This window comes from Cornus florida, unplaced genomic scaffold, assembly GCF_030987335.1.
Source record: "Cornus florida cultivar Cherokee Brave unplaced genomic scaffold, ASM3098733v1 CherokeeBrave_3.0.0_Hap2_Chr05, whole genome shotgun sequence".
Lineage (NCBI taxonomy): Eukaryota > Viridiplantae > Streptophyta > Magnoliopsida > Cornales > Cornaceae > Cornus > Cornus florida.
In genome coordinates, this window is record NW_026775575.1 from 22,802,292 (window position 1) to 22,874,380 (window position 72,089).

The window sequence follows — 72,089 nt, forward strand, 5'->3', positions numbered from 1 at the left end:
GCGACCCAGTGTAGGGCGTGAAAAAGTTGACATTAAGAATGTCGATCCCGACTCAGTAAAGTTAGTTAGTAGCTAACATGACCTAGAGTGGGCGCGGCTCAGTATAGGGCGTGAAAAAGTTGACACTAAGAGTGTCAATCCTAGCTCGGTAAAGTCAGTTAGCGTAGGCGGGGATTTGGGGTTGGTGTGAGACCAAGTTCGGGACGGTTAGGCAATGCATTGCATTTCATGCCATTTTGGCACCTATGATTATGACTGATTATGTGATGATATTTTTAAAAAAATTGAATGTCGTGGTTTGTGATTTTGATAATTCCCCATGTATGATCCCGACATCTTTTTCCTGTTCTTTGGTTGTTGGCTCAAAGGAGTCCAAAATCGATGTTTTAGGCATTACCTACTAAGCTGTTGAGCTCACTCCATCATTTATTACATTTTTCAGATCACGGAAAGGAAGTGGCGGACGACGTTCCTCTATATGTTTAAATAGGTTAGTAGACTGTTTTATCATCTTTTGTATTTGTGATCTCATTTGTTTTGTATAAGCCTCGAGTAAGGACCCGGTAAACGAATCAGACCCCTATTACACATAATATATTTCATTCCAATGATAAAAAAAAGGGAACTAAAATTGAAACCAAATTTCAATGAGAAACTAAATATTAATGCTTACTTAAACAAAAGGAACACTCCACCCGGACAACGCGGCACAGTTTCTTTACTCTTCGCATCTGTCATAGTGTTTGCCTCGGGGTGAAATTCTTTTTCATCTTCATCTGCCTCTTCAAGTGGCACATAATTCGAATAATTGTCAGAGGCCATTTTAGAACTCTCACCAACCTGACGACTACATTTCTGAATAGGAGAAGGATCAGGGATGGTTTTCTTCTTTTAAACAAGTACAATTTTCTTTTTCCCTTTTTCTTTCTTATGAGCTATACTCTTCATCCTAACCATTTCAAACCCTAAAAAATACAGTGACCCAACTTCTTCAATTTCCACCAACAAATTTAATAAACCCAACAAAGCCAGAATTTGAAAGACAACAACTGTAGTATCCATCCAACTAACCGTGTGATTTTCAAACCCTAAAAAATACAGTGATCCATCTTCTTCGATTTTCACCAACAAATTTAATGAATCCAACAAAGCCACAACAATTGAACTCAGACAACCTTAATTTCAGACCAACCACAAAAAGCCTCAAACCTCAGACGCAACAGCACAGACCTTCCCTTGTTCTTTGTTGAAAATTAATGAAGAGCTAAATGAAGTAAAGGGCTAAATGAAGTAATGGTTAAATTAATAATTCCAAACAATCCATTGACACATGTATTATTATAACTTCTACCGTAATACAACTAAAATAGAACTAAAATTGTATACCCATGTAATACAACTAAAATAGAAGCCATTAAAATTGTTTAACCCAATTTTTTAAGTGACGTGGACAATTCTCCTCCACTTATTCTAAAATGGAGAAAACTGGACACTCTGTTCAGCCACAGAGAATTTTGCCCCCACTATCTACATATACTAATCACATATATATGTGTGTATATATATATATATATATCCATGCACACATACACATCAATGCTCCAATTAAATAAATTCATGATAATGAAAAAAAAAATGTCGGGATCCACACGACATGCAAAACGATGTACGGATAATAAATAAAATAAAAAATACCGAAAAATCCGGGACATTACAATTTACAACTTGATCGGACTTATTTTAATCACGAAATTTGCCAAATTACAAATTTATATCTCACGCTAAAGTCTTGTGTAAGGTTTTCCTCTAATTTGTTTCAAGCTTTTAAAAAGATTCCAAACGAATGTTCAGAAATTAGGAATTTGTTTCAACTTCTGGGTTGAAAGGTTTCTACTACTGTTGAGGAGAAGTACTATTCTAAGAAATTAATGTCACAAGCCCAAGAGTGTGAGTAAAGTTCACCTGCAGTGCAGAAGCTAGCACTCCACTTTATGTTTGAATACTTATTGGTAGTTGCCATAGAAACTGAAGAATTTATAGCCATTTGGAGCCTATTTTGGGCTTTCAATTTGCGCATTTCAGGCATTTAGTTTGAAAATCCATAATTTCTAACTTCAGTTTTCATCAGAATGGGTACAAATATATGTATTTTTTTTTTTACTACTACTTCGTATCGGCTGAAAAAGTATCTAAAAATATCAAAATTTGATATTTGTACCATGAACTTAAAATCTATAATCTGACGATTGAGCCGATTCCATGATTATAACTTCATTCTATACCAGATCAAGCTAGAATAGGGTCATTCCATTCCATTTAATCAGATCTAGCTATAAATTAGTCATTGTGCAGTGTTCATGGTCCCAGTTAATCAAGGGTGTTGGATACAAACCAAACATTAAACAAAGTGGTTGATTTAAACTTGCATTCTCACGCTTGATAACTCGAGCTTTTACCACTTTTTGTGACAAATGACAATGCATAATCACAACCATGAAAATGAAGGAGCTCTATTTCGATCATCTGATCTCCACATTTTATTCTGTTCTGCATTACCAAGGCTCTCATGTACTTCACTCCCTCATCTCCAAACTATTATAGTTAGGAAGGGAATTAAAATTTTAACTAGCATTACCTCAGTATACAAAGCCAAGAGGGTGAAGAAAAGGCCAATTGAATCAATAGATTTTGCCTTTATTGTAAAGAATGAGACTCATTTACACTCACCAAATTTCTGAAACAAAGATCTTATCACATGAAATCTTTATCACAAACCTAGCTAGCTACCCACTTAAACAAGAGAATCTTTGGTGGACTTCTTAACCTCGTGACTTTCTTTATCTATGTTCTTCCCCACCAGAAGCGGTGCGGGTTCCTTAATCTGAAACAACAGCAACAAAACAATTATCAATTCCCGTCGTGGAGAAAATCACACACACACACACATGCATACAGAGAGAGAGAGAGATACCTGAGACCCCGGTGGGATCTCTCCGGATTGTTTCTTTTTATTCTCACGTGTGCAAAAATATGAATACAAGACCATCCCGAGAATGGCAATTAATATTCCAATGATGTTCCTCTCTGTGAAAGGATCGTGAAGTAGTGTATAGCCGAATCCAAGTACAAGGCATGTCTTTAGATGGCCAAGCACTTGATATGTAACCGGCGATGTCTTCCCAATAACTAGAAAGGTGCTGAAGTTGACAGAAACGGCAATCAAGCACGAAAGGATGATGAATCCCTGCACATTATTTATGTTTTCATATGCAATTAGTCATTGTTGTTTTCGACAATAATTCTTTTGGTCAAATACATGATAGTATATATGTATGCACATTCAAACATGACAAATATTCATTATATATATATATATATAGCTGCTAAAATGTAATGCTACATATGAAAAATGCATGAGGCTAGGAAATGAGGGATATATACCAAGACAATGGGAGAATATTTGTAAGCAAAGACATTTTGCTTGGTAAGGCACTGATCCACTATAGGGCCCGAGACAAAAAGAATAGCTGCTTGAAATGGGGCTGACTGGTAGAGCAGCTGAGTAGAAGAAACATTGAGCCTCTTTTGTATCGTATTCGTAAGCTGAAATAGCAATTAGGTTAAGAATAACCTCACACTTGCAATTTATGGACCATATGTATTGTTTGATAGGCAAACCACGTACAAAAGATATAGTATGACTATAACTTTCTTTTGTCCCAATTGGGACTCGAATCCTCAGCCTCCTCTTTGGGAGATGGAGGAGATACTGCTGGGAGCTAAAGCCCAAAGGCCATACAATGCCTCGCTTTGTCACTCACAGTTCGAGATAAAATATAATGGAAGAAAAGGATACAATTTGACCAACACAGGTTGTTGCAATAGCTAGAAGAGAAAGAATCGTCCCGACTAAATTTAGCTGCAAATCTGTTATAGAGGCAATGCCAACTCCAATGAGTAAGAGGAAGAGAGAGAACTTTATCTTCTGGCTGCAAGAATCCACCAAGTTGGAATGAAATCAGAGAAAACGTATGGAGATCGAAAAAGTCCCAAGTATGAAAATTAGTTATAGTAAAATTTTCAAGTTTTTTGTAAGACCTGAATTGCTTATTCAAGAAAAGAGTTTCCAATAGTACAGTGAAAGGTATGATAGCAAGTTTGGTCATCTGCAAAGCAAAAACACAAAATCAAATTCACATACAAAAATATCAATATTGTATATAACTGAGTGAAAAGGTTTGATTTCAATTCAATCATGAGTTCATTTAATTTCCCTCTAAAATATGTATTTGACAACAACTTCCAGGAATAATATTCAGTGTAGTAATTCAAAGTGTGGTCCTAAAGATCACTAATGAAGTTGAGTGTCCATCTTAAACACTGTAAGATTTTTCTTTCTTGCATTCTATGAAAGTGACTTCAAGGGTTAGCATTTAGTGCATTTTTAGATGTCCCCTGATATGATATGACGCCGCCTCCATCAAAATAGATAAATAGTGAATATTTGAAACGTCAGAGGGAAATGTGTAGACGTGCCATTTCGATCTATACTAAATAAAATTAATATCAAGTTCCAAGGGAAGAAGGATCCCTAGTCTCATTGAATGTGTGGTCCTAAAGCTCACTAATGAAAGGTTTGTTCCATTCCACGATATTTGGGAAGTGTCTAGACCAAAATGCCATTTCAATGTGTGGTCCTAAAGCTCACTAATGAAAGCTTTGTTCCACCAACTTTCTGTTAGAAATTGAGGGTCCATCATATGCACACTCAGATTTTCTTTCTTGCTTTCCATGAAAGTGATTTCAAGTGGTAACGTTTAGTGCATAGTTGGATGTCTTTTGATATAATATTAGTCCCTTTGTGTGACATAATTTTCACCACAAATTCAGACCCTTCATAGATGACATGATGCAGCCACCATCAGAATATATATAGCGAATATTTGAAGCATCAGACTTATCCAAGATTCGGGAAAAAAACCTTGATGTATTGGGGGTTTGATCTTCGTAATGATTATGGATTACAAATAAGTATGTTAATTGCATTGTAAGGTAGCAGAGTGCACCTGATAGAAGCCGATGGAGTTAAACCCTAGGCTTAAGTTGAGAAAACCAATGGAAACCCCATTCAGAATTCCGAAAAGCATCACAGTCTTCATGTCAACCGGCTTGTTCTCAAAGAAGTTGAAGCGATACGCCACATGAAGAGTGCAATATGTTACCATCAGATGCCAACTAGTCAATGTTGTAGCTGAAGGAAAAACAAAGGAAGAAATCAAAACTAGAATTGATAAGTATATATAATTTTTGCAACATCAGCTTTTCGACTACTTGGATGGCTATGAAAATGTAGTAACAAGGCACAAATCCATCCTTAGCCCTACATACTACCATCACTTCTCTAATAATCCTACACTATAACAATTCTGTGAATTAAAAAAAAAAAAAAAATTAAAATGGGGTATATTTTAATTGCTATGAAAGAGAAAATTATTCATCCACTAGTGTGGTTTGTCAAAGAGAGTCAAGAGTGTAGCATTGCTATGCCTTGGCAAATGAGAGAAACAAGGTCTATGCATTAATGTTAAAGAACATCATGTTGTAATTAATTGTTATAAATGTCATAGATAAAGATTAGCTGAAGACCTTAGCAAGATAAAAACTGTATTAAATTAATTAAATTGTTTATAATTTTCTAACAATGAGATTCCAACTACTTACACCAGAGAAAATGACATATATTTTCCTACTTACCAAACGGGAAGCCAAGATTACTCATCAATGCCTTGTTGCAGATGACAATGGACACCGATGATGCTACTGAAAGGAACAACGCGCCTATAACGCCCAACTGGATGCCTGACAATTCCCCCATCCTTCAACAAATTCAAAAAAAAATGAAAGTGAAAACACGCGATTCGCATTACTGATGTAAACGTCATTTGATTTTAAATTAATGACACAAAACTTAGTTTGAAGTTTCATTTACTAATTAAATTAACATGACCTTAAGATCCTAAATTCATAACAAATGACTAATATGATAGTAGTACCATTGTTTTGGATAATTGACCAAGTCTAGCTAGTATAGTATAATTAAGATGAAAAAACAAAAAGAATTGTGATCCATGAGATCATCTTAATTACTAATTAATTAACTAAGCCAATCATGTTTTAGATTGAAATGTATAGACACCAAGAGTTCGTTAATTAATGGCAATTCTTTGTGGGGAGAAAATTTTCTAAATAAAAGAGAATTTAATTTTCTTGGCTTCAGTTTCTGATGGAAATATATGAAAGAGAAATATGGGGTGATAAAATCACCGAGAAGGTAATAAAAATTTAAAAAAAAAAAAAATCACCAAGGACTTGCTCAAAGTGGTATTTTATTCCTCCTCCTTGGGAATGGAAGGTTGAGGGTTCGAGTTCGTATGTAGTCAAAGGTGAAGCTGAGATGTTAATTTAGGAGAGTGCATGGTGAAAAAATAATAATAATAAAAAATAAGAAGAAGAATTTTATGTAGAACAATAAAAAGAAAAGTAGAATGACATAGTTTTGAAAAATAAAAAATAAAAAAGTAATTACCGGGAAAAAAATAAAAAAGAATTTAAAGAGAGAAAGAGGAAACTAAGGAAAAATTAAAGAGGGCAATATATACAAATTTCTATATATGTAAAAAAAAAAAAATTAAGAAAATAACTATAGTAGGGCAAGTCAGAGTGGCACATGCCCCCTGCCCCGGCATGCATTGGCTCCGAATGATGGTATATTATGGTGACAATGGAAAAATCTGTTAGCACATACATACACACACACACACATATATATATATATATGTACAAATTACAAGTTTACTACCTTGAAGAATCTGTGTTTATGTATAGTATATATATGTACAAATTACAAGTTTGCTACCATGAAGAATCTGTGTTTATGTATAGTGTAGGAGTGCTATATGTGAGCCCTGAAATTACAAAAGCAAAACCGACATGATTTCCAGTACTAATAACATAAGCACATAATATAGATATATGTGGGTGTAGATATGTGTTTGTGGGTAAATATACACAACACTGTATGTGTATGTATATATATATATATATAGAGAGAGAGAGAGAGGACCTTGAAACTTTGGTAGTGACTTTGCAAGCAAATAAAATTCCTACAACTCCAGGAAATCGCCCTGCAGGCTAGTAGAGAAGGCAATGTGGCCGAAGGTTGACAGCAGAGAATAGATGGAAAGGGTACTGTAGAGAGAGGGGAGAGAGAGAGAGAGAGAGAGAGAGAGCTTGTATGAGAATGTAGAAGTTTGGTCTCTTTTATGTTGCGTCTATGTGTGGTTGTTGGTGCTTTAACGCCGTTTGTTTTAGCGGTCGTTTGGTTTTTGTCGACCGGTGAACTTAACGGCTAGTATAAGCAAGAGAGGCTTTGATTCCACACGCTTATTAAAATTTGGTACTCCACTAATTGATGGAATCCAAATGTCAAAAATACTCTTTGCACTTTACATTTTTTTTTTTTTTTTTTTTTACATGAAAAGTCCTTTTAAGGATAAAAAAAGTGATTAGGTATATATGGATTGGATAATATTAGTATTACTTAATAGCTAAAATTCTAAATTAGATTGCAAAACACTTGACTCGTTACCAGTACCAAATATATAAAATTAGAAATTCAACCCCTTTTTTTGCTTTTTCTATATTTTGAAAAATGTTTCAGAAATTTTGTTTTAATTCAGAAATAAAGATGGATTGTAATATTGCACAACTCAAATGGTGAGAAGAAAACAAATCTACCCTTATGTAAGTGATGTCATAATATATTGGTAGTTTAAAAGGATGTTTTAGTCTAATAAAATCCTATAAAGTATAGAGAAAAATGTTGTGTTTTACCATTACCAGTAGAGCTGCATGATTGATGAGCTTTCATGGGGATGGGGATATTTGAAATGGAGTCTTGATACACAAGCCAGGAAGGTGAGATGAACATTTCTTTATTTGTGAGTGAGGTTCCTGTAAGTGCAAGCAAATTGGTAGCTACCCAAAACCTCTATTCGATTTGGTTGGTGAGAGAACAACTTCAATCTCACTCCAAAACACTTGACCAACCAAGCATGGCACTAGAGTTGGCTCAGATGTGTTGCAGCTTTGCACCAAAAACTCGCAATCACTATATATACATATATATATATATATAAATTGCCTAGGATCTGATGCTCATATTAAGCGAATTCCTATGACAAGTCCTTCATTGAATCCCCATATTATGTATATAATATAGGTGGGGATTCAATGAAGGACTTGTCATAGGAATTCGCTTAATATGAGCATCAGATCCTAGGCAATTTACTTCTGCATTGCACAATTGTAAGGCAAACTCATTCCCAATGACTTGTTAATTTTATGAAGAGATCGATGCATTTGGAGATGCGAAGGAGACGGGTCCTGATCTTTATGGATAACAAAAAAGACAAGAAAATAGCTTCACTCTCTCTCATATCGACTCCATCACCGGCAATTATTCTAATGTTGTGTCATTCATTTTAATTATTCATTTGTTTGGTATACAATTTGAAGTGAAAATGGTCATTTCATTAATGAAAATTCATTTCACAACTAAATCTATAGAATAACCATTCCATTCCCATGTAATTTTAAAAAAAAAAAATCATTCTCATAAAATCCTCATATTCCAAGTCCAAATACCACCACTATCATCACCACCAACACCACTACCTTCTACCACCACCGCCTTCCACCAAAACCATTTCCTCCTTTCACCACCGCTACCACCACTGCTACCACCACCGCCATTGCACCACCACCATTGTTGTCGCCTTAAACCGCCACACCATCGCCGCCTCCACTACCATCCACCGTCGCCACCTCCAACTTTGACCACCACCACCGTCATTGCCACCACCCTATCTCCACCACCACCACCACCACATTGTCGCTGTCTCTACTGCCTTCCACCGCCACCGACTTCCATTATCGCCACGGTCTTCCACCACCACCACCATCGCCACAAACTTTCACCACTACCCCCTCCATTACCTTCTACCACCATGGCAACCTTCCACCCCCACGGCCACCACCGACTTTCACTACTACCTCCGCCTTCCACCATCATCACCATCACCGCCTTTCATCACCACCACCACCTTCCACCACCACCACTGCCGCCACTACCTTTCATTACCGCCACCTTCCAACAACACTACCGCTGCCGCCACCGACTTTTATCACCGCCACCGCCTTCCACCATCACCACCACCGACTTTCATCATCGCCACTGTCTTCCACCACCATCAACTACCACCACCTCCGCCACCCTCCCACCACCACCGCCACCATCGTCACCTCCACTGCATTCCACCACCACCACCCTAGACCACCACCACTTTCCACCAACACCACCATACTGTTACCACTGCCTTCCACCATTATCACCTACACCACTGCTTCCACCATCGCCACCGTCACTGCCACTGCCTTTTACCAATACCACTGCCTCTGCCTTCTTCCACCATCGCCGCCTTCCAACACCAGCACCTACACCACTACCGCTTTCCACCTCCACCAGCATCACCACCACCACCTACACCACTACTACTTTCCACCTCCACCACCATCGTCACCGCCATCTGCCACCACCACTATTTCTTTTTTTAAAATTATAAAATAATATTATTTTGTTAATTTAATTTATTTGTTAGTAAGAAGAGAATTTTGAATAAATCAATTAGAAACTCATTCCATTCTAATTTTTAAATTGGTTCAACTAAACAATAGAATGGTTATTATCATTCCATTCTTACACATTATTCCATTCTCATTCCCATTCCATTTCATTCATGCCTACCAAAAGTAGTATAATAAGAAACAAACTGTAACGAACTGAGTGATTCGTGATCTAACCCAAAAGCTTAAACTGTTAAGTAGAATTAGCATCCAGCCCATTTATACCCATATTTCTCATTTGGATCCGATATGGGACAAACCCCTTCTAACACTATCCTTATAAGCTCCGAATCCTTTCTTGAAATAAATAAATAAATAAGAAGAGCAGATTTATGCCTCCCAATCTAGAGTGTGCCGCCACCCCTTCATATCCCCGTGGTTGAATTGTTCTCCGTTATTTTTGGGAGCCCGACTTCGAGCTTTGTCACCACTAATTCCAAATCTAATATTCTTGCCCTAAAAAAAAAAAAATCTAGAGTGTGACCTACCACCAAAGGGCTTCATCCTAGTAGTACTTCCTCTTTTCCAAAAAGAATGTCTAAGGGTTCAAGTACTCATAGGGACAAGTAGGGATGTGTTTCTCACTAAGAACAAAAATTAAGGGTGTGTTTCTTACTAAGAATAAAAATTAAAACATCTAGTGTGACCTCGCATCCTCCTAATAAACCAATAGGAAAACGCATATCAGACGGAATCTGGAAGTGGACTTAAAGCTATAACAAATACGCCAAACAGACAACACCACAAAATGTAGGTACAATTCTTTAAAAAGTGAAGAAGATGAATTGCTGGAATGACACCAACCCAAAATAAACAAATTAAATAAATAACAAAATAAAGAAGCATAGGGTAAGCAAAAGTTGAGTGAACCTAAATACAAGTGGTCGTTTGTTGTAACGTTTGTGTTTAGTATTTACTACTTCTATACACAAAATGTGACTTGTTCTTCTCTGTATCTGATTGTAATTGTCTATAACTACAGAAAATCTGGCTAACACCTCTATAGAACAAATAAAACATCACTTAAAAGGTATTGGGCAATGAAATATCCCCCTCAAAATAGAGAAGAAAGAAGTAGAAACGGGACAATGTACAAAGCAGAGGGTGTTGAGAGCATTTCAAAGCTAACCCTTCCCGATTCATGCAATGTGCGTCGTGTCCACTTTGCAAGGTGTATCCGGAGGTTGGAAGCGTGTCAAATTTAACCTATCCTGACTTCTGCAAGTTTTAACTTGTCCGCTTTGCAAGGCGAATCTGGGGGTTGGAAGCATGCCAAAGTTAACCTCTCCCAACTCCTGAAAGGTATAACTTGTCAGCTTTCGCAAGGCGTATCTGAAACTGAGCCCACTCACTTCTGCACCTCTCCCTCACCTGTGAGTGAAGAAGGAAGTAAATCAAATCTAATTATCCGAATCTTTTACTCATCTATTAAAAATAATAAATAGAATATAAATAACTACTACGTAGTATAATTTTTCATATGTGAAGGGAGAAATTTTCTATTACTTCTTCCATCTTAATTTAATAGAAAGCAGCCCAGGGCAACACTGAAAGTATGGGTTTCATGCTAATTGGAGAGAAAGGTTGAAAACCATTTTAAAGCAATCAAAGTATATTAAAATTAAATGTAAACATGTATTACCCCTTCCCACGGAGTTTTCCCATTCTCATATGTGCCCTGAAATGTTGCAGAAAAATTCAGAAAAATAAGAATCCAAATTTAGAAAGCAGATTCAATTTAACAAAATAAGACCAAAATATTAAGAAAACATAAATGAAACAAGGGACAAAGAAGAGTAAGAACCTAGAGTTGTGAGATGGAAAAAAGGAAAAAAGAAGAAAGAACAAAAAGTAACATGATGAATAATGTTTGACCCAAAAGAAGTTCCCATCTTATATCATGTTTTCTTCAAATAAGCAGTGTTCACAGCTAAAACCCTATTCTCAACTTTCTTTGATGAAAAAAAAGGAAAAAGTAAACTTTGTTCAATAAAACTCTCAAAAACAAACACAATAACATTGCACATCAACTTCATGACCTGCCACTATGACTGGATAGACCTATGTCACCACTACACAAACCAGAAGTAGAAAAAAAATAGTTCCTTCCACATTCCAAGTAAAATTCTAAAAAATGATTGTACAAGATTTTTGTAACTGACAGAGTGACAGGTGCTGATAATTTTTATTGCCCAAGACATAAGCCCCTGCCTGCATGTTCCGAACTAACCACAAATAAATAAAACAGGTTCACAAAACAATATTTCTATTATCTGACGTCCAACAGTTGACATCATAAATTTAACAAATCCATTTTGACGATATCATGTCTTATTTTCTACAAACACTCCCATTGAATCTGCGGACAGTGCTGCGTCAACAGTCCTCTCCAAAGCTTCCAATACAAGGTAAATATCCAAACTCCATTTACAAAAGTCAAAATTTCTAAATTTCAAATAATTAAATGGATTTTCATAATCATTCTTTCTAAATCTAATCCTTAGTTCTTCAGCTTCCGGAGAACAACTTCCAAATCCAAGTGTTTACGAGAAACTACCTAGGCCCTCACACCCCAAGAGAAAAAAAGATAAATAAATTCCTTAAACATTCCAAGAACTAATTACCAACAAAGTGTTGCTTCCCCACAATGGAATTATCTCCCTAATTTCTGAGGGAACAAATTACCAACAAAGAACTAAGGTAAGACATATTTCAAACATCTATGCACCATGATTTTCATGTAGACTGTAGTAACACACTGCCGTAACACATTTTAAAGTCAAAACATCAACCAATATATCGATAAACAGCACGAGAGAGAGAGAGAGAGAGAGAGAGAGAGAGATTTGAACTTTATTTGAGGCATAATGTACTTATTTATCAAAAAGAAAAATTGAGGCATAATGTACTCAGTCAAAATTGAAAAAATAATTGATCAAAATATGCTGCATGCAACTGGAATTTTGTTAATACATCAAGCACTTGACAAAGATACAGAAAAAGATATTAATTGGTCATAAGTTAATGATGACACACCTGATTCCCGAGAGAAGGAATTACTTGATGAACAACCCACTGTGAATCAACCACACCAATTTTTTCATGTGCAGGCTGCAGAGAGAAAAAGAGAAAAAGAGACGAAAAAAAAAAAAAAAGAGAAAAAGAGTGATTATAAAAACTGCTAAAGAAAGGTGTTATGCTAATCTAAAAAATGCAGAGCTGTTAATTATTACGGATATAGGGCAGTGGAAACCTCCTTGGCATATTGACATATATATATTTTATGCCGTGTAACAAAGCCAAAGAGATCCCAGAAAGTATATATAAATTAGTTCTTGTTACAAATAATTTTTGAAAAACCAAGCTAATATCTATTGTGCTCTCAATTATGAAAATTCCTTTTCTTTTTTTTTGATAAAAGTCTCAATTATGAAAATTCTTACTTCCTAATGAAAATGAAGAAAATGAATTCCTTTTGAATGGCCCAAAATGGCAAGACAAATATCTTTGTTAAAAGGTAAACACAACCAGACTATTAAAATCATTTGAACATATTTTTCCTAAACATATCCTTCTTCAGGTTTACGCATTCATATACCGTAAATGAGGAAGCTATGATGGATGATAGGAGTAACTAGAGGAGATAAGATCAATAATGAATGAGTGAGGGGAAAACTACGAACATCGCCTATTAGTAATAAATTCAAAAGTAAAATTACGTGGTATGGCCATCTACAACATAGACCCAAAGATGCCCAGTTAGAAGAGGATGAGTTGTGTGACTAGAAGGTAAGCACTAGAGAAGCCAACCCCCTCCATATGGAATAATGGCAAGGATGATGATGATGATCCTTCTTCAGATCCATTGGTTACACAGGTGGTGGCTAACAAAAACATATACAATATATATATATATATATATATATATATATATATGGGGTAAAATGTCTCTCACCATTTCAAGGTACCATCAAAAGCCACATACATAGAAACACAATACCATATATAAATAGTGTAGATAGTTTTGTATTTTGGATTTTGTAAATAGTTTGACATTATAGTATTGCCGTGGGCGTCTTTTGTTCTTTGGGAGCGCTCCCTTCTTGAGCGCCTTTAATGAAAATTTTACTAATAATATATATATATATATATATATATATATATATACATATATGATATATCCAAGCATATGCGTGTACGTCTTTACGTTTATAAATATTTATGTTTCCTATAGAATTTCATAGAGGCAGGTTGTTTGGGTTGTAAACCTGTAGTAAATCAGAAAAGCATATGTACAAACTACAAAATGTTATCATAAGCCTAGGTTTAATGGAATAACATGTTATATCTTCCCCCCATCCCACCCCAAAATTTCCCTATGATATACCCAAGCATTCATATGCATGTATGTCTTTATATGTATAAATATTTACGTTTTCTATAAAATTTTATTTAGTTTTTGGGTTATAAACCTGTAGTATGGGCGGGATTGTATATCAGTGGACTGTCTTTTGGATTTTGTTGATAGCTTGAAACTTTAGTGTTGTCTTGGATGGCAGTTGTTTGGTTTGGGAGCGCTGCCCATTTCAGCGTATTTATAAAATCTTTTCATTATCTATCAAAAATAAATAAATAAACCTGTAGTAAATCAGAAAAAGCAGCCGATTGCCTTAAGCCTAGGTTATATGAAAAAATATGTTACATGTCCCCCCAGGTTGTTTGGGTTACAAACCTGTAGTAATCAGAAGAGCACCCCAATGTCTTGTAGTTTTAGAAACATGATATCATAAGCCCAGGTTCCATGGAAAAATATGTTACATCTCCCATCCCCCCATTTTTTATAATTTATACCTTCCCAATTTTTATCATTTCTCTCTTCCAAGAGAGCTTTTGAACTTCAAACAACCCATCAAACAACTTAAATTTACAGATGCTACAAAATAGTCATAGCTAAACTTAGACTACTAACACTGCCTAAAATTTCATTTTCATACCATATATATATATATATGAAAATAAGGAAACAGCCTCTCCACATAAGGAGGCAAGGCTGCGTACATCTTACCCTCCCTAGACCCTGCAATGGCTGGGCCTCGTGCACTAGGTTTGCCCTTTATATATATATATTCAATAAAACCCATTAACCATATATCAGTAGACTTTTTACTGCTAAAAGTGCCTGAGATTTAATATGAGATTTAATATACAAGCTACCACCTATCAAACACTTTTAAATCTTCAACAAAATATATTTAAAAAAATAACACGTCGTTTTTATTGAATTCTATAGTTTAAAGTTGTGTATCTGTTTGTTTTGGTCAAGTTCTGTAATACTGAATTTTTTTTTTTTTTGGTAAGTTGTAATACTGAAAGACTTTCACAATAGCAAAGACCGATTCCATAACATAATCCCAGTTTCACCCTGCAATTGTGACACCAAACTCGCTAACATATGCAGGCTCCATCATCATAATCAACAACAATAATAATAAAAACCATTTACCTCTACGCATCTTCTGAGGGCAAAATCAATTCCCCAACCATGCACCAAATCATTCTACAAGCATATCATAAAAACACAAAGATTAGGGTGCTAGAATTGGGAAAAACTATCAAATGAGATGAATGTCTGCAACAACAGCTGATCATAAGAGAGCACTTGAAATTAAAAGATGCTAAAATTGAAACACACTCAAATGAGAAGTCCGTAACAACAGCTGATCACAAGAGAGCACTTAGTATTAAAAGGTTCAAGATATTACAAAACATTAATATATATGATTAAGATACACAATCAAGAATACAACATTACCTGAATCATATGCCACACACAACGCCAAGCTTCCCGAGAAAAGACAGGAGCCATTATCTCTACAAATCTGAGTAATTGCAGAAAAAAAGAAACCGAAGTTATCAGGAAGTGTGAAATGCACCCCAATCGTAGATGCAATCAGAATTTTGAGATGGATACACAAGACATCACTTAAATTGTTGATCAATAAATATTTCTAGTTTTTGAAAACTTTGCTAGCCAAAAAATACATTTCTCATTTAGTAATCACATAAAATCACTTATATTTAGCAAAGGGAAACGGGGAAAAAAAAAAAAAAAAAAAAAACACAAACACACACATTTGCTCAACACACCACACACACCCCTCCCTTTTCTTTTTTCCTTCTCTTTAAACAGATGCCAAAAATTCTGTCAATAACATTTAGGAATGATAATGACAAGAATCACATGGGAACACTATGGCCATTACATCTCCCAAGTTTGTTAAGCAAAGTAATTGTTTTAATGATAATGGTAAGAAAATGATATTTTGGTTTATTTCTACTGAAACTAATTGTTCAGTAAGTGATGCAACAGCAGGAGCATCTAATAAAAACAAAACTACTATAAATAGATAAAGGGCCAGAGGGTAAACATGGTGATAAACCTTTTTCAGGGTGCAGCCATAACACAAGGAAAAGACCCACACGACCTTGGATCCTCTTCTAAAGAGCTCTTTTTTATTAATTTGAGTATATTTTTGGAAATTTTCTGAGAGTTCCCTACTTGTACATCCTTTCAAAATCAAAAAATACCATGACACAAACAGCTATTTCAACAAAGTTCTGCTTCTTCCACCAAAACCAAAGTAATCTCATCCAATAGCAATCACATAAAAAGAAGTGAAATCAGCAAAAGCAGAAAAACAATTTATCAAAACATAGGCTTGACCAATGGTAACTTTGACTATTTGTAATTCCAGAGGTTACATGAGATTTAATTAAAAATATTGCATCACAACGGTATATTTAAATTACCACAAGACCCTTGGCCTAGGTGGTATGACCTCCACCTCCCCAAAGGGAAGGTTTGAGGACTCAAGCCCCAAGTGGGGGGCAAAATGGGTGTGTGCATTGCTTACTCACTAAAAAAGAGGGAAAAAAAAAAAAGTTTATTTTCAAGAATTTATAATTGTATATAAGAGATATTATTGCATGATCAGAAAGTCTGCCTTAAAACATATTCCTACCTAAATGCAAAAGATTTTTGTAAAGGTCATAATGAATCTAAGAATGATAGCAGGTGGGTCGTTGCACCAGCCAGGCTGCGGGTTTAAATGGAAATAAAATGTTCAAAGAGAGCCGAACTAACATTTGAACTTATTAAACAAGTTCTAATGCGTGTGTGTGCGTGTGTGTGTGTGAGAGAGAGAGAGAGAGTACGCAGCACATGGAGGCAAATGCGGGTCATTGCACCAGCCAGGCTGCTCTTCTGTATCTCTGTTGCAAAACCAGACATTCAAACATCAAATTGTGCACAGAAAACAATAGCATTGTGTGTGTGTGGAGAGAGAGAGAGAGAGAGAAAGAGAGAGTTAAAATAGAGCCTACTTGTGAACTTCTCTGTCATCTCTCTTCTTTGTCATTTCCCATGTTAATGATTCGTTTGGCTCTAGACCTGGTTGAGAAATTTCCAACCCATGTTTCTTCACTAGTTGAATATATCTGGTGGATTAAACCCAAAATATATATATATTATTAAAATTTAACCAGCAACCATGATTGATAAAATACAAAAGAAGAATAAATACAAAAATAATAAAAATAATAAAAAAAAATACTTCTCAGCATTGAAGTGTTCAACTCCAAGATCTTCATCCCAAATGAAAATGTAATCATAAGCAGCTATGATATCGGGATGCAAAAACCTCTTTGCATACCACCTGCAGAAGATAGGAAGTTATGGAAATAAAAATCAAATGCAAACTTATTGCACCAGCAGGAAAATACATGGCAGCTAAGCATCGCTATAAATCTAACAGAGGATGCACAAGTTATTGAAAAACTTCTTTATTTTGTTCTTTCATTTTCCTTTTTTCTAGCAAAAGAGCCTAATTACATCTCTGTTTTTGAGTGCTCATACAGAAGGTGATAGAGCAGTAGAACCCCAAAACTATGTGAACACAAATGAATCTTACCATTTTGTTTGTTTGCTTGCACTGATGTGGACCGCAGTCTTTGACCACTCAAATTGATCCCATTCACTTGCCTTACCATCATAGTGGAAAAGCAAAATTTGGAAATCCTCAGAAAACTACAAAAAGTGTTTAAGATTATAAAAGTTGGTATTCCTGCAATATCAAAAAAAAGTTATAACTGATGGGATGTCAACTCTTATAACCTTTTTAACTGCTGCATCAATATTACCCTTCTGAGCCAGACCTACTGTGAAGGTTACCAAGTACTTTGGCTTCTTTTCGAAATCCTGAAAGTTCAAAATATTTTTTATTAGGCAAAACCTAGAAAGCTAACCCCCATGCCAAATAAATGGAAGTCTCACAGTAGGAGACAGTATAATTCTAAATTTAATTCTATTTTTCTTATATGGTGGTGCTGGATCCCTGTTGCACTCACCATTTTCTGCATGCTCAAAATGAATGGAGCAATATATTTTCTGACTGAGAATGAGCTTGTCACCTACAATAGTAAACCAATAAATCCACAATCCTGCCTACCAATCCTAAACCATCCACAAATGCATGCATGAAGAAAACAATGAAACCCAACAATAGAACTCAGCGCAAATTAGTCTGAAAAAATCTAAGGCAACCAAATGAAACTAATAACTTTAACCTCCTCAACAAAAACAACTAATTTTTGAAAAATATTTGGGCCAAAAATAGTTAGATACATATGTCATTGCCTTTAGAAATGTAATGACTACTATTATTTACTGATAAAACAGTGAGTCTACTGTAGTGGGATTCTTAAGTGATAATACAACTATCAAATTGATCGTATTTGACTAACAGTTAACAAGAGTTGGTAATTTATTAAGAGTCTCAACTTGTTCCAACCATCCATTGATGGTAAATAACTGCAAGTTCCAGCACCACCACCACGGTTAATTTTTGTAGAACCATTTCAAAAACATACCTCACTTGGTTCACCCCATAATCTTCGCAAATAAAAATCAGACTCGGAGACTACAATTCCTGGAGGTAATGTCTCTGCACCGTGAGGATTCATTGGAACGTATATCTGGGAGAAGAAACAACCATAAACAAATTATGAATTCAAATTAAAATTGAACATGAACTCTTGGGGTGCTGAAAAAAGTAAATTTCTGCAATGCAATCATAACTAGCAACTAAGAATAGATGCAAAAAATCAGTTGATCAAATATCTCCAATCCCAATGTCATGGAGTACTGACGCAAATTATAGAAAATTAATTACTGTCTAATCCAACATACTCATGGAAACTATCGCCTGTGGTTAAGGCGGTATCAGAGGATGGTTTGTCAGAGGAGATTGAGAAGGCTTCTGGTCGGTCTGGGTGCTTTGGGATGTCATAAAGGGATGTGACGAAATCTGTTTCGACTGGGTTTTTGACCGAGGTGATGACTTGAACAGCATGGGGGACTTGGCTCTTTCTCGGACTTCTCTTGTTCTGCTGTGTCTTCTTCTTCTGGCAGGGTTATGGGGAGAGTGCCAGAGGCTCAGAACCGAAGGGAAAAGGGTTCTGTTTTATGCAGGTCTGCTGGGAAGACTGCGATGAGTTCTCAGACTGATGGTGCGGCTGGTTGCACCGAAAAAATGACAGTTTGTGTTGGCAGTGATGTTCGAATCACCCTTAGTGATGAGTCTGCAGCTTTGTTGGTACAAGAACTGAAAAGGCATAGATTTTTTACCGATGCTATGCTAAGCAATGCCCAGAACACTCAGTCTGATAGGTCGGATGGTGGGTGGGATAGCTCTATTGACTGGCCGTCTTGTGATGAGGCTGAGAAGGGGCTGGATTGTGGTGAGGGAAGTACATTGAGGGATCAGAGGGATGGGTTTCTTAATTTAATGTTGTGGAAGGGGGAGGGTCATCCAAACTTGGGTGCGATTGATCCCCTGGCTGTGGTGTGACCGGAAGGAATGGGGACGGGTACTACGGGGAGGGAAAGGTTGACTTAGGCAAGGGGTGGGTGAAGGAGAATATCGGTGCGACAAGTGGGTTGTTGGGTGTCTCTTTTGAGGGTAACAGAGAGAAAGCTTTGTCGATTCACCATGCGATGGCGGAGGGGAGAGATGGGGAGTTGAAGAAGAAGCCTAAAAAGAGGGGTAGGAGAAAGAAGAACCCTCCCTCTTGGAGAAGGGAGACGGAGGTGAGAAATCTCATCTCTTATGTCAATTATGAGGGGAAGGACGGGTAGGTGAGGTAGAGGGGTAGAGGGAGTTGTAAGGGGGAGGGGAATGACATTGTTTCCGCATGAAGCTCCGAATTATATATTGGAATGTCCACGGTCTTAATGATCCAGACAAGAGGACGGTGATGAAGTTGGCGGTGAGGAAGCAGGGGGCTCATGTGGTCTGTTTGGAAGAATCAAAGGTTGCTTCGATGATGGTTAGTCGTCTTTGGGGAGGGAGGTTCATTGGGTGGGAGGCTTTGGATGCTTTGGGGTCTTCCGGGGTCATCCTCATCATGTGGAATAGGAGATGGGTGTCGAGGTGGACATTTGGAAACGGAGGTTCTCTATTTCATGTGCCTTCATGATGGAGGAGGATGGCTTTAGATGGGCCTTCTCCGGGGTTTAAGGGCCCGTGGATGATGGAGAGATACATTTGCTTTGGGAGCAACTTAGTCTAGGGAGGGGGATGTGGTCCCTTCCTTGGTGTATGGGTGGGGACTTCAATGTGGTTAGATCCCCTACAGAAAGATCCACAAGTGGGCAGTGGTCTTTGGCTATGATGCAACTTTCACAGTTTATTGATGGTCATCATCTTAGTGACTTACCGTAGGAGGGGGCGGCCTTCACTTGGTCTAGCAGTACGGAGGGAGTCCCCCCCTCCCCCGGCTGGACAAATTCTTGATTTCTGGGGACTAGGAGGAGAGAAGCCCGGAAGTTGTTCAGGCGGCTTTGGCTAGGGTGACCTCTGATCATATTCCGCTTCTTCCGGATTGTGGTGGTTTGAGATCTAGGAGCACTCCTTTAAGAGTCGAGAATATGTGGCTTAGAGCAGAGGATTTCCAAGGGAGAGTTCGGTCGTGGTGGGAGAGGCCACGGTGATAGGTACCTCGAGTTTTGGTTTGGCTGGGAAGCTTTGGTTCTTAAAGGCTGATCTTAAAAGATGGAATAAAGAGTTGTTTGGGAACTTGTGGTGGAGGAAGAACAGGCCTTTCTGAAATTGCTGAGATTGATCGGTTGGAGGGGATGGGCGGTATTGTAAAGGCTCAGAGACTTCGGAGAGTAGATTGCTAGGCAGAGATTGCTGAGATCGTTGAGATCACTATTTTCGAGGAGATTTTGTGGCGGTAGAAATCTCAAGCTTTATGACTTAAAGAGGGTGACCGCAATACAAGGTTCTTCTATAAGCTTACAAATGCCTACAGGAGGGGCAATCATATTGGGCAGATCCGTGTTGATAGGGTGGAGTCGTCTTGGGAGGAGGAGGTGTGTAGGGGGATTATCTCCTACTACCCAAAGGCTCTACACTGAGTCTTACAGTTGGAGTCCCCGGCTTGACGATCTTTATTTTTATTCGATTTCAACGATGGAAAGGGATGGCTTGAGATTCCTTTCTCCGAGGAGGAAGTGCTGAAGACGCTAAAGAGTTGTAATGGTAATAAAGCTCCGGATCCGGATAGTTTCACTATTAGGTTTTTGTTGGAGAGCTAAGATGTGATTAGGGGTGAGGTGATGGGCACCTTCCATGATTTCCATTCTTGTGGGTGGTTCGAGAAGTTGTTAAATACATTTGTTATTGCCCTCATCCCTAAGAAGGGTGGAGCGTCCGATGTTAAGGACTTTAGACCTATGAGTTTAAAGGGGCTTATTTATAAGCTTATAGCTAAAGTCTTTGCTATTAGATTGAGGGATGTCATGACTCTTGGATGGAGTCGTTTCAGAGTCCCAGAACTCTTTAATTGGCAATCGGCAATTCTGCATTCTGCTCTTATTGCCCGCGAGTGTGTGGATTCCAGGATGAATAGTGGTGTCCATGGACTATAAACTTGATATCGAGAAAACTTATGATGATGTTAGTTGGAGCATCCTGCTGTATTTATTGGAGAGGTTGGGCTTCGGGGAGAGATGGAGGAGATGGAATAAGGTGTGTTTCATCCGTCATATTTTCCATTCTAGTCAACGGGTCCCCATTGGGATTTTTTGGTAGTAAACTGGGCTTGAGACGGGGATCCTCTTTATCAATTAATGTTCATCATTGTTATGGAGACTCTTAGTAGACTAATGAGGAGGGCAGTGGGCTTCATCAGGGGATTCAAGGTGGGTAGAGATGTAGCCCATCAAATGGATATCTCTCACTTGCTGTTTGCGGATGATATCTTGGTCTTATGTGATGCAAATGCAACCCAGAATGTGGGAAACTATGTTACATGGATTCGGGTACGGGTATTGGACTCGGGTATGTATCCATGCGTCGGACGTGTCAAATCTCCAAACAGAAGGATACACGGACACGGCTAAATATGCATTTTATTAATTATTTTATTTTATTTTCTAGAGTAAAGTAATGTTTTATCGAATATAATGTTCAATATACGCATTTAACTCATTTTAAAGTAATAATATAATGAAATTAAATGATTAGATATGCTCTTTAAGTACATGTCCAGCCAAAAGTGCCAGACCCATATCCCATACCCATGTCCGAGAGATATGTGTCCGACACGGGTACTTCACTACTTTTGAAGAGTCCATGTAACAAAGGTGGGAAATAGTGCGCTTGTCCCTATGGGGGAGGTCCAGGATATTGCTTCTTTTGTTGTGATCCATGGGTTTGGGGTTAGCTCTTTTCCAATTTCTTATCTAGGTCTGCCTTTAGGTGCTCCATCGAGGAGGGTGGGTGATGGAGAACGAGTTATGATTTTTATGAATGAACCGCATAAAAATTGGGGATTTGATATAATTAGGTTTATTTTGATTGTTTTTGGTTATTTTTGGTAAGGGTTGAATTTTAAGGTTATTTGGAAATTGGACGATGTTTATGGACTTCTAGCTCTTTTAAATAGACAGGATCCTTAGGACCTTTTCTCTGGCTTTGGCCCTTGTATAGTTTCCAGTATGCATTCCCCTTTTGAAGGCTTTCTAATATACTCTTTCTTATCAGGAGAGAAAAAAGAGAGGGAGGAGGGAGAGAGAAACTGAACTCTCGAATAAAATTGCCGTCATCTCTAAATTTCTTTAGTTTCCAAAATATGGATATAAGCAGAGGAGTTTATGTAGCTGCAATGTTCCATTATTAGAAAAAAAAATTGTCGACGAAGTTTAAGGAATCCATTCTTTCTAACTTTTAAATATAAATTCAATAATCAAAGCCTCATTTGCTGTCACAGGAGAGCCAGAGGATGAGGCAGACAGTAACATCATAAGTGGAAGTGCTCCTATTAGAAAACATCATCTCCCTTAAGCCTAATAAGCCCTGGTAACCCACCACAAATAACAACCAACATTTAGCATGTGTTACTTATCATTGACAACACGACACCATTTTATTGCTCATAAAATGCAAATGCAGAATCCAATATTATATGAAACTAAAAAATCACAACCAATCTATCATTTGCTAGGAAAGAAAGATCCAAATTATCTAAAACCCTAACATAATGAACCAAAAGACTAAGACAAAAGGGTCAAGACAGTCACGTTTTAAGGATTCTGAGAGTGTGTGTGTGTGTGTGTGTGTGTGTGTGTGTGTGTGTAGAGAGAGAGAGATCTTAAATCCTCTAGAAGAATACCATGGGTGTATGAAAAAAAAAAAAAAATTAAAACATGAAAAGCCATCTTTTCTTTTAGTAAAAAATTAAAGCATTAATGTCGATAAAGATATCTTAAATCCTATAGAAGTTGGGACTATATCTACCTTAATGAGGCAAGAGTAGGAAGTTGGATAAGGGGCTACACCTTTTTTTAATATCATATGATTCATTTGTGCAATCATATTATATAAAAAAATAAATAAATATATAAAAACCATAGCCACCATCAGCAAGAATCTTTTTTGATTTGGTCACCATTTTGAGCTTAGGTAATCACTATCAAATTGATATAATGTTAATTATAGATAATCAATGGTCGGTCTTTTTTTTCATTTTTTTGATAAGTAAGAACATATTAGAACACGTTCAAAAGGGGAATGCATCCCAATAACTACACAAAGGCCGATGCCAACGAAAAGGGCAAAGGAACCCAAAAAATCAACAAACTCCTCTATAGATTTACAATTTCTCCCCATCCCCAAACTAGAAAGAGAACTAATAATAAGATATTTCAAAGCAAATGGAAGATTCCTCCCCGTCCAAAGATCTTCTATTCCACTCCTTCCAAACGCACCACCAAACACAAAAGGGTGTCGCCCTCTAAAAATCACAGGCGTGACTCCCACAAAACAGTCTCTCCAGGTGTCAATCAAGCCCCTCGATGATCTTCATACAATAAGTGTGAAAGATATAAAATTATATACAATGACATCTTCTTTTTTGATAAGTAAATAATTCAATAAAAAAGCGTTCAAAAGGGGAACGCGTCCCTAACAAAACTATGTACAATGACATCTTCATAAACAATTGCTCCTACGTAGCTCCTAAACATACAATTGTCAAGTAAATCAAATGTATGTCATGGTATCCAAGGCACTTGTACTACACATTCCAAATTATTTTCTTTTCTTTTTCTTTTTTTTATTTTTAGGTTAAACTAATTCCAATTTGTCAAAGTTCCAAGTTTGGTGCAACTGATTTAATTAAATGGTCAACTTTTTAAAAGTCACTAAAAGTTTCTCAGATTTGATACCTTTTTGATAAATAAGATAACGCGACACACACACATACAAACAAAAAAGCAACAAAGGGATAAGCATATAAACTAAAACTGAATTGTCAAATAAAAAGAAAGATCTACATAAGAATCATGTGACTTTAATGAAGAACTATAAAAATATTTCCCATAATGTATTCAACCCCAATATAGTAATATTCACTTCTTTTGATTGAAACTCTTTTATGTGATTTTACCCAATAGATATAATTTAGATAAACAAATAAAATCACAATTTTATATTAAAAATCAGTTTAATTGATAAATTCAGATTGTTTTCTTATTCAATAACAGTTTATTATATTTTGCTCAGCAAGTAACTCATCGCAAAAGAAGACAAGTAAAAAACAGACGTAAAGTATCATCTGTCATTGTAATGATGGATAACTTTTTAAATGCAGGGAATACAACTTTAGAAGAATAAGTGTCAAAAGAAAAGTACCTTTGGTGTTGTAGAACTGTCCCTCATTGAACTATGATGGTTGTCATTGAAGGCTACATCAAGAGATGATATAAGGCTTGAAGATAAGTTTATCTGCAATATTTCACAATGAATCAAATGAATGATATGTATCTTATGCAACACATGATCATTTAGAAATCATGCTAACATACCTTATTTAAATGAACATACGGAAATGAAACACCAACAAAATATCCAAAGACCATTCCGATAAAAGTGGTGACAATAAGTCTGACACTGCCATTTGATCTTTTAAAAACTCCTCTGAAAACCACCAAGAAAACAGATTGAACGGTTAATCCACATTTTGGTACTCAAGCAACTCTCACGAATTCACTAGAATGTAAAAAAGGAGTCTATACATAAACTTGCGGTGTGAGGTCCCCATCTTGGTAAAGTCACTCAACTCAAAAGGTCATGCGCTGGGCAAAACCAATTCTTTGAGCGACTTTGATGCGCTTACATCATTCTCCAGCTTAGGTAAAGTGAATGTGACGATCCCAAAAAGTACAGCTCCTGTTAAATGCACAATTAAAATTTCATCTGTAATAAAAAAACAAATCATAAGACAATTCGGTCTGATCACATTAGGTGGTCATTAAATATGATATTCATAGTTTAAAACCTTTAGATTTACATAATTCCGACCCTCATAAATAAGTGATAAATTAGTATTAAGTGGCTGAAAATATGGATTTACAGAACCTATGATGCAGGGATGCCGGTAAGGATATAGATAAGAGATATAAGTACGATGATACAACAATATATATACATGACAATACATGTATTTTATAAGCCGTATGTACAATTGTACAAATGTTAAAATATATGTATATATGTATGAATCCAATATGATTTATGTTCGTCATGTGATATGCATATATCATGACCAATGAAGCACGGTCATGGATGTCAATACAATAATATGTATGAATGTGTTTATGTGGATATGCAAAAATATATATATAAAAATTCATATATATAAGTATATAAATATTTTAAAAAATACTATTTTTGGCATGTTATATAACTATATAAACATAGTGCTTATATAGATCTATTAATATTTAGTATTTCTACCTACATTATAATTACATGAAAAAACTAGTAATTACAATCGCACACATTGACTCTAGACTAAATTAGACATGATAAATTCTCACTAATTTCCTTTTCTTTTAAAAAGTTCTAATGTTGAAATTCTTGTTACGCTTTTCCTAAAAATTATAGTATGATACATGCTAGAAATGCTGCAGTTTCATGGTCAAGTATCGGACATACATCACACGGTAACTTGAGATGTATCAATTACATTTTTTAAATTAAAAAATAAAAAATATATATATGTTCAAGAAGTATCAAACATATGTCCGCCAGTATTCAAGGAGTATCATGATCCGATACAAATACGAGCCCTCATAAAATTATGCATGCTTCGTAGATTATGATTAACATTCCCAAATGACAAACAAGTAATACAAATATTCAATATTTTAAAAGTATAATAGTAAATATCACATGAAACAGCTGAGGATTTTGTTAATTATTACGTGGACGTGGACGTGGACGTGGACTTTGAACTATAGTAGACACTACATATAATTATCCTATATCAATTCTTCTTCTATATGAAGTCCAAGTAATTGAGAAAAAAAATAATAATAAGCTTTCCCTTACAATTATACTACTCCCTCTGTCCCATATTAGTTGTCCCTTTAGGCAGGAGAACTTTCTAAAAGAACATGCAATTATTGCACTGTCACCTTTTAAAATTACCAAGTTGTCCTTTCAAGTTTAAATATGTATATTACTAAGTTGAGAGATTTTTTTAAAATATATAGGGTAATCATGGAAAGAAACAATTTATTTTGCCGTGACTTTTCAAAGGGGACATCTAATTTGGGACAAACCTAAAAGGAAAGATGGATTACTAATATGTGGGACAAAGGGAGTATATGATATACACTAAAAATGATATATTTTAATATTCAAGACAAAGGTACGACTCCCTTACAAAAATTTGGGATACTTCATATTACAAAACAACTTAAGTGAACATATATGATCTTTTTAGTTATAAGTTCTCTCTTCCTTTAATCTTTGGCTTCCCAAAAAAGTGAGATAATGCACCCACAACATCATAGATGCATGAAAAAGGAAGGGGGGGAAATGAAAGCCGACAGCCAATAAGTTTCTGCAAATGGGGAAAAGAAAAACAAAAAACAAAAAAAGGTTTTTATGTTGCTGTAATCCAAACTAAATCAGTTAAATTCTTGATCTGTGTTGGGAGTGACAAATACCACAAACAGATAACATATAAACTTCTTAATATATATATATATATATATATGAGGTAACAAGTCAGATGATCACAATATAGTAGAATGGTGATTAAACTATACTGTGAATCATTATGAAAATGAAGCCCGAAGAAACCAGAAATGGCGAAAATTGTAATGCTAATGAAACTCAAGCTTTACAAAATTTGGACCACCGGGCAATTAATCTGGTTGGTACAACCTTTCCTCCTACAAAGGGGAGGTGAGGGGTTCAAGTCTCATAGTGGGCAATTGTGGGGATGAGTATTTACCAAAAAAAAATTGGACTGAAATTAACAGAAGAAGAAGAAGATTTTTCGCTGTTTTATGGATTTTATTATGAAGTTACAGTAACTTTATGCCAACGCTCATCCACTGGTAAAAAAAAAAAAATTTCTTTTTTTTTTTTTCAGGGTAAGTAAAGTATCATTACTCATAAAGTACTGTAGTTTATTAAGATATATATATATATATATATAAAGCCCCTCTGGCAAGAATAAAGCAAATACACAATGATGTATACCAACATATCTCTATTCTTCTATTCTTGAAAAATCACATGACATAACATCATATACTCCACAATGTAAAGAAAGAAACGTCATACAGACCATGTGCTTGATTTGAGCACACATAATAATTAACAAAGAATAAAAATAAAAGTAAGTGAAGCTATTCTCATCATGTCTTTCCTCAATAGGAAGAGATTTCAACAAATTAAATTCTCAGAGTTGCAGTTCATCAGCTTTTGCAGAGCCCTAAAAACCTCATCTCTAATTAGTCCAGGCCCCCTATGATAAACTCTTTCATCACTTCCACTTATTGAAGGCTCTTTCACTATATGCTTCAAATGATACTATGGGTGCGTTCACTAACCAGAAATCACATGACTTAACAAAGCTATTTCCTTTGTTTTCTCACTGTAGTGGCCTAAACATTTTCATCACTGTAGCAGGCCACTTTTTGGAAATGACTTGTTTGCTTGGTTTTTTTTTTATAAAGGGCAAAGTTAAATGTATAAATAATATAAGAATATGTACATGCTGAATTTTTTCGAGAAGATATAAATCCAATAGAAGTTTTTTCAAGAAGATAAAAATCCAATAGAATTTTTTTTGTCTCATCTTAACTGAATTGAACTAATAAACAGTTGAAATTAAGAATAAAATCAAAGACTTCAAAAAATGATTAAAAAAAACAAAGTAATGTGCCAACCATATCAATGTATAGTAAATCAATTTTAATTCCCAAAAATGAAAAGCATGAAATAATATTTTAATTCTCATTGATAACAATATTTTATCAAAAATTGAATGGATCGTCAAAAGCTTCTAAAATCGAAATATTAATTTATACTAGGATTTTTTTGTTAATATCAATTTAGTAAACTTGAAATAGGTAGAAAAGTGGATTAGGAAACTCTAAATGGGTAGAAAAATGGTTTTGCTGGATTAGGAAGGTAGAAAGGTAGATTTGTAATATCACCGTTGGATTTAATCCAATGGTAGATGTGTAGAAAATTTCTTGCTTCACGGTGAGCAAGAGATCACTATTCTATAGTTACTCAAAACCACTTGCATTTTATTTGATGAATATGAAAATGAGAAAGTCAGACTTGAAGAAGGAGTTCGTGATTCAATCACAAATTATGACTTTAAATTCAATATATTTTATGTTCATGTAAATGGTATTCTTAGAATGTGTTACTTTAAATTTGATGTTGTATCAAAAAAAAAAAAAAAAATTGATGTTGTATTTTTTTTCTTGAATGTATTTCATATATCTACTCCAAATTCTTTTTTTTTTTTTTTTTTTATAGGTAAATAAGGGAATTTCATTAAAATAAAAGCGCTCTATAAAAGGTGAGCGAACCCTTAACAAGTAAAAAAGAAATATCTACTCCAAATTCTGCAAATTAAGTAAACCATGTACTGTTAGGATTTGCAGGTAAGTTTTTAATAGATAAATCCAAAATATAATAGGAAACAACAAATGTTTAATAAATGTTATACTAAACGGTGTTTTCAGTTTTTGATTTCAAAATTGTGACAACAAAATGATTTTAATAAACACCATTTCTGTTTTTTATTGTCACTCATAAAAAACAAAATTATATTTCTATTTCTTGCCGAAGCAAAAATAGAAAATGTTTCACGTTAGTGAACACAGCCTAATGTCATGTTCCGATTCCTAACGACGCCATGAGCATAGAAGACACGCATGCTGGTTGGCTAAGAACATTCATGGACTGGGAATAGTTCCAGGGAAGGGGCGTGCAGGACCACAAGATAGTACCTCTTCAGAGTTCAGGCAGGTCGACTCGGTTCAGTTCGAGGTGCTTGTCGCTAGTCATGGATTTGACTATGAAGAAGGGAGTTGGCCATCCCTGTACAAACTGGTCGGGAGCTGGAGCCGTTCCCCTGATGAGACCAAGGCAGGTCGAAATCAGTCAGCATGTATCCTTGAGAGGGCAGGTCGTAGTGGCTGACCAGGGTGCTTGCGTGAGCTGAAGCAACGCCTTGATGCCGCACGGGCCGTGCCGCTGCGCCAAATCTCTAGGTCCGTGACAAATGGTATCAGAGCAGGACTTGGGACAAAGCACAAAGGGGTGCCCCCTTGTCGATTCGAGGGTCTTGAGAATGAAGTGGGTGCACTAAAGCATCGATGGGCAATCAATGTTGTTGGAGAAGAGCCTCCATCTCCCCAGGAAGACGCGTCCTTTGAAGCTGGAGGGCCGGGTGCATCGGATGACCGAAGGGCCGCGCACACCAAAGTTCTTGCAAGTTCAAGAGGCATGCAAACCGTTGTGAAGGGCGGGTATCAAGTCAGCCGGAGGGCCCTTGTTTGCTCGGGGTGTCGCAGAGGCGGCATAACGTGGGTTGCGTCCCGAAGAAGTGGGCGCCCTTTAGCCCGAAACCCTATCATTAGGCGATTGCAGCCAGGGGTTTTACAAGGAAGCGATGGTGGGCAGGCGAGCATACCACTTGGAGGAGAGAGACTTTGGAATGTTGGACGCAGTGGAGTAAGCGCCGCACTGCGACGAGGGCGTCGCAGGATTTGGGTGGGGGAGAATGTCACGTTCCGATTCCTAACGACGCCATGAGCATAGAAGACACGCATGCTGGTTGGCTAAGAACATTCATTGACTGGGAATGGTTCCAGGGAAGGGGCGTGCAAGACCACAAGATGGTACATCTTCAAAGTTCAGGCAGATCGACTCGGTTCAGTTCGAGGTGCTTGTCGCTAGTCATGGACTTGACTATGAAGAAGGGAGTTGGCCATCCCTGCACAAACTGGTCGGGAGCTGGAGCCGTTCCCCTGATGAGACCAAGGCAGGTCGAAACCAGTCAGCATGTATCCTTGAGAGGGCAGGTCGCGGTGGCTGACCAGGGTGCTTGCGTGAGCTGAAGCAACGCCTTGGTGCCGCACAGGCCGTGCCGCTGCGCCAAATCTCTAGGTCCGTGACACTAAGCTCAGGTAATCCCAATTTCTATTTCTTGTTTCTAGTTTCCAAAAAGCCAAAGACAGAAATAGGTAAGATAAACATATTTGGTAACATTATTTTTATTTTTTTAATTTGCGAACGTGTTCCTCTAAAGCCCAATTTTTAGGAACAAAAAAAAGTTGTTTCCACTTGTTTCTAACCAAATCACGGGAAACATATTCCCAACTTATAACGAGACCCCGATCAGAAGCAATCTTTCAATCACTCACGCTTCTTCATCATTCACGCTCTCTTCTGGTTTACGTAGCTAGGACCAATCGTTCGTCTCTCTTCTTGTTCACGCTAATTGCGAGTTCGTCTCTCTTCTTGTTCACGCTTAGTTGCGCGTTTGTCTCTCTCACCCTTAATGTCTTCAATGTTTTTTATTCTCTATTTTTCATTGAGATTGAAACCCTATAGATTGGGCCAAATCAAAACCCTAGAGAAAACTTCTTGGGCTAATTAAATATATACATATATATAACTAACAGTAATTGATATATATTTTTCTTGGGTCATTAAGAATTAAGATTCTTGCCAAACATCTTTATTTTCGTGCACTTGGAAAGTAAAGATGTCTTCCTGGTTTTACCCCATTCTCTCATTTGGGAGCCACTCTTGGGTCCATGTCTAGAAGATAGGAATTGAATGATAATATATGTCAAGACACAGAAAGGTCGTCAACGTGATGCATATAACATATGTGGGTGAAGAGTTAGTCTTGACCCAACCCATATTGTTTACTTTAGACCACAAACTCATCTGGAATTGAATTTCTTTCAAAAAGCTAAATGAGCATTACCAAACATGATTCTTGTTTCTTGTTTACAAAATTTAAGGAACAAATGAAGATTCTGGTTTTAGCAGAAATGGCTAGAAACAGAAACGCTTGGAAATAGAAATAGGAAATGAGGAACACATAAACGTTACCAAATGAGCCCTAATTTTTATTTTTATTTTGGATAAGTAAACTTAGAATACTCATAAAGTACTGTAGTCACATATATATATATATAGATATCTATACCAACATATCTCTAGTCTTCTATTCTCAAAAATCACATGGCATTACATCATATAGTCCACAACGTTAAGAAAGAAACATCATAGCAGACCATGTGCTTGATTTGAGCATAATAAAGCATAACAACTAACAAAGAATAGAAATAAAAGTAAACGAAGCTATTCTCATCATGTTTTTCCTCAACAGAAAGAGCTTTAAACAAATTAAACTCCTCTGAGTTGCAGCTCATCAGCTTTTGCAGAGCCCTAAAGACCTCATCTCTAATTAGTCCAGGCCCCCTAAGATAAGCTCTTTCATCAACTCCACTTATTGAAGATTCTTTCACCATATGCTTCAGATGATACTAAGCACCAGTAATCCCTATATGATACAAAAAATAATAACTTCCCTTTCTTCCTCTCATGTTTCTATACTCTCTATTATTATTTTCAAAAAGTAAATTAGAAAAAAAAAAAATCAGTCACAAACATTGCAATGAGATCAAAGAATTAAATGAATAGACAAAAATTTAAATAACTATCTAACTAAAAATTCTTAAAGGCGACCTTGCTATCTTCTTAATACATGACATTCCACAAAATCTAGAACAATAAAATGAGAAGAAGGAAGATCTTTTAGTCTTACCTAGTCGGAAAATACAATCCAATCAGATTATTGTTAGTTCACCTAAACAAAACTTCTATAAGTTTTTTCCCAAGAATTATCAATGCTGCATCTGAGATGGGTATCAAAAAAAATAAAATAAAATAAGCTTACTAAAATATAAAAAGCCAACAGAAACCTATTTATAAAAAGAAACAAATAAAGGGTTAATTTCACTAATATCCCCTTAGGTTTGGCCATTTTTCACCCTCAAACATCTTTGGAAAATAACTATCACTTAGGTCCATTTTACCTTTTCCGTTACAGTTTCCGTTAATAGCATAGGAAAATACAACTTTGCCCCCTATTTTTTAATCTCAATTTATTCCAAAATATCATCTTACTCAAATGACTCTTATACCCCTCATTATCATACCCACCTATCACCACTACTCCGCCCATACACACCCTTTCTTTCTCTCTCCTCTAATACATTATTGGCTGCATCTCGATTTTCAGATCAACACCCTCTCTTCTCTACAGATCAACACCGCCATGTCTCTACAGATCAACGCCGCCGTGAAACCCTTAGATCCATAGTTCCAGAGTCCATCCGCATACATCACCAATCAAACCCATATGCCTTCCATCCAACTTCGTATCGATGAAGGCCATTTCAGGCCTTTTCAGAGACGTTTCTTCATCGATTAAGCCTATTTCAACCTTAATAAGGAAGGTTTGATATTGTGAACAGAGGCAAGGAAGGTGCTGTCAACAGAGGCTAGGACGTTGTTTGTGTTTGCATGTTATTGTTATAGTCTTTGCATCATTGGCAACCCACTTCACCACATTCCTCTTCCTCTGCCCGTTGGGCATTTGCCAGCTCCTCTGCACTTCCTCTTTCTACCTCAAAAACCCATCTCTCTACAGATGAATGTAAGGCGAATTGACCCTTGTTTGTAGGGGTGGCAATTCGTATTCGTGGGTCATGTTCGTGTCGTGTCGATGTAAGGATATTATACTAAATAGGTAAACCCAAACCCAATCCATTTAATAATCGTGTCAAGAATCTCAACACTAACCTAGCCCGTTTATTAAACAGGTAATCGTGTTAACCCGTTTAATGACCTGTTTATTAAAACGAGACATTTAATATTATCAAATACTAAATAATAGAAAAAAATTATCATAATTAACCCAAATATTCAAAATAAAAAGAAAAATCATAAGGCATAGATAAGGTTTATGTTGAAATGACTTAACTATCCATAGTAATTGGGTTTAAACTGGTAACATATTACATGATTCATATTCATGATTATAACATGTTGAGTTAAATAGGTCATAAACGGGTTACACGGGTTGAACCCCTCAATCCTAACCCGACAAGGTTAAGTAAACGGGTTAATCGTGTCGACCCTTTTATGACCCAAACCCGTTTATGCCAAACCCAAACCCTTTTAACTCGTGTCGTGTCATAATTTGCCACCCCTACTTGTTTGTGCCACTTGTTTATATCTGTCAATTAGGCCATCAGCCTTTTTCGCGAGTTTTTGCTGGATTAGGGTTTTTTTTTTTTTTTCCTAGTTTATTAGGGTTAATTAACCCTAATTAGGTTATTTAATGGGTTAATTGATCTGGATTTTTTTTCCTGGATTAGGGTTAATTAATCATAATTTTCAATCTGTTAACCGGATTTTTTTTCCTGGATTAAGATGCTTTCAGATTTATATGTAATGACTTTATTGGGATATTTTTTCACATTTATGGGCTTTAGCAATTGCAGGCTTAAAAATAAATTTGTAATTACATGTTAAAAATATTATTACAATTCACTTGCATTTTTACACTTCAAATCAGCAATTACAAAGGAATTACCAATTACACAGCAACATTTTTACTCTTCAATTACGCTAATGAGGCTACTTTCCTTAATTAATTCTAATGGAACAATAAGGGAAAATAATGTCAAATTCCAAAAAAAAAAAAAATTAAGGGTAAAAGTGTCAGTTTAATAATTAAACTACACTTTATTTAGTCAAATCGAAGTCAAAGGGTAAATATGTCTCTTTATATGAAAAAAGTTGTCTAACACCTCTAAAAAGTAGCGGTTGGGGTGTGAGTGAAAAACGGAGCAAAAGTTTGTAATGCAAGTGATAGTTATTTTCAAAAAATGTTTGAGGGTGATATTTGGCCCAACCTGAGGGGGTGTCGTTGAAATTATCCCATAAATAAAAGCCAACAGAAACCTGCACTATATGTAAAGTAGGTACCAAACAAATACCCATGAAAGATGAGTAATATGTGAAATGCGCATCAACTGAGCTAGGTACATTCGCTAAAACTATATCAATACTGAGCCAGGATTATTCTTTATCCTCCCAACCATACGACATGTATGTGCATGGCAAGTAGAACCCCACATCAAGCTTTGTGTTTATTTGCTTACCACAACGAGTGACAGATTTGTCATCATCAATGTCACAGTCAGTTATCAATCAATATAAAGCAAAATAAATGGAAAACGATGATAAATGCATTGAATGAACTTCATCAAAAATAGACCACTGCATGAAACCCGGATCATGGCTAGATTGTGTGTAAAAATACTAGAGTTGATACATACATAGAAAGCAGTGACAGTCCAGCAGAGGTGACCTCACAAGCTTGGTCTGAACCGTGATGTTTCCAAGGATATACTTGCTTTTGAATGAAAACCCCAGCACCTGATATCACATAAACATATTTATTACAGAATAAAATTATTACATATACACACACGTATATAAGAATGAAATAGTCAGAAGGAGCTTAAGCATTTAAGTAACGTGAACAAATGAATCGCTAAAGCATAAGGTATAATAAGTAGTATAGTGGAAAAATCAGTAAAAGAAAAATAAGATGCAGTGAACAAGTGATGATACAACAGAAAGAGTGAACCCAAGGACCCAAATACCCAATACAGTTTATTACAATCTTAATTACCAATAAGAAAAAAAAAAAAAAAAATACCCAATACTGAAATTCATTCTTTAACTAACAAAAGAATGTATGCACATTACCAGAATAGCTATCTAATTAAATCAAAAATAGTTTCGCTGTCCGTGCTGATGCAGAGCATATCTAAAAGATCTTTTCCAAGTGTAGAGCATATTTACCTGACTAGTGACTAAGAAGCTAACTTTCATGAAATTACTCAAATGACTATGAATTTCATGAATGCTCCAACAATTTAAGTTGTTTGTGTTCATATATATATGGGTTAATTGCAAAAAAAACAACCCTAGCCCCCCTGAAATAATATTTGCCCTCCTGAATTAAAATCTTGCAAACAATGCCAGCTATGTAACTTCCATCACTCTGCCATTAAGTTTATAGTTAAATTACATTTAACCCATGAATATATTATTCGAGAATTTAATAACATATTACTATATCAATGTTTTGGAGTTCGGACAACGTCATTCATAGCTATGGCTTTACTACCAACATAGTTACATTGTTGTTTCTCACCCTATCTCTCCCTCATGCTCGTGCCTCCCTTTCTGCTGTCCTGTTGGCTGCCTCTCTCTCCCACCGCTGGCCTAATTTCAAGTGTAGAGACTAGATATTCTATAAAACAAATGTCTTTGTACAGCCAATAAGAAATTGACCTCTCATTAAACTAATATCTTAAAATGACACTCTTTAAAACAAATCAAATACCTTGAGGCAGTACCGCAAGAGAACTATTCAAATCCAACCAATTCCCCTAAAAGGATAACAAACTCATAGCCAAATCAAGCCTAAATAAAGCTTTCATCAGTTTGAATATTAATGAGGAACAAGAAGAAAGAAAATAAGTTGTGCCTGATTCTACTCTAGAATGTGAGGTGAGGTACCACTACCTTCATTCCCATCACCCTTCTTACTCTCTCTCTCTCTCTCTGTATACACGTGTGTATCATCAAGACATGAATCAGTTATCCTATCATCTTTACTTTATATATTGGATTTATTAACAAGAAAAAATTAAGATAATTATACTCATTCAGTGAACATAAGAAATTGAAGATGAACTGAATAAAAGATTCAATACAGAGCACCACAGGAAACTCAATCCACGTAAATACATTTATATACGAGACATGAAACAAAATTCATAGTTTCAGATAACGAAAGCACAGGATTTATGTTTTTGTTCATAAGGTGTGCCCTCCAAGTCCACCGCGGAGAAAACCCAAACGATGAAATTGAAGCCAGATAGACCCAAAAGATGTTCACCTGAGAGACCTCTTCGATCACCGACGAGAAAGAGAGACCACAACCCAGTAATTGAAGGTTCTTCGATCACCCAAGTCCACAGCGGAGGGAGTTCTTCAATCAACCAAGGCCTCTTTGATCTCCAATGGAGGCCGTTGGGGAGAGAGAACAGACCGACAGAGATGAGATAGCCGTTGCGTGAGAAATAGATATGAGAAGCAAGTTGCGGGAGGGAGAGAGAGAGAGAGACGTTGCCGGAGAGAAAGACGCTGCTGCCTTTCAGGGCTTAGTTAGACGTTGCGTGTGAGAGAGCAAGGGGGACAGAGAGAGGGAGAGAGATGGGGGTATGTTGCAACTCGCAATAACAGTTATAGTTTAAGGGTGTGACATGCTGTATATTCAGTTGGGAAAATTGCGAATATTTTATATTAGAGAGAGGTTTTTGCAAATAAAACTATATACACATATACATATATATATATTGATATACTACGTATTATACAGAAATATATATATAGATATACTACGTATTATACAGATATATAGAGAGAGAGAGAAGGAGAAGGAGCTTGGATTGAACAGGTGCAGAAAGTCGTACACAAGCATGAGTATACAAATCAAATCAACAAAGTGTTTACACTTTATACTCAAATTGAAATTCATTTCGGAGAAAACCTCAATGTAAAATTTGTTTATTATACATATGTATATATATATATATATATTCGCGCAGGTAGGAGAGAGTGGGGTGTGTACAATAGAGATCTGTAGCTGAAATTTTGGGGCAAACTCGTGAGGTCAGTGGGCCAAATTAGGGTTAAGGTTCGAATTTCGATTAAACACAGTAAACGTATGGTTAGAGGAAGATAGATTTAGAGAGAGAAAGAGAGAGAGTCATACCTACAGAGAGACTGTTGCAGCTGAGAGGTTACAAATTGAATCCTCGTCTTCAAAGCTCGAAGCGTTTCATAGAACTGAGAGAGAGAGGAGAGACAAACGGAGAGAGCATCAATTTGTGGTTTTGTTTATGTTTTATCAAAAACAAGAAGAAAAAAAGAATAAGCATCTTTTTTTATGAAAATGCTCTCATGACGGCATTTTTGTTTGGTGTGTGGTATGGAGAGTGAAACATTGGTGCATATTTTGTGTAAGTGCTCAATTTGCATTGTGGATTTGCCCAATTGAAATCCATCTGCTTGGGTTTCTTGATGATCTCAACTTTGTTTTGAATTGGAAGAGACTTCAGGTTGTGGTCAATATTGTGGTTTTGAAGCTTATCTACGTTGGCAGCTATGGAGGACCAGAAAATGACTTATGTTTTTAATGGATGGAGATGGAAAGCTAAGATGTGTGTAGAGCCAAGTCAAGGCCATGCTTGGATTGCATTTCATAGAACAGCTCTCAAGAACAGTTCTGGAGAACAATTTTCAGAGAGCGATTTTTAGTTTTTTCAGATTGCAAACTTGGTTAAGAGAATTTACAAAACAGTTTTTGAAAAATAAAAACTCCTAAAACTACTTGATTGTATGAGTTTTTAAAAATAATTTTCTGAATTAAGAAAATAAATAAAAATACTATTGTACCTTATTTTTTTTATTTCTTTAATTTATGATATTAACTATTAATGCAAAAAGGTGTTGGAGGTAAATTCATTTTAACTAGTATTCTTAACTTAATAACAGTTACACAAATAAATATATCAAGTTTAATTACAATCCTCTTTCAACTCCAAAATGGAGGTTCTGTTTGGTGCTTGTATTTTGTTTCCCCTTCATGGGACTCCATGTACATTCTTCCTAAATTTAAATACAATAAAAGAGTTACATGAAACATTATAAATTAACATGAAACATTATAAATTAAACATAATAAAAGGTACACCAAAACAAAGTTTTCATAACATAAAACATAATAAATTGTCCCCCACACAAATATAACATAAAGTCACATGCATAGAAAAAAAAAAAAAAAAAAGAGTAAGGCATAAGGAAATTGTTCAATAACACATAAAACCAAATATGTGTTTCAAGTCACATGCAACCAAAAACTAAACACTGTATTCAGTAACCACCCAAGTCAGTCCAAGCTCTTCAACCAAGCAAACTTCAAGTCAGTCCAAGCTCTTCAACCAAGCAAACTTCCTGGAAATACTCATCTTAATGAACAATTCTCTGTAGTGCAATTCTTTGAACGTTTCAGTTGCCTTCAAATATGTGTCATCATCTATCTCATCAAGACCCTCAAGGCATTCAATACAATTACTTAGAGAGTATGCGTCTGGGCTAGTTGCCTTTTGAGTATGTTTCATTTTCTTATACCTCTCCGCCTTAGCTAATGAAGTTTTAATCCTTGCTTTGGAAGCTTCAACAATATAACCAAGAGTATCACTAATTGAATCTTTTTTACTCACCTTTTTTGCACGATGATCAGAGGATGTGGATTCACGACGACGAGGGTTATTGTCTTCAACTAGAATATTATCTAAATCATCTTGACATTCAGCAGTTGAACTAACATGGACACCTGTATTCATAAATTGATCCTCCTGCTCTTGTTCTTCGTCTGTATTAGGTGGATCTTGAGTGGATGCATAGTGAAGTTGCCCAGTAGCAGTCGACGTATTAAAAAGAACTCCCAAAAGTTTGTAATTTTCACAACTTTTTTTGCGAAAACACTTAGCATTGGGATAAGCCTGAAAAATATATATATATATATATAAAGATTGTTAGGAATAAGCATGTTTAAAAATTAAACGAACTATTGTAAAATAATTAATTAAATACATATTTTACCCGCAAATATGTTTGCCAAGTTTCTTCATCAGCAATCACAGTGTTTGTTTCCGCATCCCAACCAAACCCAGTTGTCTCGTTTAGAAGAGTTGAAAACTCATGATGCTTTGTACGTAATCGATTAAATTTTGCCTTTAGTTGCTTCACATTATAAGCATGATTAGTCTTGTTTTTGAACTCCTCCGCAATCTTTTTCCAACACTTGGAAGTAAATATCCCAGATGGCATGTTCCCCTTGTTAACCTCCTCAACCATTATATCAACAAAACATCTCTCTAATTGTGTAGACCACAGAGCTGACTCCTCAATATCAACAATTTGAGATGCCATCCTTTATTTGTGCATTAAGCAAAGAATTACAAGCAATAAAATGAATTACAAGCAAAGAATTAGGCAGTGACATCAACTTAGAGAAATAAATAGATCAGGTTAACAGTGATATGAATTGTTGGTTTTGTTTGCTGAACAGGATTGTAAATGTCTCCAATCAATTGTACTATAGGTCTACTGGTTTGCGGCTTCTAAAGTAGTCTCAAGTCTTAACCTTCATACAATTCCAACTTTAGTTGGTCTCTAAACAAAAATCTTCTAAGTAGCAATATGTCAGTTTTGTATCTTAGAATGCCAAAGTCAAAACAAGTGACCTCAGTAAATAAATTTAGTAGAAATTACATAACAAAACAACCATTTTTAAATTAATATTATTGCCATAAGTTTCTCCAAACAATGAATCATGCCCAGTGATTTACCTAGCAGGTTAGTGTCTAACTGACCATTTTCCCGAACCCAGCATGATCAAGACAAGCTAATTAGCTCAAATTCTTTTGTGGATTAAGACATCATTCAACTTTTTCACTATATCTTTTGCTCTCTTTTTTTCCTTCCAAAAAAACAGCAAATAATGATTCAATAGAAGTTCTTGGAGAAGATGTTGGCACACAATCAGAGAAACCCACAAAAATTATTGATATTCTAGTGTGTGTGTATATATATATATATATATTCAAGTGTAGGGCATGTCAATGGAATTTGAACTGAAATTGGATGTTTGAGAAGAAAGTGACAATTGCAAAAAGGTGTTTCAACTGTGTGCGTGTATATATATAGTGTGTGTGTGTGTGACAATTGCAAGAAGCTACAGAGTGTGTGACAATTGCAAGAAGCTACAGAGCTTGAAAAGCAACATACCACTAAGACAGAAAAGTGAATCTACTCCAAACAATCACTAGCTTTTTCAAAGAAATTGGCTTCTACTATTTAAGTGCATTACCCAATGTATGCTCCATCCAAACATGATTTTGGAGAGGAAATTAGCTAAGGTAGTGCCTATATATATATATATATATATATATATATATATATGTGAGGCATTTCTACAATCTTATCTAAGGTATGTTTGTTAGGGCTCTTTCAAAATGAGTTAAGCCCAAGCACCCACAAGACATAAGTTGGAACATTGTCTGAACTTTTTTAAGTTTAGAGCACTTATATGTTTTCAACCCAACATATTCTTCTATTTCTAATTACTGATTCTTTACTAATAATAAACCATGAATTCCATATTAAATTATCGATTTCCAATTCCAAGATGGAGATTCTTGATTAAATATCTATATAAAAATAGGGTTTAGACCCTAACATAGAGCTTCTCAACTTCCCTCTAATTTCACTCTCCATAACTTTAATTATCACGATTGTTAGAAAACAATAAAGAATATGTTCTTCTTTCTATTAAAATACAAAAATTCAATTATTTTTGGTTCACAGTTCACACACACATATATATCTTTTTTAAAGTTTTGGTATGCGTATTAGTTTCTTGATTGGTTGATACAACTGGATCATTCTTCATAAATCATCTCTATGATTATCGGAACTGATGATCTTTATCAAAGATTTAAGAGAGCTAAATTTAAAATTTGATTATGTCATTCCCTTCACTGTGCTTGTTCATAATGAGAAGCTTAGTAAGAATTCTACAATGCCTTGTTTAAATCTCACCAAGTATATGAACTAAAACTATTGCTTAAAACACAGAGATTCACTATGCGTGTTCTGTTCGGATTGTTTATTCTCAGATTTCATTACATTCAGGAACTTTGCGCACACACAAACACATATATTGGGATTGTTTATTCAATTATATATATTTTGTTGTTGTTTAAAAATAGATAGTAAAACATTTATTATATTATAAATGTTATCTCTCTTCTTCTTGAATCTGAAAATTGCATTTTAGAATTCGGATTGTTCTTCCTTAGGGACTGTTTGTTTGAGGGAGTGGAAATTGAGGCAAAGGGGACCATATATATATATATATATATATATATATATATATATATATATAGACAAATATATACATACACATATCAAATCCCTATATTGAAAACCAAATCCCTAACCTGAAAACCCCAAATCCCTAAACTGAAAATGAAATCCACAACAAAACTCACACAACCAACAAAATCCATCAATATTTCCCAAAACAAATTAGAAATAAAATTAAAATAACAGCTTCTCAATAATCACGAATTTGAATTAACATAATGGATAAAAACTGAAATAAGGTTTTAGAAACTTAATGCACAAAATACCAATACAAATGCAAAGAAAGACTGAGAGAAAGAGATTGAAGGATTACCTGAAGAAAGAGAACTTGAAGAACTAGATCCACCCTTCTCTTTGTGTAAATAACGATCTTCAAAAGCCATCTCTACCTTCTCTTAGTTGCAGAGAGGTTAAAGAGAGAGAAGATACCGTTGCAGAGAGGTTTAAGAGAGAGAAGATGGGTTGCAGAGAGGTTGAAGTGAGAGAAGATGGATGCGTTGCAGAGCTTCTGTTCTGAACAAGATCAGGCAGAGAGGTTGCAAAGAGAGAAGATGTTGCAGAGAGGTTGAAGAGAGAGAAGATGGATGCTGCGTTATAAACGACGCGAGGGTAGCGTCGGTTTTTTAAGTGGAGCAGTGTTCTCCGTGTCTTTTTTTGAGTTCTCAAACAGTAGTGAAAATTCTGAAAACATACTTAAGTAGTTCTCTAAAAACCAACACTATGAAAACACAATTCTATAAAAACTGTTTTCCCAAAATAGGCCCAAATGTTTTCTGTTTTGTGCAACTCCCAAAACAGAAAACTGTTTTGGGAGTTCAATTCCAAGCAGGGCCCAAATTTATTTGAGTACTTTCATATTCATTCAAAGAATGTGGGTCAGTGGGATTGTTTTTATTGTTTTTCAATCTGCTTTTGGGTTCCTCTCCCCTCTTTCTGAGTGAACTTTCACAATGCTTAGGAAGAGACTCGAATCCTATCTTAAAAATGTAAATTGAAATTTGATGCAAGTTTCGATTCTTCGTGCATCTAGTTATATTTCTATTGGAGACAACATTGGTTTAAACTCTAGGGCTGAATTGTTGTAGAAGATCTTGCTCTTAGATTGGGGTTGAATCTAGCAGCAAAATGGGGTTTTGAGTTCTTGGATTTCAAGGGTGATTCAAAAGGTTATGATGCACTTATGACTTATGAACAATTATTCTACTATAGTAGTGATTTTCAATGATATCAAATTACTTTGGAATTCTCATCCTGAGTGGAGGTTTATCTTGGATTTCTTTGTTTATATTTTGTGCCTCTTTTGGCTGATTCAAGAGGTGCTTCAAAAGTACTATAATGGTTTTTCATATTGATGCTCTCTATTGTGTTTCCACTAAAATGTGTTGTACTTTAAGTATGGTAAAGTACAAAAAAATACTCTCATAGTATGTTTACATTGTATATTGCACATCTCTCGTGCAAAAAACACCCCTAAACTATGTCATTTGTGCAAATAGGTCATATTTATAAAAATTGGACTAAAATGCCCTTAACAACACATTTTATAATATAAATATATATATATATTTATTTATTTTATGAAATGACTAAAATATCTCTCAATTTATTGTAAATTTACAAATTATATCTATACAGATATATATATATACACATATATTCACAGACATATATATATATATATATATATATATATATATATATATATTTACACACACACGTTGCCAGGGAGGGAGTGAGAGGTTGATGTCGATGTCGACGTCGCCAGGGAGTGGAGGAGATAAAGACAGAGGCGTCGCCAGGGAGGGAGGGAAGAGATAAAGATGGCAGGCCTCGCGCGCGGTCAATCCCCTGTCGCCTGTTCCCTTCAGTTCCCTGTTTGTGATCTAAGGGTAAGCTCGCTCAAGGTTTCGGTTATGACTGAGCCTCTCTTATCGGGCAGCGGCTTGGTGCTGAGCTCTGATCGATGCCCGCTGAAGCGCCCGAATTCTTATTTGATTTGAGTCCAAACACCTTTAGTCACCCCCTGCCCCAGTCTGACAATGAGATCTATTTCGGGCTTAATAAGTGACTAGTAGGCCTACGAGCTCTCTGTTTTACGGCAGATATCTATCCCAAGGAACTAAATCACAATAGATCGAAGCTACCTTGACCATCTTCTGAAGTTTTAAATAATTTAATGATCGTTGATGTAGAATTGGACCACGTACTTCTGTAATCAAGAGAAAGGAATTGATTTGATGAGATGACCAATGGGACCTAAGTCACTATTGTATTGTGAACTATAAGGAAGACTAGTGTTGTGGAGGGATTCTGATTATCAAACTCGCCAAAACAAAGAACAAGAAAAAGGGCTTTTCCATGTAAAGTTCCACGAAGGAGCCGGCGGGAACGCTGATTACGACGGCATAACTTACGGTCGGAGATATGTGGGTCAGATTTTTCAGCGAAATAGCAAACGACAGAAATATGGCACCCAGCAGCGAGCTTTGCATGTCGTCACCAGAGCTGCTATCGGATCTGCTATATTATTCATTGGGGTTTAGATCGGGTCGGGTTGTTTTGGTTTTGGTGATGGTGAGGCAGGCGAACTGTGGCAGCAGACTATTATGATATAGGGTTTTAAGAAACCTACGTCTTTCTTCTTCTTCTTCGCTGACCACAAGCTCCAAAAGGCCATCAACCTTGTGAACACATACCTCTCCAGCAGCGTCTTCCCAACCGTCTGCAACCTCCACTTCTCCCTCAACAAGATCGGTTTAGTAGGGGTATTTTTGGAAGAGTAAAAGGGAAAATGGGCATTATATTAATTGTGGGGTGTTTTCGCACAAATTGAAAAGAATATGGGTGTTTTTTGCATACTTTTTTAAATAGGGGTAAAAATGCTATGAAATGTATACTTCAGGGGTATTTCTTGCACTTATCCCTATTTATATAAGTTAAATGGGCATCAACTTTTACATTTATAAAAGTCACTTAAACACTTATACGTTAGTATAGTGAGAAGGGATCGTCCACAAGGATTATTAGTTTGGAAGTGAGATTGAAAAGATGTTTGTTTAATTGATTATACTAATGTTGAACTATGTAAAACATGTAATTGAAATAAAACTAAATTAAACTTAAGTTAAGTGATAGGAAGAGAGGCTTAGGGCATGGAATACACCATTAAACTCATGTAACTAAACCAAGTGCCTTCAATTAATGGGGAAAACTCATTGTAATGAAAATGTGGCTACAAACACACATCAAAAATCAAGAGTATAATACAAATTGCAATGAACAAGTATGAATTATCAAATTCAAGCATGAATTGTCTACTTACCTACAATTACTTTAAGGTGTAGTACAACTCATCAAGACTATGCATAATCCATTAAACTAATTAGCAATTGTATCCAATAAGAACCATGCATGGCCATCACTAAGTACAATTACAAAAAGCACTTAGTGTAGAAATTAATCCTCAATTAATTACACATAAGACAACATTTAACCAACATAGAGAATCAATAGAAAGAATTATTAATATAAACCTTGGTACAACCAAGTTTGAATTCACAAGACCAAGCACTAATTACAATTAATAATTCTTAAAATTGAAAGACAAAGGTTTAATTATATAAGCTTGGGGATCATCCAAGCCCTAAGTGAAGAACTAGCCACTCATGGAAAAGGTAAATGTCATCATGGTGGTCTCACAATCCATCTCCAAGTTTTGCTTCTTCTTCTTCTTCCTTAGTTGAAACCCCAGAGAGAGTGTGTATGAATGTAGAGAAAGAGTGTCCCAAAATATCCTAATTCTAATCTCTAAACTTTGCCAATGTCCAACCTCTTTGCCAAATTAGGCTGATCCTCCTTATATAGGTGGCTCTTATGACCTCAAATTAGTCGAACTACGTACACGACACCCAAATGATTGCACCCTGAGCCCCCTTAAATCAAGGCTTAAATTCTTGTTTTTGCAGCTTCTAAGGCAAGTTCAATTGATCACGGGCTTGGCTCGATTGATCACGGGTTGTTGGAGATATTTATGTGGATAAGAATAAAGTTCTAAATATTTATTTAGATAAAGATAAGGTGTTTGATCGATCATTGGTTTAGTTGGATCGATCACAAGTGGTTGGAAGATATTTATTTGGATAAGGACAAGGTTTTTGATCCTTCAAGGCTTCTGGCTAGATCGATCTAATGAGATAGATCATGGGTCTTGATTCTATTGATCACAAGTAGAAATTTTCAGCTCAGCTTCCTTTTTGCTCCAGCTTCTCACCAAGACTTTGGTTGACTTTCCCAAGGCTCTAAAACACCAGAGTTAGCTCATTTCAACCATATACACCTGAAAAAAGGAAAAACACAAAATAAGACTAAAGTGGGAAAATAAAGATAGAATAAGGTTCTAATATACTTAAGATTAGGGTTGAAATGTGTATATTTCAGCACTCATCACACGCCCAAACTTAAATATTGCTAGTCCCTTAGAAATAAACAAAGAATGAAATAAAAAGAAACAACTATACAACTAGAATGAATAAAGCAATAAAAAGATAACGCCACTTTTGTAGGGATCATGGTTGCATTTAGCATATGCAACAAGCCTTTTGAACCCCTGGGTTACCCTTAGTGGACGAATAAGTCTCGTAAGGGTTTACAGAAATGATACTCAGAAACATCAAAGGCTCTTTCTCACTTAAGAAGATTAACACATTTCAAACAAGTTTTGAGAGAAGACTACTTCAAGTATGCAATTTTTAGCCATTTCTAAGCTATTCTCGAAATCAAATATAGTCCCCACACATCAAGCAAGTCAATCATACACATTGAAATCAATTCTAGCATCCTTTTTAAGTGAACTGGCATAAAAATATGTTGCTATCTTAGCAAAATCAATGTAAAGGTCACAAACCAGACTCAAACTAGCACATATCTTAAATATCAATCATTAAGACCTTTAATGAACCTTTTATTCAATTAATGAATTTTTTTTTTTTTTTTTTACAATAGGATCGAAGATAAGAGTATGGTGCAATGTAAAGATCTCTTAAGCTCTCTAGAAGACTTGTGTAATGAGTGTTGAGTCAATGGCTCCCAAAGCGGACGGTTTTAAGGCATTAGATGTTAAAACACCCATAAGGACTTAAAAGCTCAAATTAACTAGGCTACAAATCAAAACAACTCTCACTTTTCATTTCCCAACTTCTCACTTTTTGACGCGAGAATTCAATGCTTAATGAGGCGAGAATTCCGGTTACTCGGTGAACAAGGATTTGTTATTTAGCATGCAAGGTCACTTTGTCAAGAATGATAACTTTTCAAAGCCTACTAGCTTAAATGGTATATAACCAAAACAATGATCAACTAAACACATACCCCATAAATTGAATGCCAGTGTGCGCCTGTGAAAATATAATACTCTAGAATCAATCCTCAAAGCATTTTCAACAAGCAAGATGATGTGGACCACTTAAGCAAGCATGATATTTAAATTTATTTAAATTTACTCCTACCACGCATGCATAACAACACACATGCACAGCTTCACAACAATAACTTCACACCAACAACATCCACATACAATGATCACTTTCTCCTCAATATCATAATTCAAATATATAAATGGCCTCGACAAGGACCTATGCTTGGACAAGAATTTAAAGCAATTTGATAGCCTCAACAAGGACTATCTCACAAGCATATATAGAAATGTGCAATAATGGTTCAAGATACGCTCACAAAGGTCACAAACACAATGCCGTGATCCAAAGCTTGCTTCTCTTTCTTTCAAGTACCTAATTGCACATAAAACAAATAATAAGAAAAAGGTAAGAAATGAATCCCACTTGCAATCAAATGAACACTAATGTTAAATTTAATTCCAATATAACTGTCAATCTCCGGCAACGGTGCCAAAAACTTAGTTCTACTCTAATGTGTTTCGACTAAAATGTGTTATATTTAGATGTGTTAAATGGGTATCAACTGTTACATTTATAAAAGCCACTTAAACACTTATATGTTAGTATAGTGAGAAGGGATCGTCCAGAGGGATTATTGGCTTAGAATCTAACTTGACATTAATGAGCGTGAGATTGAAAAGATGTTTGTTTAGTTGATTATACTAATGTTGAACTATGTGAAACATGCAATTGAAATAAAACTAAATAAAACTTGAGTTAAGTGATAGGAAGAGAGGCTTAGGGCATGGATTACACCACTAAACTCATACAACTAAACCAAGTGACTTCAATTAATGGGGAAAACTCATTGTAATGAAAATGTGGCTATAAGCACACATCAATAGTCAAGAGGATAATACAAATTGCAATGAATAAGTATGAACTATTAAATTCAAGCATGAATTGTCTACCTAAGTACAATTACTCTAAGTTGTAGTACAACCCATCAAGATTATGCATAGTCCATCAAACTAATTAGCAATTGTATCTAATAAAAACCATGCATGGTCATCACTAAGCATAATTACAAAAAGTACTTAATGTAGAGATTAATCCTCAATTAATTACACATAAGACAACATGCAACCAATTTGACGACCCTGGATTTTTCAACCCAGTGTGTCCTGTGATGACCCAAAATGGATCCAAAATGTGGAAGCAAAAGATAGAACAATGGTCTTTAGAGATACACCACTCCTCTAAGACACCAATCTGACCCTCGACAAGGTCACGAAACCCGAAGGAAGAAAATGTGGAAACAACGTTTCAAAAACAGGAAAAGAATGAATCTAGGGGTAAAATGGTCATTCCACACTGAAATGGGTGGCACTGTGCACACCATTGGAAAGACAACGAAAAATTAATAATGATAGACTCAAGAATCACTTGATTCGGGGTCCGGACGGCAAAGATATTAAGTTCTGAAGTTGAAGGAAGGGATACCCTATCCCGGTTCGAACCAAAAACAGACACTACCTTACTAAAACTTGAATAACTTAAGGAACAAGAAGAATCTGAAGCTCTAATTAGCACCATTGGAAAGCTTATTTCGACGCGATCAATTTAGACTCAAGAACGGACCAATTCGGAGTTAAAACGAAGAAGTTATGATGATTTGAAATCGGAGGTGCAGTGCTGAACCAAGACACACACATACCCGTGAACAGTACTTCGAGCGCTCGAACAAGGACTTCGAGCGCTCGAAAATTGCCCTAAGAAATCTGCCCAAAGTTCGAGCGCTCGAACTCCCTATTTAGAGCGCTCGAACTCTTGTAGGCTGCGCCTGAAATGCTGACTTGAAATGCAATTTTGAGGACTTTCTGGGCTTTTTTGAGAAAAACACAAAGAAGAAACTACCCTCAAAATCATGTTTTCTAGCCAACCATGCCAAAAGAAAACTTTTTTTTTCATGTGAAAACCCCAAAATGCCCATATGCTCAATTTAGGCTCAAAACGGCAAAAAGTGTAAGTTTGCACCAAACATACTTTTGACCCCAAATGCACTTCTAGGCTGAAACGAATATGCACGCAAACGTAATAAGTGATTTTGAGCGCGCGGGAATGATTCGCGGCTCCCGGAAACGACCGATGCAAAATCCGACTCCCTGACGGCCAAAAAGGGGAAAATGAATTTGAAATAGAAATTTTGAAAACCAAAATTAGCAAATGGTTGGAAATTACCATTTGGCTGTTGGCCACACTTCATGCATGATTAATGAAATCCTACGGAAGAATCAAAATGGAACTCCAACACCCGATGCAAACATAGTGAGACAAAACTTAACATTTTTTTCAATATTCTCATGATATTTCATGAAGTCAAAACTATATAGAATACAAATACATGTCATTGGCCTCTGGCCTCATCTTATACATGTCAAATACATCGTAAGGAGTGCACTCATGTACACACTACATGTTTAAATTCAAATATACATATTTTGACATATAAGGCTACAAGTGGCTTTTCAAGCCAACCTTTACAAGAAATGGAAATCTTCAAGTCCACCAATCATCCAAGCATGACGAGAATCGCAACCTTGATTCTTGTACCTGAAATATACCCCAGTATCGTAGGGGTGAGTAACATAAAGCTACTCGTAGGAAATGAGCATGCATCGACCTACGTTTTACAAGTTTGCATGATTTAATTATAGTGGTTCATTCCACCTAACGTCTATGTCAAAGGTGAGACCCAAGGAGCATCCTAGCTACCTAGGATCATTTCTAGTATCAATCACCTTATTCATGCAATTTTAGCAACATAAGGTCATGCTTACACAAAGCAACAACATAGGAGCATGCTTACACAAAGTAACAACATATAGATTCTCAAGGTAATCAACTTGAAGTCTAAAATGCAACATCAACTAAATATAACAATTTAGCATAATTAGAATATCTAATACCACACATCAATACATAGGTTCTCTAGGTTATCAACTAGAAATCTAAAAGTGTGAAATCAACTAAATATATCAATTTAGTATAGATGTACTTAACAACATCAAAATGATTCATTAAAATCATATACATGTTTTCCATTCCAAGTCCATTTTCGCCTTTTTGCCCGTTGGGGGGTCGGATTTTGCATCGGTTATATTTTTAAGCCATGGACCATTGTAGCGCGTCTAAATAGGTAAGTTACGTTTGCGTGCATAGTCGTTTCCGAGAGAAACCTCATCGTTTGTGTTTTGAGCCTCTTGTGAATTCATTTCGCATTTTTTTTACATATTCTGATCTTGGGCATTATGGACCTTTCACCTCAGTTTTATTTTCTTCTTTCGAGATGGTCGTTTAGAAAACGTGATTTTAGGGGGGGGTTTCTTTTTCATATTTTTCGAGAAAAGGTTGTCTTGGTGTCAGAAATCGATCGCAAAGTTCAGTTTTCTGTTATGCATATAGCAGCTTTTTAATCCTCTTGCCCTTTTTTGATCTAGGGGCATTCTGGGTACTTCATAGTATTTATTTTTCATTTTCGTCCACGATCCGGGTAGAAAATGTCATTTTAGGGGGGGTTTCTTCTTCATGTTTTTACAAAAAAAATCATCTTGATGCCGAACACGACTCGTAGATCTGGAAAATCTGGTCGTTCCAGGTTTTTTCGGAAAAAAGTGCTGATCTAAGGGGCATTTCGGGTATTTCACTTGTAAAATAAAATCTTCTCTTGACATGGTCATGTAGACAACATGATTTTTGGGGGGGTTTGTTCACAACTTTTTGCCAAAAAATGTGGTTTAAGCCCTCAAAACCACATTTGAAGTCCAAAAATCTGGGTAGGTCCTGCCCAGATTTGAACCCAGAAAATTGTTTTTTTTGAAACTTTGAGGCTTCATATCTTCTTTGTCCCGACTCCAAATCAAGTGATTTTTTAGTCTAAGTTTATTAGTTTTTGCTGGTCTATATAACGGTATGCACGATTGCATCAAATTATATCTTAAAGACCATTTTACCCCATGTAAAGTACCCTTGCCGCACTGATTTTAAACCCAAAAGTTGGTTTTTATGAAACTTTGACGTTTCATATCGTCTTCGTCCGGACTCCGAATCAAGTGATTCTTGAGTCTAGATTCATTAAATTTTCCCGGTCTATCTAACGGTATGCTCAGTTGCATCCAATTTTGTCTACAAAGACCTTTTTACCCCTTGCGAAGTACCCTTGCTGCATTGATTTCAAACCCAAAAATGTGATTTTTATGAAACTTTGGAGTTTCATATTTTCCTCATCCGGACTCCGAATCAAGTGATTCTTGAGTCCATCTTGATTAGTTTTTTGTTATCCTTCTAGTGGTGTGCTCAGTGGCACCCGAGTCCACAGTTTTCAGAAATAACTATTTTGCCCCTTGGGGCTTATTTGTCATATTTTTGGTCTTTTGCTTCCGCGTCAGTTCTCATTGAGTTCCATGACCTCATGGAAGGTCATTTTGATTTCTTAGAGTCTTGTTTTCTGTTTTTGCTTCCGCATATTGATCCGTTATCGAGTCAATCTTCGGTTCATCACAGGACACGCTGGCCTAAAAAGCAGGGTCGTCACAGGTGGTATCAGAGCGTCCGGGTTCGAATACCTTGGACGATGGGTTTTGGGTACATATCATGCTCATGTTGTTTTGCTTTGATTTTTCATTTGTATCTTGATAACATGTCTTGTATGATAACATGTTCACATGTTCAGGTGTTTTGACACATCTATCATTGGTTGAGCATGCTTTTGTGTATATATGCTTCCTGATAACATGTTCTGTGTCACTATCATGTTCTAGTGTGATAACATGTCTCCGCGCTTCTTGATAACATGTTTGTTTTGATAACATGCCTATTTGCTTATGTGGCAACTTGTTTACTACTTATGTGAGTAGATAGTTATGCTATGTTGCATGCTACTTGTTTACTTTATGTCAGGTTTTTGCATTGTCTCTTAGGATCTGTCGTATCCCTTGGATGCGTTCTTGTTTCACAAGTTTCTTCCATGGATAGGAGAAATTCATTCTGTGAGGACCCATGTAGGGAATCTTCTTGTCTGTTCTGTCGGTTGATGCGAGTGAGGCTCATGTGAGTGTAGAATCGCAGTTATTTTCTGGTGGGGTGAGACGTGGGCTAGGGAGGTACCGTTTCATTCCCTTTCATCGTGGCTTCTAGATCTAAGGCCTTAAGCGTAATGGTGCCAGTGTCATTGTTGTCAGAGTTTTGGGATTAGCTACCCCAACTCTCGTAGATACCTGGTTTCCGTAGTGCCTTTGGTAATGATCATTTTCGATATTGATGTCATTGGTATCAAAAAGTTCCCTTTTGGGGCATGTTACGAACTAGTGCCTTATACTGTCATGCTACCTTGCTGACGAGTAAGTGTGGGCGGGTTCTGGTCACTGTTCGTACTGCCTTGTCACTTTCTTCTTCTATCATGTTTCAACGTTTCGTTGTCTTGGGATTCTCTTAGTAGTTGACGTTGAGTTAACGTGCCGATTCGTATGAGGTGTTGCCTCAGTTCTTGGTTTCGCGTTCCTTCAGTTGATCTTTAGACTTCAGGATTTGTCCTTCAGTGCGTTGTGAGCTGTCCTTTGATTTGACCTTTTGTTCGGTCATTATTCTGTTCTCTCTGGTATGTTCCTAATATCGGGGATGAAATTCCTTTAAGAAGGGTAGGTTGTAACGACCCGGTCATTTACCTCCCTTTCATTTTTCTTGAAATTTTACGAATGAATTTTTTTCGTTTAATTTTCTTTTCTGAGCTCTGTTTCGTGTCGCTTAGTGTCATCTCGAGTGCTCAGAATTGGTTTCTGAGACTCTTTCACGTGAATTGACAACTTCCTTTGAGGACCGAGTCATTTTTGCATTTTTCGTTTTTCAGACACTATGCGCTGTTTCGTCTTTTCCCTATTCTGTCATTTTCCCTATTTCGTCTTATCTCTGTTTGTCAGTTTTTGGCACAACCTCACTTCTCAAGCTCGGAGTTGGTTTTTGACTTCACGTGCCTTCATCTTGAGTGGTTTCCTCGAAATACGTATCTTCACTTTTGCAAGAAAGTACTCTGGTTGCCCCCGGTGTCCATAGGGTCATGGATGCAAAGTTCTTTGAAATTATTTTTTTTCCCTGGGGTGTTTTTCGTAAATAACTTTTCAAGATATTTTATTTCAGAGGTTTTTAAGAAAATATTTTTGGAAGATATTTTCATTCTAGGCCATAAGTGCAGTTTTCACTTTTTGGAGGGGCCATTGTGCAATTAATGAAAGTTATTGCAAAATGTCTTGTTTTGAGCTTGGATCCTTGTACAAGATTCATTTTCACATTTTTTCGAGTTGTGTACTCTTGGAATTTCCTCCTGGATGATGTTTTCCAGTTTCAAGATTTCTGGCCCCGGTTAGTGCCAAATTTGTTTTGGGCATAACTTTTTGCTCGGGACTCAGTTTTTGACGTTGTTTCTTCCGTTGTTCATATTTTATCATTTTAAATCTTTTTCACTCACAAAGTTTTGCCATTTGAGCGCGTCTGCTCAAATTTTACTTTTTCGAACTTGGCGGGGCTCGTTCGGGGCACTTTTTGAGATTTCTATAAAAGGGGGGTGAGATATTTCATTTTCATCTTCTCCCCTCTTCATGCACCACTTGGAGCTCCCATGGCAGCCCAAGGGGTGCTGCCATATTCTCTCTCCTCTTTTGGTTCACTTTTCCTTGATGGAAAGTCTTCGGCCTTAACGTTTGTTGTTCCCCTCGCCGTGCTCTACCTTTTCCCCTTATTAGAATTCAATTTTGACCATTTCTTGAGTTTGATTTTGAGGTCAAGTTATGATTTTGATGGGGCTTTCATGGGGGTTATGTTCACGGCGTTGTCCCCGACAAAACCTAGTAGTTTCGTCGGATTCGGAGCCGTTCCATTTTGATGGCATTTGAGATTTTCATCTCAAATTGAGGTAGGGGATGTTTTAGGTTTAAATTCTTGTTATATAGCATGCTTGTGATGCTTATACTACTTGTTTGCATGATTAAATATAAAATCTAGAGATTTTATTATTTATTTTTCTTGTACGTGATCTAATTTTCCCGGGTTCTCATGACTTGGTTTTAACATGTAGCATGATTTTATATTGCCCCTTGATATGCTCATTGTCGTGTATTAAAATTGGAACATTTGAATAAGTATTAAAGATTTTATTTAATATTTATCTTAGGTGAAAAATTAATTCACAATGCCTTAACTAGCTTAAAATCAATATGTGTTAGCATATTAAATTAGGCCTTTGCATGCTCTCTAACATAGTTGAATTTGAAAGTAATTGGAGGTGTTTTGAAAATTAGTAATTATTAATTAATTTGCCCCGACTGCACTATTCACACTTTTAAATTCCGACTTGATATTCTTGACTTACATGCCATATAGCTTCACATATGTTTGATTTAAAATATTCGGTTAGGTTTTCAAACCTTTCATTTAATTAAATTCCTTGTTTAAGATTTAATCCTCATGGTGATATACAACTTGGAATTGAATTGTGGCATGCTAGAAAATTAAGCTTTGTTGTGATTGTTCACATATATTAAATTGGGATTAATTGCATGAGAATTGCAAATTTTAATTTATATTTAACTTTAGTGAAACGTTAAGTCACATGGTCTTAAATTGAATGAAATAAACTTGTAATGTGATATTACATTAGTCCTTGGCATATTCTCTAAGATATGTTAAATTGAGAGCATTTGGTTAAGTTTGAAAATCAAGAGATTTTAATTAAAAGAATTAATTAAAATCTATTTTGTGGTCCCATTAGCTTAATTAAGGTTTTAACTTGATATTTGTATTGGCCATGACTTGTTTACTAGTATATATTAATTTGGGACTATTAGAAGTTGTTTTAGAACCTTGGTAAATAAATTAGCATGATTTAATTAAAGTTCTACTTTGTTGTTCCAACAACCTAATTGAGTTTTAGAATGGATATAGGTGATGACCATGCCATGTCCTTTAACATGTATTAAATTGAGGTTATTTGGAATTGAATCGGAATCTAGAGAATTTAATTGTGTTTATCTATTTAAATTCTATCAATTTGCTCCATGATCTAGTTGTGTTTTAGAAGTGGTTTCTATATTCAAATCATGGACTTAGACTTGTTGTATATTCATTTGGTTATGTTTTGAACATTGGATAACATAGTTGCTATGTTTGTATTCATGAGAATATGTTTTCCTTATTGAATATATTGTTGCCTTTTGTAATGATTTGCACATTTCGTATTTAACATCATTCATGCATAGCGTGTAATGAATCGCACACTGAAGATTCGACATTCATCATATCATATTTGTTGTGGATTTAAATCATGTGTTCTATAGGTTTCCAAATTTGGTTGTGCTTAGTAGATAGTTGATTATCTTGCATATTCCTGTTGATATATGCGTTGTTGCACAACTTGTTGATTTTGGAAACTTGGGGAAGTCGTTGTTTGACTATGGCTAGGACGTGGTTCTAGTACGGGGGATAGTCCCTCTATATGGTCTAGTGCGCACATAGGGAGGTTACCCATGAGCTAGCAACCCTAAAGTAACTATGTTGTCGGTCTGATTCGGCGTGACGTCCGAGTATCCACTTTGTTTGATTTCGCATTTCATTTTCAAGTTGATAACTAGATGATGTTGTAACTTGTTGTTTCTTATTTGTCATTCCATTTTAAGTTACAGGATGTTAACTTTGCGAAATTGTGCTTTATGCGTTGTATTGGAAGTTCCAATGTTAGTTAAATTGCATCGATATTGAAAATCGTGTTTTGACATTCTAATACAGCTTAGGATTGATCCTATTGATTCATTTATAGCATAGACGTTAGGTGGCATGAACCACTACTGTTATTTTGTGCTTTAGATTCTAAGTTGATGGCTTTGAGAACTTAAACCTTGTTGCATTGTATAACATGCTCTTTTGTTGTTGAATTGCATGGATAATGTGATTCTTGTTAACTTGTATTCAAATATGCTTTTGTTATGTTGTATGGATTACTCTATACCTAGTTCAATTGTATTGAAAATGCAATTCATGTTAACATATGCTCAAGCATTCTTCCTATCGTGTTCTTTAGATTATCCCAACCATGTTCGTTTCATACACGTATATATATCATGATTCTTGTTGCTTAGACTCTAAGGTAGCTTAGGATGCTCCCCGAGTCTCATTTGGGCATAGACGTTAGGTGGCATGAGCCCCTTTAACATGTTTCACCTTAAGGTGATAAATTTGTAAAATGCTAGGTCGATGCATGTTCATCTCCTACGAGTAGCTTTATGTTACTCACCCCTACGATACTGGGGCATATTTCAGGTACGAAGACTTGGTTCGTGAAGCCTAGCATTCCTTGGATGTCGAGTAGCTTTCAAGTTTCCATTTCATGCAAATGTTAGCATGAAATGTCATTTTGTAGACTTATATGTCAAAATATGTATGTTTGATTCCATGTATGTAATGTGTACTTAAGTACACTCCTCTCAATGTATTTGATATGTATGAGATGTAGCCGAAGACCAATGACATGTATATTGTATTCTATGCAACTTTTTAACTTCATGAAATGTTATGAAAAACTTGAAAAATCGCAAGTCATTACTTCACCACGGTTGCATCGGGTGTGGGAATTCCATTTTCATTCTTTTATAGGGTCTTGTATGAAGTGTGGCCAAGGGCTAAACGGTCATTTGATCCCGTTTTGCATTTTTGGATTCCATGTTTTCCATTCCAAGTCAATTTTTGCCTTTTTGCCCGTTGGGGGGTCGAATTTTGCATCGGCTATATTTTTAAGCCATGGACCATTGTAGCGCATCTAAATAGGTAAGTTACGTTTGCATGCATAGTCGTTTCCGAGCGAAACCTCATCGTTTGTGTTTTGAGCCTCTTGTGAATTCATTTCGCATTTTTTTTTTGCATATTCTGATCTAGGGCATTATGGACCTTTCACCTCAGTTTTATTTTCTTCTTTCAACATGGTCGCTTAGAAAACATGATTTTAGGGGGGGTTTCTTTTTCGGGTTTTTCCAGAAAAGGTCGTCTTGGTACGGAATATCGATCGCGAAGTTCAGTTTTCTGTTATGCATATAGCAGCTTTTTAATCCTCTTGCCCTTTTCTGATCTAGGGGCATTCTGGGTACTTCATAGTGTTTATTTTTCATTTTCGTTTACAACCCTGGTAGAAAACGTGATTTTAGGGGGGGTTTCTTCTTCATGTTTTTACAAAAAAAATCATCTTGATGCTAAACACGACTCGCAGATCTGGAAAATCTGGTCGTTCCAGGTTTTTCCGGAAAAAGTGCTGATCTAAGGGGCATTTCGGGTATTTCACTTGTAAAATAAAATCTTCTCTTGACATGGTCATGTAGAAAACATGATTTTGGTGGGGGGTTTGTTCACAACTTTTTGCCAAAAAATGTGGTTTAAGCCCTCAAAACCACATTTGAAGTCCAAAAATCTGGGCAGGTCCTGCCCAGATTTGAACCCAGAAAATTGTTTTTTTTGAAACTTTGAGGCTTCATATCTTCTTCGTCCTGACTCCAAATCAAGTTATTTTTGAGTATAAGTTTATTAGTTTTTGCTGGTTTATATAACGGTATGCACGATTTCATCAAATTATATCTTAAAAGGCCATTTTACCCCTTGTAAAGTAGCCTTGCCGCACTAATTTTAAACCCAAAAGTTGGTTTTTATGAAACTTTGACGTTTCATATCTTCTTCGTCTGGACTCCAAATCAAGTGATTCTTGAGTCTAGATTCATTAAATTTTCCCGGTCTATCTAACGGTATACTCAGTTGCATCCAATTTTATCTAAAAAGACCTTTTTACCCCTTGCAAAGTACCCTTGCTGCATTGATTTCAAACCCAAAAATGTGATTTTTATGAAACTTTGGAGTTTCATATTTTCCTCATCCGGACTCCGAATCAAGTGATTCTTGAGTCCATCTTAATTAGTTTTTCATTGTCCTTCCAGTGGTGTGCTCAGTGGCACCTGAGTCCATAGTTTTCAGAAATGACTATTTTGCCCCTGGGGGCTTATTTGTCATATTTTTGGTCTTTTGCTTCCGCGTCAGTTCTCATTGAGTTTCACGACCTCATGGAAAGTCATTTTGATTTCTTAGAGTCTTGTTTTCTATTTTTGTTTCCGCATATCGGATCCGTTATCGGGTCAATCTTCGGTTCATCACAGGACACGCTGGCCTAAAAACCAGGGTCGTCACAGGTGGTATCAGAGCGTCCGGTTTCGAATACCTTGGACGATGGGTTTTGGGTGCATATCATGCTCATGTTGTTTTGCTTTGATTTGTCATTTGTATCTTGATAACATGTCTTGTATGATAACATGTTCACATGTTCAGGTGTTTTGACACATCTATCATTGGTTGAGCATGCTTTTGTGTATATATGCTTCCTGATAACATTTTCTGTGTCACTATCATGTTCTAGTGTGATAACATGTCTCCGTGCTTCTTGATAACATGTTTGATTTGATAACATGCCTATTTGCTTATGTGGCAACTTGTTTACTATTTGTGTGAGTAGAAAGTTATGCTATGTTGCATGCTACTTATTTACTTTATGTCAGGTTTTTGCATTGTCTCTTAGGATCTGTCGTATCCCTTGGATGCGTTCTTGTTTCACGAGTTTCTTCCTTGGATAGGGGAAATTCATTCTGTGAGGACCCATGTAGGGAATCTTCTTGTCTGTTCTGTCAGTTGATGCGAGTGAAGCTCATGTGAGCGTAGAATCGCAGTCATTTTCTGGTGGGGTGAACCGTGGGCTAGGGAGGTACCGTTTCATTCCTTTTCATCGTGGTTTCTAGATCTAAGGCCTTAAGCGTAATGGTGCCAGTGTCATTGTTGTCAGAGTTTTGGGATTAGCTACCCCAACTCTCGCAGAACCTGATTTTCGTAGTGCCTTTGGTAATGATTATTTTCGATATTGATGTCATTGGTATCGAAAAGTTTCCTTTAGGGGCATGTTACAAACTAGTGCCTTCTACTGTCATGCTACCTTGCTGACGAGTAAGTGTGGGCGGGTTCTGGTTACTGTTCGTATTGCCTTGTCACTTTCTTCTTCTATCATGTTTCAACGTTTCGTTGTCTTGGGATTCTCTCGATAGTTGACGTTGAGTTAACGTGCCGATTCGTATGAGGTGTTGCCTCAGTTCTTGGTTTCGCGTTCCTTCAGTTGATCTTTAGACTTCAGGATTTGTCCTTCAGTGCGTTGTGAGTTGTCCTTTGATTTAACCTTTTGTTCGGTCATTATTCTGTTCTCTCTGGTATGTTCCTAATATCGGGGACAAAATTCCTTTAAGGAGGGTTGGTTGTAACGACCCGGTCATTTGCCTCCCTTTCATTTTTCTTGAAATTTTATGAATGAATTTTTTTCGTTTAATTTTCTTTTCTGAGTTCTGTTTTGTGTCGCTTAGTGTCATCTCGAGTGCTCAGAATTGGTTTCTGAGACTCTTTCATGTGAATTGACAACTTCCTTTGAGGACCGAGTCATTTTCGCATTTTTCATTTTTCAAACACTGTGCTATTTCGTCTTTTCCCTATTCTGTCATTTCCCTATTTCGTCTTATCTCTGTTTGTCAATTTTTGGCACAACCTCACTTCTCATGCTCGGAGTTGGTTTTTAACTTCACGTGCCTTCATCTTGAGTGGTTTCCTCGAAATACGTATCTTCACTTTTGCAAGAAAGTACTCTGGTTTCTCCCGGTGTCCATAGGGGCATGGATGCAAAGTTCTTTGAAATTATTTTCTTTTCTTGGGGTGTTTTTCGTAAATATCTTTTGAAGATATTTTATTTCAGGGGTTTTTAAGAAAATATTTTTGGAAGATATTTTCGTTTTGGGCCATAGGTGCAGTTTTCACTTTTTGGAGGGGCCATTGTGCAATTAATGAAAGTTATTGCAAAATGTCTTGTTTTGAGCCTGGATCCTCGTACAAGATTCATTTTCACATTTTTTCGAGTTGTGTACTCTTTGAATTTCGTCCTGGACGATGTTTTCCAGTTTCAGGGTTTGTGGCCCCAGTTAGCGCCAAACTTGTTTTGGGCATAACTTTTTGCTCGGGACTCGGTTTTTGACGCCGTTTCTTCCGTTGTTCATATTTTATCATTTTAAATCTTTTTTGTTCACAAAGTTTTGCCATTTGAGCACGTCTGCTCAAATTTTACTTTTTCGGACCCGGCGGGGCCCGTTCAGGGCACTTTTTGATATTTCTATAAAAGGGGGGTGAGATATTTCATTTTTCATCTTCTCCCCTCTTCATGCACGACCTGGAGCTCCCATGGCTTCCCAAGGGGTGATACCATCTTCTCTCTCCTCTTTTGGTTCACTTTTCCTTGATGGAAAGTCTTCGGCCTTAACGTTTGTTGTTCCCCTTGCCGTGCTCTACCTTTCCCCCTTACTAGAATTCAGTTTTGACCATTTCTTGAGTTTAATTTTGAGGTCAAGTTATGATTTTGATGGGGCTTTCATGGGGGTTACGTTCACGGCGTTGTCCCGACAAAACCTAGTAGTTTCGTCAGATTCGAAGCCGTTCCATTTTGATGGCATTTGAGATTTTCATCTCAAATTGAGGTAGGGGATGTTTTAGGTTTAAATTCTTGTTATATAGCTTGCTTGTGATGCTTATACTACTTGTTTGCATGATTAAATATAAAATCTAGAGATTTTATTATTTATTTTTCTTGTACGGGATCTAATTTTCCCGGTTGCTCATGACTTGGTTTAAACATGTAGCATGATTTTATATTGCCCCTTGATATGCTCATTGTTGTGTATTAAAATTGGAACATTTGAATAAGTATTAAATATTTTATTTAATATTTATCTTAGGTGAAAGATTAATTCACATGGCCTTAACTAGCTTAAAATCAATATGTGTTAGCATATTAAATTAGGCTTTTGCATGCTCTCCAACATAGTTGAATTTGAAAGTAATTGGAGGTGTTTTGAAAATTAGTAAATATTAATTAATTTGCCTCGAGTGCACTATTCACTCTATTTAAATTCTGACTTGATATTCTTGACTTACATGCCATATAGCTTCACATATGTTTGATTTAGAATATTCGGTTAGGTTTTCAAACCTTTCATTTAATTAAATTTCTTGTTTAAGATTTAATCCTCATGGTAATATACAACTTAGAATTGAAATCTGGCAAGCTAGAAAATTAAGCATACACCACATGCTAAGATAATTAAGGTAAGCTTCTAAACAAGTTGCCACTTAAGCAAATAGACATATTATCAAGTCAAAACATGTTATCATACAAGGCATGTTATCAAATATGTCATGTTATCAAGATAAAATGACATATCAAAGCAAAACAACGTGAGTATGATATGCACCCAAAACCCGTCGTCCAAGGTATTCGAACTCGGATGCTCTGATACCACTTGTAATGACCCGAGTTTTGATTCAACCTGGTGGGTCAGTGATGAACCGAAGATTGACCCGATAACGAATCCGAATGCGGAAGCGAAAATAGAAAATAAGACTCTAAGCAGTCAAAGTGACCTTCCATGAGGTCGTGGAACTCAATGCGAATTGATGCGGAAGCAAAAGATCAAAAATATGACAAATAAGCCCCCAGGGGTAAAATAGTCATTTCTAAAGACTGTGGACTCGGGTGCCACCGAGCACAATGCTGGAAGGACAACGAAAAACTAATCAAGATGGACTCAAGAATCGCATGATTTGGAGCCCGGAAGAAGGAGAAACGGCATGATGAAGAAAAACGAGCACTTAAAGCAACAAAAGTAAACTGGTAATTATCCAGGAAGATCTGGGTGCAACCAAGCACACCGTTGGAAAGGCAGCGAAAAATTAGTCAAGTTCAAAAAAAAATTCACTCGATTTGAAGTCCGGACGAGGGAGAAACGAGGGTTTGAAGTTGAGACGTCGCGGCGGCCCGACGAAGGCCATAGCGCGCCCGGCACCGATGCGCGAGCCCACCGGTGCCCAATGGCATGCACATGATGATAGCAAGAAGAAAAAAATTGAGTGTCCAGAACTGAGGCTTGAAACGGAGGTCGAAACAAGTTTTTCTGGAAAAATACGAAGAAGAAACCTCCCCTAAAATCGAGTTTTCTACCCGACATCATGGACGGAAACGAAAAAAATTCACTGTGAAATCCCCAAAATGCCCCTAGATCAGAACTGGACAAGAGACAAAAAGCTGTTACAAGATCTGAGAGCAGAAACGGGCTAGAAGATGAATTTTTCTGGAAAAACACAAAAAAGAAACCCCTCCCGAAATCAAATTTTCTACTTAGACGAATGAGAAAAAATGAAAAAAAACTCACTGCAAAATGGCCAAAATGCCCTCCTAAGAAATCTGGTCAAGAGAGCTAAAAAGCTACTAAAATGAAAACTGGAAGCTGAAACTTCACGAGGGATTTCCGATACCAAGACGACATTTTTTGGAAAAACATGAAAAAGAAACCCCCCCCTCCCCTAAAATCACGTTTTCTAAGTGACCATGTTGAGACCGGAATTTATTTCCAGAAGGAAAACCTCAGAATGCCCTAAAATCAGATTATGCAAGAAAATTGAAAATGATTCCATATGAGGCTCAAATCACAAAGGAAAGGGTTTTTCCCGGAAACGATCATGCACGCAGACGTAAATGGTGATTTTGAGCATGCGGGAATGGTCCGCGGCTCTCGAAAATGGCCAAGTCAAAATCTGACCCCCAACGGCCAAAAAGGCGAAAATGAACTTGAAATAGAAAATATGGAAACCAAAATTAGGAAAAGGTTTCAAATGACCATTTGGCCCTTGGACACACTTCATACAAGATAAATGAGACCTAGTGGAGGTGCCGAAACACAATTTACACCACCCGATTTGAAAATGAACCCTTAAAGGCTCGGTTTATACTATTTTAGCCCAAAAATGCAATATGTGAACTAAAATACAAAAATGAAAACTAAATGGTGTTTGGCCCTTGGCTACACCTCACATATGGCAAATGAATGCTAAAGGATGAACTACATACACAATGCACACACCGGTGCAAAAATGACATATTGAAACCCAAGTTTTCATGTTTTTCTCATTAAAGGCAAAATTCTACATTTTTCAATATACATGGATTACAAATAAAGTTCGACCCTTGGCCACATATCATATACATAGAATGAATACCAAAAAGTGTACTTAAGCACATAATACAAGTTTGGAATCAAATATACACATTTGACAAAATGGCTACAAATGGCATTTCAAGTCGACCTTTACAAGAATTGAAATCTTCAAGTCTACAAATCATCCAAGCATGATAAGAATCACGAACCAAGTCTTCGTACCTGAGCAAAACCCCCAGTAACTTCGGGGTGAGTAAACAAGTTTACTCGTAGAGAATGAGCATGCATCGACTCAATTTCTTTAGAGATTTTTAAACTACATGGAACAGTTTAAAATGGTCATACCACATAACGTCTATGTCAAAGGTGAAACTCATGGAGCATCCTAAGCTACTTTAGAGTGCAAACAACAAGAATCATGATACATATACATGTATGAAACAAATCAAGACTTGGAATAATCCAAGGAACACGGCGAGAAGGATGCTTGAATACGAGCGAACATGGATTACATTATCGATGCAATTAACATGATTGGGATATTTCAATTGACAAGACAAGAGAAATACGTGAAGTCAAGATCATAGCATAATATCTATGCAAGTAAACAAGATTGGAACATTCCAATTAACAAGACAAGAGTAATACATGAAATCAAGAATAAGGCATAATATCTATGTAATTTAACATGATTGGAGCATTTCACCTACACAACAAGTTTAAATCTTAGAAGGAATAGCAACTTGAAATTTAAAAAGTGAAATCAAACAATGTGGAAACTTGGATATCGCCCAGATTAAACCCGTACTCTTGGGATCACTTTAGGGCTACCAACTCAATGGTACATTCCCCTAATCTTGGGATCACTTAGGGCTATCAACCCAAGGGTACCTTCCCCTGTTCTTGGGATCACTTTAGGGCTACTAACCCAAGGGTACCTTACCCTATTCTTGATTGATATCCCAAGTCCCAAAATCAACAAGTTATGTAACCAAGATTGTATCAAAATACAAGAAATGCATTAACCACGTTTCATGCACAACCAAGATTTTGGAATACACAAGTCATGCCCTAAGTTCATCAACTATAATGGCATGTGAAATGTCAAGAAATCATAGTGTGCATCTATATAGATTACATCCAAGATATATATATAGCATATGGAATCTGTTGATGTAAATATACCACAAGTATAAGGTTAATGATTTAATTAATTACTAAACAACGCATGTGTAATTAAATCATTCCAAGACAATTATGCATGTTCATCAAGTACTTTAATGAAACCAAGATACAAGGGGTCACGATGCTTGATAAAAGGATACAAGTCCATAATTTACAAGTTAAACTCACAAATTTAACAAGAGTTCAATTTCAAGGCTTGATTAACTCGATGGAAGCATTAAAATAGAATTTAATCTACTTAAGGGATTAAATTATCAAGATTACAAGGTAAGTCCAATGTCAAGTCACAAGTTCATTCTATGCAAGATACCACCATGTGAATTAAGTTCCATACAAGGAAAATAATTAAATATAAGTTTCAAAACTTATCCAATTATTCTCAATTTCATGCACGTGAAGGGACTTTTCAAGGAAATCATGAATGACAAGTTAGAAACTTAATCTAGACCAAGGAGCCATTGAATTGATTTTCATTAACCCTTTTAATTAAAATCTCTAAGTTTTGAAATTCATCCAAATGATCTCAATTTAATATATGTTATGCAACATGTCAAGACTTGATTTCTAGCACAATACAAGTGATTTCCATGTTATGTACGGCCATGAGTATTCAACTTTAATACTAAAAAAATAATAATTGAAAGGTTTCAAAACCTAATCAAATATTCTAGATTTAATATATGTGAAATTACACGACATGTATATCAAGAATATCAAGTTGGAATTCCAATGAAGTGAATTGAACACTCGTAATAAATTAATCAATCAAATTAATTAAATATTACTAGATTTCAAATCATTTCCGATTACTCTCAAATTCACCTATGTTGAAGAGCATGCTAGGGCCTAATATAATATGCTAACACACATTGATTTCAAGTTAGTTAAGGCCACATGAATTAATCTTTCACTTAAGATAAATATTAAATAAAAACTTCATTACTTATCCAAAAGCTCTCAATTTAATATATGTTAATGATCATGTCAATGGGTAATATTCTATCATGCCACATGTTTAAAACAAGTTATAGACAACCGGGAAAAATTAAATCTTACACAAAGAAATAATAAATCAAAGTTTATAGATTTGATACATAATCATGTAATTGAGTTGTATAAGCATCACAAGCATGTTATATGACAAGAAAATAAATTATAACACCCCTACCTTGATTTGAGATGAAAACCTCAAAGGCCCACCGAAAAAAAAGTGCTCTGAATCCGACGATACCGAAGGGTTTTGTCCGGGACAACACGATGAACAAGAATCCACAAGAAGCCCCATGAAAATCACAAGTTGACTTCAAACCCAAACTCAAAATTTGGTCAGAAATGGGTTCTAATAAGGGTGAAAGATAGAGCAGGTCGAGGGGAACAATAAACGTTAAGGCTGAAGACTTTTCGCCAAGGAAAAGTGGTTCAAAGGAGGAGAGAGAAGGTGGCAGCCATGGCTGCCAAAGATTCCAGCCAGAAGAGAGGGGAGAGAGAGAGAGATCTGACTTTTTGACTTAAGACCCCTCTATTTATAGAAAATCTCAAAAAGTGCCCTGAAAGGGTCCCGCCGGGTCCGAAAAAGTGGATTTTAAGCAGACGTGCTCAAAAGGTGAAACTCTGTGAACAAAAAAGATTCAAAATGATTAAAAAAAAGAAAAAAAATAAAAGAAAATGAACAATGGAAAAAACGGCGTCAAAAACTGAGTCCCGAGTAGAAAGTTATGCCCTGAACAAGTTTGGCAGCAACCAGGGTCAGAAACTCTAAAACTGGAGAAAACAATCAGAACGGAATTCTAAGAGTACATGACTCACCGAAATATGAAAATGAATCCCGTACGAGGATCCAGGCTCCAGACGAGGTATTTTTGCAATAACTTTCGTTAATTGCACAATGACCTCTCCAAAAAGGGTTAACTGCACTAATGTCACAGAATAAAAATATCTTCCAAAAATATTTTCTTAGAAACCCCTGAAATAAAATATCTTCAAAATATATTTATGAAAAACTCCCCAAGAAAAGAAAATAATTTCAAAGAACTATGCATCCATACCCCTATGGGCACCGGGAGCAACCAGAGTACTTTCTTGCAAAAGTAAAGATACGTATTTCGTGGAAACCACTAAGGATGAAGGCACGTGAAGTCAAAAACTAACTCTGAGCATGAAAAGTGAGGTCTTGTCAACAAAGTGACAAACGGAGAAAAGACAGAATAGGGAAAAGGACGAAATAGTGCATAGTGTCTGAAAAGTGAAAATGTGGAAATGACTCGGTCCTCAAAGGTAGTTGTCAATCCGAACGAAAGAATCTCAAAAACCATTTCTGAGCACTCAAGATGACACTATGAGATGAGAAACAGAACTCAGAAAGGAAAATTAAACGGAAAAAATTTATCCGTAAAATTTCAGAAAAAAGGAAAGGGAGGAAAATAACCGGGTCATTACAATATAATATGCACTTTTTACTTAGATGAACATCTTGTAAGTAGTTCAAAGAGCTAATGATTAGAAGAATTTCTCGTTTCCACACATACACACACAAATATCTTAACTATACATCTTTCGAGACTTGTGTTAATTACAAGATCAATCATTTCTTTGGGGGTGAGTTGAGTAGCCTAGTTGGTAGAGGCATTCCCTTGAATCCTATGGGAATCCATGCATGTTTGACTCACCACATCCTTCCCCCTCCTACTTGCTAGGTAATAGTTCAAACCGCACTTAAAGGTAGGGCATTTTCCATTTTTTTAGGAACTTCTGCACCATAAACAATGGTACGTATCTCCAATTATAGTCCATCTAGGATGTAAAATATATCTCTTTATCACCATCCCATATTTTTTGAGACAAATGTATCTATTTCGATTCAAGTTGTATTATATGGATACGATTCTACCATATATGTCTTTTTTTTTTCTTTTCCTACTTGGTACTCACACGCATGTTTCCACTGAAACTCAAATCCCTGACCTCCTTTTGAGAAATAGGGGCCTGATATCGCTAGGCTACTGATCTATGTTTTTTTTTTTTTGAAAAATTAAGCAACTAATATAAATGAAAAGTATGAGTACCGTATGGGCCTTTGGCCAAGAAACAGGCCATATAGGGACAAAAAAAGAAGCCTAAATTTGGGCCCAAAGAAGGGACAACCCAGAACCCAAACACAAGCTAATAACCGCAATTAATGACCTTTAAAGATGTTAATGGAGGATTAGCAGACAATCTGGTAGAAGCCCTAAGATGCCACGGAAGCCATGGCCGTCGAAGAGTCAAACCGGTGGCCTCGGCGGAGGCCGACAATAGGAAGGCGACAGATTCCAGTTGATTAGAATGCTTCTGGAGATGGGACAATTTTAAAGGAATCCCAATTTCAGAATTGAAGTGATGGAGTAGTTGATTTTTGCCAGAACTGTTCTTTGAGATGAGTTCTTCCCTCTAAAGACCCTTTCATTTCGTTCTTCCTATGTGTGGTAGACCATTGAGGAGAGGCACAACTTCTGAACCAGGTTAGTGCCATTGTTTATCTTCTAGTGAATGCTTACCCATTGAATTAGATCTTCCCAATTTGTAAGTGAGGAGTTGAAATTGCATTTTCCTTTGATAAATCTCCAAATTGGTGAGATGAAACAGCAATCAAAGAACAGGTGGTTATGCGATTCAGTGGAGATGTGACAGACAGGGCAAATGTTTTGGTGATGAGCCATAGCTTTGCAATCCAAGGTAGGTAGCCTGCATTGGACAGCAAGCCAAAGATTGAACTTCATTCTAGGAATGGTGGGAGAATGCCATACTAGATTGTGCTAAATTACTGGGGGGAATGTTCAGAGAGATAGAATGTTGTATGTTTTAAGCTGTAGTTTCCATTTGGGGAGGCTGTCCAAAGCATTTTGTCATGTGTAGAATGCAATGGAGGTGGTAGAAAAGCTAATTCAGGCAATGCGGCTCGGATTTCATAGGGGAAGGACCATGTTAAGCCCAAAATGAAATGACTTACTCTGATGTCTCGGTTGAATCCAACATTTGTGAGTAGATTGATATGAAATCTTATGCAAATTGGACCACCTGGAGCCCAGTTATCCCACCAAAAGTAGGTGTCCAAGCCATTGCCTATTTTATGCCTGATAAGCTGCCTTGCAGGATGTTTAAGCTGGAGAATCTTTCTCCAGCTCCAAGAGCATGAGTGAGGGATACTGAGAGTCTAAAAGTTCCTAGACTTAATTAAATGAGTCTTACACTAGTTAATCCAAAGCCTTCCATTATCATTAGAGTGAAGATCCCAGATGAGTCTAAGGATACCAGCTTTGTTGGAGAGTTCCAAGTTAGGAATTCCAAGCCCTTCTTCTATTTTGGGTCTACAAACTTTCCCCCAAGCAATATTGGAACAAGTTGTCTTCAGTTCAGGCTTAAACCAGAGGAAAGCTCTGAGAATTTGGTTTATCACTTTGATAACTTCCTTTGGAAGTATGAAAATACTTGACCAATAGATCTGAGTTGAGGCTAGGACAACCTTGATAAGTTAGAGTCTACCTGCATAAGAGAGGGATCTTGAGGTCTAGTGTGAGATTCTGTGAGTAATCTTGTCAACTAGGAGGCTGCAGTGGGAAGAATTGAGGTTAGTTGAAATTAATGGGACCCCAAGGTATTTCACAGGTAGTAAAGCAACCCCAATGCCAAGAAAATTAGTGATTAAAGACTCTGTATGGGAGTCAATTCTAGAGAGGAAAACACTGCTCTTGGAGAGATTGATTGTGAGACCAGACATTGAGCAAAAATGATCAAGTGCACACTTGACCACTGAGACTGATGTAATGTCACCATTGCAGAGAAGGAGGAGATCATCTGCATATGAGAGATAAGTCATCTTTAGTGGTTTACATCTCCAGTGGTACTTGAAGGCTGAAGCTCTACTCACATAATCATTGATGATTAAGGACAATACATCCATAACTATGACAAATAGGAAGGGAGATAATGGATCCCCTTGCCTTAATCCCCTTGTTGATATATATACATATATATATATATATGTGTGTGTGTGTGTGTGTGTGTGTATGTGTGTGTCTTTTTCATTAGGTCGAAAATAAAATAAAATAAAAATCTACCATTTCTTTCACATTTAAGTGGGGGTAAAAAGGACATCTCCAAAAATGAATCAGATGTTAATTCCAAAACTTTTCCTAAATTTGGAATAGGATTAGGAACCATGCACTTGTATTGTATTGAATTGGTTATTATGTTACAATCAGTAGTCACAAAACTTTATTCAATTGTTTAGTCTATGTTAGAAAAAAGTCGTTATGGGTTACCATCAAGTAGCAATTTATAACGCATTTTTGTGGTCAGACAAAATAATGAATAAGATTAATTATGCAACTAACAATTGAATAGAAATATGTCTATTTAATAGGTTTTTCTATTTTGAAGATTAAATCGTAAATATTTGATAGTTGGAGATCAAATTGCAAATATTTTGTCAGTGTGACAAAATATTAATTATATAATTATCAACAAGTTTTTAATTTTTAAAAAATAGCTTGCCTATTTTTCTTAGTAAGAACAAAAGAAGAGCAACAACCATGATTAATTCAAATTTAAGTCTCTGTAACAGCATTGGAGTATATTATTTAAATATATGTTGTAGACATTTATTTAGAGGGAGACTATTTTCACAACGAAGCCAAATTTAGAGGGAGACTATTTTCACAAGGAAGAAGCTAATATTGACGCTCCACAAATATACTTAGACGCTCCACTTTTTTTTACTTTTTTGAAATAAAATTACAAAATAGTCCTTGAACCATAGAAAACAATTTTAATGTCATATTTGAGATTAAGATTCCTTTTATCTCTTTACCAACAACGTATAAACCCCGCAACACATCTCCTTATATAACCATGCCTCTCTGTTTCTCAAATTCCAAAATTTTTGTGGATTCTTCTGTTGAATGCCAGAGTTATTTTGTGGTTTTGGGGTTATTTATTTATTTATTATTATTAATTTTTTAAGGGTTTGGATCAGTCGGTTCTCCTAACCCATCAATTTAGAAGATCCTAAATGGATCTAATTTCCTTCCCGTGTCACAAAATTTTCATAATAATTCTTACCAAATATATATTTTTTACCTTATTTCATTTCTCTTTTTATAAGAGACCAATAGACAAGTGGTATATATATATATATATATATTTCCACATACAAGTGGTATTCACCTATTTCCTATAAGAAAGAAGAAAGGTGATAAGAGAAGTTGAACAAATGTAATTTTACGTGCTTGAGAATCCTCAGAAAATTGCTTAGCTATATCTATGTTTATTATGCATTTAATGAATCTAATATTGAATGTTGGACCTTTAATTTTTTTTTTTTTAAGACTGAATTTGGGGGATTTACACAAGCACAAGTGGTTTGATAGCAAATCCGAGTTGTGAAAATTACTTTGCTCCACCGAGTTCTCCACTTCATAACCTATGGCATGACTTATGTTCTGTTTGTTTCGACGTAAAATAATCTTTTTAAAAAATATTTTTCTTTTTGAAGTAAAATATTCTTTTATTTTTACTTTGTTAGTATTTGACAAAGGTCTACGTTGAGTCTGAGGCCGAGTCCATCGAGCGGGGCATGTAAAATAACTTACCGAAACTTGATGGGTAAATTATTTATGTTAAATTTTAATATTTTTTTACTTTGTCAATATTTTACGACAACCAAACACTAGAAAATATAAAAATATTTTTTGAAAAATATTTTACGTACAAACAAATGGAGCTTTAATCTCTCATAAAATACGTTCTATAACATACGTTCTCTGTAATTTTCTTATAGGGTTTCTTTCCTCGTGTTTCTATTTTCTATATCTATTTAGACTTTCTCTATAAGTCGTAGAAGGTGAGAACTTGAGATAAAAAACTTTATGTAATTTAGGGTTATTTTTGTAATTTCATTTTAAAAGAGAAAGAGAATAGAATGCTTAAGGATATTGGTGGAGCGTCAATATCACCTCCCTTTTCACAATTCATTTATGTTTGTTTAGACTTATATTTTTTAATCTATACAAAATCATATATGAATGGTCACGGTTGTAAAAGAAAATAAGTAACAATATAGTTTGAGCTTATTGGACGGTGTAAACAATGAAGCAATAATTTCTTCTCTTATAACAATTTGGTGCAAAAGTAAAGTGGGCTAAGGAAGCAAATAGCCCACATTAAAAATGATCAGGTCTGTTGCACCATTAAAGAGGCCCAACAGAATATGGTTCATCTTTGCATCCACCAGAATAACCGTCTTCAACACACCAACAATAAAACATCATTATTATGTCAGACGAAAAGACTGTCTTATAAGAACTTATCATCCTAAGGCTTCCCATTACCGACAATCTAAACGGCAAGGAAGGTATCAATGTGTTGACACCCATTTCGGTAATTGGGCTTGGTTTGTAGTTGGGCTGAAGAATATCACAATTGGGCTGGATATATAGTGACATGGCAAGGGCTTGGCTTGTGAGAAGAGGTTCGGCTGGGTATATGGAGTATATGGGCCAATTACATGGTTGGGCTTTTTGACTGAAGGAAGTGGT

General features: G+C 36.1%; 3 protein-coding genes across 7 annotated transcripts; all 3 read right to left on the minus strand.

The window, feature by feature from the left end:
- Window positions 1-2,473: 2,473 nt before the first annotated feature.
- On the minus strand, window positions 2,474-7,294 carry LOC132306191 (UDP-xylose transporter 1). Its single transcript, XM_059803499.1, has 8 exons — window positions 7,124-7,294; window positions 5,755-5,876; window positions 5,067-5,251; window positions 4,099-4,166; window positions 3,857-3,989; window positions 3,442-3,603; window positions 2,972-3,244; window positions 2,474-2,881 (listed from the first exon to the last, which is right to left on the minus strand). The coding sequence occupies exons 2-8, from the start codon at window positions 5,873-5,875 to the stop codon at window positions 2,792-2,794; spliced, it is 1,032 nt and encodes a 343-aa protein (XP_059659482.1). The 5' UTR covers window position 5,876; window positions 7,124-7,294; the 3' UTR covers window positions 2,474-2,791.
- Window positions 7,295-10,529: 3,235 nt separating this feature from the next.
- On the minus strand, window positions 10,530-38,105 carry LOC132306192 (uncharacterized). 5 transcript variants are annotated; one of them, XM_059803502.1, is made up of 17 exons: window positions 37,576-38,105; window positions 35,060-35,159; window positions 25,385-25,565; window positions 25,175-25,286; window positions 25,002-25,094; window positions 18,673-18,777; window positions 18,151-18,213; window positions 17,918-18,001; window positions 17,715-17,830; window positions 17,358-17,459; window positions 17,128-17,241; window positions 16,960-17,016; window positions 15,557-15,623; window positions 15,248-15,301; window positions 12,781-12,855; window positions 11,387-11,422; window positions 10,530-11,115 (listed from the first exon to the last, which is right to left on the minus strand). In XM_059803502.1, the coding sequence occupies exons 3-17, from the start codon at window positions 25,408-25,410 to the stop codon at window positions 11,023-11,025; spliced, it is 1,197 nt and encodes a 398-aa protein (XP_059659485.1). In that variant the 5' UTR covers window positions 25,411-25,565; window positions 35,060-35,159; window positions 37,576-38,105; the 3' UTR covers window positions 10,530-11,022. The 5 variants fall into 5 exon arrangements, with proteins under 5 accessions (XP_059659485.1, XP_059659483.1, XP_059659486.1 ...); XM_059803500.1 differs by having other exon boundaries at window positions 25,385-25,538; window positions 37,576-38,104; XM_059803503.1 differs by lacking the exon at window positions 37,576-38,105 and adding an exon at window positions 36,697-37,118.
- Window positions 38,106-38,551: 446 nt separating this feature from the next.
- Window positions 38,552-42,478, minus strand: LOC132306193 (L10-interacting MYB domain-containing protein-like). Its single transcript, XM_059803505.1, has 3 exons — window positions 42,109-42,478; window positions 39,468-39,798; window positions 38,552-39,367 (listed from the first exon to the last, which is right to left on the minus strand). Exons 2-3 carry the CDS (start codon window positions 39,795-39,797, stop codon window positions 38,786-38,788), a joined length of 912 nt encoding a protein of 303 aa, XP_059659488.1. The 5' UTR covers window position 39,798; window positions 42,109-42,478; the 3' UTR covers window positions 38,552-38,785.
- Between the last annotated feature and the right edge of the window lie 29,611 nt (window positions 42,479-72,089).

Excerpts from the sequence above, each read along its gene's own strand:
- LOC132306191 (XM_059803499.1), bottom strand. The coding sequence starts at position 5,875 with ATGGGGGAATTGTCAGGCATCCAGTTGGGCGTTATAGGCGCGTTGTTC. Across the intron at positions 3,604-3,856 it reads CAACCTGTGTTGGTCAAATT|CTTACGAATACGATACAAAA; the intron begins GTATCCTTTTCT and ends TTGCTATTTCAG. Across the intron at positions 3,245-3,441 it reads AATATTCTCCCATTGTCTTG|GGATTCATCATCCTTTCGTG; the intron begins GTATATATCCCT and ends AATAATGTGCAG.
- LOC132306192 (XM_059803502.1), bottom strand. The coding sequence starts at position 25,410 with ATGGGGACCTCACACCGCAAGTTTAT. Across the intron at positions 18,778-25,001 it reads ACAGTTCTACAACACCAAAG|ATATACGTTCCAATGAATCC; the intron begins GTACTTTTCTTT and ends TTCTTCTCCCAG. Across the intron at positions 17,460-17,714 it reads GCAAGCAAACAAACAAAATG|GTGGTATGCAAAGAGGTTTT; the intron begins GTAAGATTCATT and ends TATCTTCTGCAG.
- LOC132306193 (XM_059803505.1), bottom strand. The coding sequence starts at position 39,797 with ATGGCATCTCAAATTGTTGATATTGAGGAGTCAGCTCTGTGGTCTACA. Across the intron at positions 39,368-39,467 it reads CTTGGCAAACATATTTGCGG|GCTTATCCCAATGCTAAGTG; the intron begins GTAAAATATGTA and ends TATATTTTTCAG.